The sequence below is a fragment of the Eurosta solidaginis genome, unplaced genomic scaffold (genome assembly GCF_040869045.1).
Source record: "Eurosta solidaginis isolate ZX-2024a unplaced genomic scaffold, ASM4086904v1 ctg00001074.1, whole genome shotgun sequence".
NCBI lineage: Eukaryota > Metazoa > Arthropoda > Insecta > Diptera > Tephritidae > Eurosta > Eurosta solidaginis.
In genome coordinates, this window is record NW_027137023.1 from 192,322 (window position 1) to 264,410 (window position 72,089).

At 42.2% G+C, this 72,089-nt stretch overlaps 1 pseudogene; it reads left to right on the plus strand.

Moving 5' to 3' along the window:
* Positions 1-17,570: 17,570 nt before the first annotated feature.
* Positions 17,571-41,318, plus strand: LOC137236024 (inositol-3-phosphate synthase-like; annotated as a pseudogene).
* The last annotated feature ends 30,771 nt before the right edge of the window (positions 41,319-72,089 follow it).

Genomic DNA, 72,089 nt, shown 5'->3' on the forward strand with positions numbered 1-72,089 from the left:
GAAAGAAAAATCTTTTGAATGGAAGAAGGAGCAGGAAGTGGCTTTCCAAACATTTAAATAGCGTTTGTGCACAGCCCCAATGTTAGCATATCCGATTCCAGGAGCAACGTATATTCTACACACAGGCAGGGCCGTGGAGAGGGGGGCGGGGCAGCAAGGGCAATTGCCCTGGGGCCAGGAATGTTTTTAGGGTCCCGGCAAGGAAAAGCAGTGGGCCAGGGTGTGATAATGGCAGTAATATGACCGGTCATTACAAAGGAGCGCAGAGTCATTTCCTGAGAGATAACTCCCTGGAAATATTCTCACCTTGTGCTTGTCATAGTTTAAATTTATGTGGAACTGCTGGATGTTGTACAGAAGTCATCACATTTTTCGATAGTATGCAGAAATTATTGTATAATATTTTTGCGCAAACCCTCAGAGATGGGAAATTCTCAAGAAAAAAACTAATTGCTACTTGCACAGCATGTCATAAACATCTGCTCGTGCGGCGCTTCCCAAGGCAGTCGGTTCTATGTACCGGAGCGACTCGGGATTTTTCCCGACCAAGGACTGTCATTTCAGTGTGACCCCATTTAATTTGTTTCGTCCCTCCCACAAATTGTCATCCTCCCAGCAGCTCCTTGCAGCAGGACTGCTACATATTCTCTTACTCCGGGAAGGTATCGAACCGAATCCGGGTCCGTCTCCTCACCCCGGTCCTGAGAAATGGTTTTGCTGCATTTGCCAGAAAAGAATCTTTTTAGGACGGTCATACTCTGTTCAGTGTGTCTCGTGCAAGGGATGGTTGCATCGGACAGGTTGTTCTGGGCTTGATCCCAAAGCCCGACGTCCACGTAACTTTTACAAATCTTGTGTGGCTCCTTGCTGCTCACGCCCAGTGGCGTCCCGTGGTCTACGCCTAAGCGTATCCCCACTACCTTCCAGCAGCTTCGCTGCTCAGCAAGCCACAACAAGTACCCGCTGCTGCTCGCGCCCCACGGCGCCAACAACTCAAACAGCTGATACCACTCATAACTACTACCTTCGTAGTAGAGCTGGTAGCAATGCTGAGCATCAGCCCCTGCCCCCGTCTTCTTCTCCTCCTCTCTTTTCTGGCAGCAATCGTGCAGGTCAGGGAAACAGACTCTTAGTCCCTGCCTCCGTTTGCACCGTCTGCCAGCACAGAATATATAGGTTTGCGACATCCGCTCAATGCAGCTCCTGCCTTGGGTGGTGCCACTTTCCTAGATGTTCTGGTCTCCGCGACGGCAACCCCTCGACGGGTTTCATCGCGCCATGTTGCCAGGTCGCAAACCCAAATCATCCGGGTACCCCAATGCTTGCCCAGGCGCGCCCAGTCCCAAGGCCACAACAGCAATTGCGTCCTGGCCTTCCACAACCTAGGCGTAGTCACCCCTCACTTACCCCTAGAGTGGCGGCGTCACCCCTCATGCACTTCAGAATTCTGCAGTTCAACTGTAATGGACTAACTGGGAAGATTACGGAGATAGTCGATTTCATGAAGCGGCACAACATCCGCATTGCTGCGATTCAAGAGACTAAACTCACAGCAAGATCTGCATTGCAGACCTGCTCTGGTTATAATGTCCACAGGAAAGACCGCGAGAGCGGAAATGGAGGCGGCCTCGCGTTTATTATACACCACTCTGTGCAATATCATATATTTGATCCTGGCATCGACCGCAGTGACAATGTCTTAGAACGTCAAGGCCTATCTGTCCGGTCAGGCGATGCAAATCTAGAAATCATCAACATCTACATCCCTCCTGTCACCTGTTGCCCCAGTGGATACCGCCCTAATATCGAGGCCTTACTCACTGGCAACAATCGCATTATCTTAGGCGATTTCAATGCCCATCACGACCTATGGCATTCAAACTTGCGGGCGGACAGTAGGGGTGAGATGTTGGCGGATCAAATAGACGAAACGACGTTCTGCACAATTAACGGAGACGCCCCCACACGTATGGTAGGAAGCTGTCATAGCTCGCCAGATATCTCAATCGTGAGCGCAGAACTCGTAAACTGCGTCAACTGGCAGCCGATGGTAACATTGGCATCCGACCACCTGCCCATACTTATTTCGTTCGAGCGTACCGCCGACTTCATCGTCACCGAAAAACGCACTTTCATAAACTTCAAAAAAGGAAAGTGGGAAGAATATAAATCTGCAACAGACAGCAGCTTTGCTGCCCTCCCTATCCCGACTGATGCCCGCCAAGGGGAGCGTGCCTTCCGTAAGGTCATTGAATCCGCCTCGGCACATTTCATTCCCGCCGGGAGAATTCCCCAAATCCGGCCCCACTTCCCGGCAGAGGCCGCGAGCTTAGCGAGGGAACGCGACCTTATAAGACAGCTTGATCCAGGCGACCCCCAAATAAGGGATATAAACCAACGCATCAGATTGCTTGTGGACGAACACAAGCGGGCGAAATGGGAAGAGCACCTAAGAGGTTGTAACCTCTCTACCGGTGTAGGTAAACTTTGGTCCACCGTAAAGGCCCTATCGAATCCGACTAAGCACAAAGACAAAGTTTCCATCGCCTTTGGCGATAAGGTGCTGTCGGATGCGAAAAAATGCGCGAGCGCTTTCTGCCGACAATATATAATGCATCCTACGGTCGACAAAGATAGACGGAGAGCCAATAGACGTGCACATAAACACAAACTCAGCGCGTCACCAATTACCATCACCGCTAGAGAGGTTGAGGACGCCATTGGTCGCGCTAAACCATCCAAAGCAGTGGGCTCAGACGGCATAGCCATGCCGATGCTTAAAAACCTAGGGAAAGAGGGTTTCAAATATTTAGCGCATGTCTTCAACCTGTCTCTTTCCACCTTTGTCATACCCGAGAAATGGAAAATGGCCAAGGTGGTCCCGCTACTAAAGCCTGGGAAACCAGCTAACGTAGGTGAGTCATATCGTCCGATATCTCTCCTATCGCCAGTGGCAAAGACGCTTGAAGCCATTTTGCTCCCTCATTTCCAAGCACATTTGCAGCTAGCCCCTCATCAGCATGGCTTCCGAAAACTCCATAGCACTACCTCCGCGCTAAATGTCATTAGCACCCAGATAAATTGCGGTTTGAATCAATATCCCCACCATAGAACAGTACTCGTAGCGTTAGACCTATCAAAAGCTTTTGATACGGTCAACCATGGCTCGTTACTGGAAGACCTGGAAGGGTCTACCCTTCCCCCATGTCTTAAAAGGTGGACCGCAAATTATCTGGGTGGTCGGCAGGCATCGGTGCAATTCAGAAACGAAACATCAAAACAAAGGAGAATTAAACAAGGGGTGCCACAGGGTGGTGTCCTATCCCCGCTTTTGTTTAATTTCTACATATCTAAGCTACCTTCACCACCGGAAGGAGTCACAATCGTTTCCTACGCCGATGACTGCACAATAATGGCCACAGGCCCAGGCCCAAAGATCGATGAGCTATGCAATAAAATAAACGGCTATCTCCCTGATCTCTCCAGTTTTTTCGCCTCGCGAAACCTGTCATTGTCACCGACTAAATCTTCCGCGACCTTATTTACAACATGGACGCCCCAAATGTCGACCATATTGAACATCCACGTCGATGGCACTACGCTACCGACTGTCCTACACCCCAAAATCTTGGGTGTGACGTTTGATCAGGATCTACATTTTGGTGCGCACGCAATCGCAATTGTTCCAAGAATTCAGAGCCGTAATAAAATCCTCAAATCCCTTGCTGGCAGTACCTGGGGAAAAGATAAAGAAACGCTCTTTACCACATACAAAGCAATTAGTCAGCCGATTACGTGCTACGCGTCACCCATATGGTCGCCAAGCCTAAAAACCACCCACTGGAAGAAACTACAGGCCTGCCAAAATACTGCTCTCAGAATCGCCACGGGCTGTCTTCTTATGTCCCCAGAACACCATCTGCATAATGAGGCGAGAATACTCCCCATCAGGGAGAGAAATGAGATGCTGGCCAAACAGTTTCTGTTGAATACCCAGAAACCTGGGCATCCCAACAGACATCTGATTGACGAACCAGCACCGCCTAGGGGCCTAAGGAGTCATCTCCGTAAGCATTTTGAGGAAATACGGCACCTGAGAACCCAGCCGTATGTAGCGGAAAAACACAAGCAGGTCCTTGGTGAACTCCATAGACAGGCGTCGGACCTTTATGTCGGGAATTGCCCGGTGAATCCAGTACTTGAAGAAAAATATCCAGAACTCGCAGAAGAGGAACGCATACTCCCCAGGGAAACGCGTGTCACTCTTGCTCAACTTCGTTCTGGATACTGTAACAGGTTAAACTCTTACCTATCCAGAATCAACCCCGACATATAAAATGTATGCCCTGCTTGCAATGTGTACCCACATGACACCAACCATCTCTTTAATTGTAATGTGGAACCAACGCCTCTAACACCCCTTTCCTTATGGTCCACCCCTGTTGAAACGGCAAGTTTCCTTGGACTCCCGTTAGAGGATATTGATGACAATTTGTGATCGGTCGCGGCTATTAGGTGGGGCGAGCATTGCTACAACAACAACAACAACATCTGCTCATGTGGATGGTGTGAAACCTTTCGCAACTCACATTCCCCAAATATTGAAAGCTATCGATGAAATCAAGCTTTTGAATCTGAGTTTAGAAACAGTAACGGATTTGAAAGGTGTTGAAGCATATATGGGGAAATTTGAGTGTATCCTCTTAGCCTCCATTTGGCTCAAAGTGCTGACGGTAATCAACCATCGAAATCTGGTACTGCAAGCTAGAAATGCCGCACTGGACGTGGAAACAGAAAATATACGTAGCCTGATTGATGAGTTGAAGAAGTTCAGGGAATGTAAGGTTCTGGCAGGGAGTATAGGGTTGTGAATACCTTCGCAGAGAATAGAAGGAAGATAAGAAAGCGCCAGTTGGATGAATTAACTGGCGAACCACCTGAGTGTGATTCCGAAACTCAATTCAAACCGCAAGTTTTTTACGTTCTTTTGGACTGCTTGATTGGTAACATGACAAGACGTTTCGAAGCCGTAAATGAATTGCGATTAAATTTACGAAAGAAGACCTCAGAGAAAAGGCAGCGGCATTCTGCACGATTTATGGCATCGATATTTCTATGGATCTAATAGATGAAATCATTCATCTCAAAACCATCCCCTTAGCAAATTTGCGATGTGATTCGCTGCCACCATTTCAGCTTCTGAACAAATTTCATGACTTGAAGATGGAAATATTATTTCCTAACTCTGCATAGCATTAAAAATATTTTGCACACTTCCAGTCAGTGTGGCTGAAGGGGAGCGTTCTTTTAGTCTATTGTCTCGCGTGAAAAATTTGTTACGTTCTATTATGAGCCAAAATCGCTTGACAAGCCTTGGAAACTTGGCGTTGGCCTTGCTCGCAGCATTAGTTTTGAATCGGTAATTTCCATATTCGCAGAACAAGCTCTTAAATGTAAATATTTAGAAAAAGTTAATGTAAGCAAATCAAACAATGAAATCTAACATTTCATTTATGGAGGTGCTCCAGTAAATCTTATTTTATGTGAAATAAAACTGACAATGTGAATTGAAAAATCTATGTATGTTATGTTATTTTTTTTTACTGGATTGAGTTTATTTTTTAGGGGTGCTCGTAAACACGAACTGTCCCAGGGGCCCGGCTCGGCTCTCTGCGGCCCTGGATACAGGTGCGAGCGGATATGCTATAGGGGGCATTTTATCACAAGTGGTCGATGGACAGGAGAAGGTAGTTGCATATTACAGCCGATCAATTGGAAAACCAGAAGGAACTATTGCGTTACACGGAGAAAGCTGTTGGCATTGGTAGAGTGCATTAAACGGTTCCCCCATAAATTCAGAAAACAAAAATTTGGAAATACATTTTTTCAGAAAGCATTAGTCAGAACCCTTTTTTCAGAGAGCCAAAATTCATAAGTAAAAATTCAAAAATAAAAATTCAGAAATCTATATTCAGAAGTCAAATTTCAGAAGTGAAAATTAAGAAGTCAAATTTCAGAAGTCAAAATTCAGAAAGTAATCAAACAGCAAAATAAAATAATTTTAAAAAAAAGTTTAAGTTAAACGGTTTCATTGAAAACAATACTGACATGAAGTAATGATAGTACTAAAAACTAGAAAATAATTAGGTAGGTCCGAGGCTGGCACAAATCTTTGGGCTGAACCCTCCCAGAGGGTGCCGGCTGGTAATATGCACAACAGTTTCCCGGTCCAGGGGAGTGCTAGCTAAGTTTAGGAATCATCTCCATTTGTGCCCCAGCTCCTTAATAGCTTAGGTATATGGAAATGGTTTTTAAACGTGGCCTCAAGGTGGGAACTGGACCACGCCCAGTTGAAAAGGTGGTCCGCCCCTAATCCAGGGTGTTATGCGATTCCGTGCCCATTGGATGGTTTGCAGTAAGGGGCATCCGAATGTATTCTTACGGAGCCTCCCGGATACCGGCCACCTCCGGGAGTAACGGCGACATGCTGCGGTATGGGGCTCTACCGCAGTCGACCACATTGCTTCCCCTATCCCTTAACTTCAGGCTGCCGAACGGTCTCACCTTAGTAGGCAGCTAACGAACAAGATGTAAAATGAGCAAAAAAACCTGGCCTCGGATCCCTGCACGGGTAAAGATTCCGCCCTTGGACTAGGCATTAAAAAAAGTCCACAATTCGTCGGGAACCGCACAGACGGCGCCGTCCAGGCCTCCACGGCAACAAAAAAATCTTCGGCCACCTGTGCAAGCTAGCGGAAGAACTAAACCCCTTGAGGGCAAGTCCAATTCCGCAGCAGCCGCAAAGCTAGCCCCAAAGAGGGAAAGCAACGTCCGACTGAGCAAGCACAGGAGGCCCCTACCACGCCCGTCCCACGCCCGTACCGGGCACCTCTTGTCAGCAGGTGGCTGGTAACAACACTAAATCCTCCAAGGACAAAATTACTGCCTCCACCGCTGCAAAGCTACCTCGCAAGCCGGCTGAACCCCTTGAGGGTTCCAAGGCAAATAAGCGAATCCCGACTTCGGTCCGCAACCAGCGGAACATTCGCAATGCCGTCAAAATCGTTGAGAAACTTGGCAACTCTTCCAGCGAAGATTTGACGGCAGAGCAAAAAAGTTCTCTGGCCTGGGCCAGGAAGATTATTGCTGCCAAGAAGAGCAGCAACAACAATCCCATCCCCCCTTCCTCTTCTGCCACCAAACTACCTTCTGACCCGAAGATGCCGGCCTTAAGAGACAAAGGTTTATGGGAAATGCCTCGAGCGATCCCAAAAGGCACCGGCCTTCGACCTCTACTCCCCCTGCCCTGACCAAAACCTTCAGCGAGGCGGCTAAGGCCAACTTTACGCTGGCGGTTTTGACCCGCGGTCACCCGGATGTGAACATAACGGATAACTGGAAGGATGTCCTTGACGGCCTTCTCAAGATCTTTAAGGACATCATGACCAAGTATCCGGGGCCGGCTCCCACTATCCGTGATGCCGGCTGGTACCAGGGTAAGGTCAAGCTTGTTTCCTGCGCTGATAAGCGCTCGTACAAGCTCTACAAACTCGCCATAGCTTCGCTAGGACAGCTGTGACCTGGGGCCAGGTTGGATGCGGTCGGTGTGGAAGAAATTCCGAACAGACCGAGAGCTTGGGCCTGGGTCCCAGACGGCATAGCGGATCCTGGCGAGATCCTGGATACCATCGCGGAGTCGAATCAGGGGCTACCTTCGAGCGATTGGAGGATAGTCCGGGTCGGCGAGACAAGGGCTAAGCAGCGTTATATTGGCTTCATCATAAACGAGGCTTCTCTCCCTCGGCTTGACGAATGTGGTGGAGTATTAAGCTACGGCTTCTACTCCATCACGTTGAAAATTCCAAGAGATGGTACGAAGGAGGAAACACCGGACGAGGGCGAGCCTGTATCTCAGGGCGAGGGGTCAGACAGAAACATCCCGAGTGAATCTGCTGCCCATGGCACTGGGGAAGGGAACGCCACCGCGCCGGAGGATCTGGTGATTGGGGATACCGCCTCGAACGAATCCGCAACCGCCACAATGAATCCCACGGACCCATGCAACACCTTGAGTGGACATGGGGCCGCTATCGAACTGGAACGCAGCACTCCAGATGCCAAGAGCGATACACTCTCGGTATCTGAGTTTGCGGGCCAGTTCTTTCCGGGCATGGACGAGCAGCTTCTGCTGGAATCCGACCTGCCGAATTCGACGATACTATCGTAGAGGAGGCATCCTACGATGCGGATCAGCAGAGGATGGACGTCGATGCCGCAAACGAACCGTAACGGGCGCGCAGGTACTACAGATAAACCTCCACCATTCTAAGGCAGCCTCGGCTGCCCTAATCTTACGCCTCAGCACAACGTATGAGGACGTCGTTCTAGTCCAGGAGCCTTGGGTCGTTGGCGGCAAGGTCTGTGGACTCTTTTATAAGGACTACCGGCTGGTGACCCCGCCCGTGACAGGTAGAATCAGATCTTGTATTCTAGTAAAGAAAAATCTAGTATTTATTTTACTATCTCTTTTTAGCGACGAGTACTTTACCTGTATTAGCCTCGAGCTACAGGGGCAAACAATCTGGCTGATGTCCGCATATCTCTCGCACGATCGCCCAACTTCTGTGCAGGACCGACTCTGCAAAGCGGTACGGGAGGCCCACAGTAAAAGGTTCCCGATAATAATTGGGGCCGATGCCAATGCACATCACACTGCTTGGGGCTCTACCGATATTAACAATAGGGGTGAGTCTCTTTTTGATTCTATTATAAGTAATAATCTAAGTATATGCAACTCTGGAGACAAACCAACTTTCATCACCTCAAACAGGAAGGAGGTTCTAGATGTGATTCTAGTTTCTGGGGTATTCTCTGACCTTGTCAAAAATTGGAGAGTTTCCAACGAAAACTCCTACTCTGATCATATGTATATCATTTTTACTCTGCTCTTGCGTACACCACCTAGAGTGGCTTACAGGAATAGGAGGCGTACGGACTGGAACCTTTATAAAAAAAGTCCTATCCTCTACTCTCCTAAAGAACGCTTCTCACGGTAGGCCAAGCCTACCGCTAACAACTGATGAAGCGCCTCCTTTAGGCACAACAGATGCTTCTCTCGGTGAGCTAGACTCATCGTCAAAAATAGAAGAAGCAGTAGATCTTATCACCAAATCTTGTAAAACCCCATACTTCCAAGCTGCATTCGCACAACGAGCGGAGAATGGGCCACTTCTAGTACGGAAATTCTCGAAACCCTGATCGGCACTCACTTTCCAGGCTGCAGATCTCAACCATACATCTTAAACACGCAATCTAACCCAGGGTCATTTCAACCCCTGGACCACATTGTAAGCGAAAAAGGAGTTATCTGGCCAATCAAGTCCTTTAAACCCTTCAAATCTCCGGGAACGGATGGAATATTTCTCGCTGAATTGCAAGCTGCAAGCGACCTTATAAGCCCGCTGCTAGCTAAAATCTACAAGGCTTGCCTCAACCTGGTCTATATCCTCACTAAATGAACCAAGGCAAAGGTAGTCTTCATACCCAAAGGAGGCAGGATATCGGGGAACAGTCCAAAGGATTTCAGACCAATAAGTCTGACCTCCTTCCTCCTAAAAGTTCTAGAACGATTGCTGGACGCCTACATTAGACGATCGGCAAATAAGGCTCTAATCTCCAACAACTAGAGTTGGGTCGTTTTGCTCTGAACTTGTTCAATTGAACGGGTCTCTCAACTGAACAAGTGAACTAGATCTTCGATTTCTGTTCATTTTGTTCTTTTAGTTCGTTTTACTTAATGTTATTCTTTCTCTCTTCTCGTTCGCGAGCATTGTAAATTCATACATACATACGCAGAAATTCACAGTGAGCACGAATGTCGATGATGCCACTTACACTAAAGATATGTGTGGCACTGCTACAAAAAGATATGTGTGGCAACAAAGAATTCTGTAAAAATGTTTTGACAACACTTGTGTTCTACAGTTATAACTTATAAGATACAGTTATGTTGAAAAATTTTCTTTTAAGTGTTTATAATAAACATAAAATTAAAATATATTTCGTAGCTGCAAAAAGAAAGCGTTCTGAGATTTGGAACCACTTTATTGTTGGCGAAGACGGGAAAAGTGGAAAGTGCATTTATTGTAAATCTACATTGAGCATTTCAGGTGCCTCACAAAGTAATCTGGCCCGGCATTTAAAGATAAAGCACCCAACAGTTAATTTAGTCTCCGTTCGTCAAGAAATATCATCGTTGAATCCTCAACAGGCAGCGTCAAGTTCTGCGATGTTATCTATTACTGGCCAACAAATAATTACTAATTTTATTCACCGGCCACCTCCAACTCGCAAAGTAGAGTTAATTGACCGTCAGGTTCTTAAAATGGTAGCGAAAGGCAATCATGCTCTTAGCATTGTTGAAGAGCCCCAGTTCAAGAACTTAGTTGAAGTGATCGCTCATTGCCCAGGATACAAGCTACCTACGCGCAAAAGCTTATCAAATTTAATTTTGTCAAACGTTTATAATGAGCTAAAGGCGAAACTACATACCGAGGTGCGTTTGGCAAATGCTGTTTGCTTGAGCACAGATGCATGGACGTCGAGAGCAAATTAAAGTTATATTGCAGTAACCGCACATTTTGTAGAGCCGGAGCAGGGTTTATTAAAATCACATCATATAGCTTGTATCGAATGTGTGGAACGCCATACCAGTGACAACCTATGTGCGACATTAAAAAAAATTATGTATGAGTGGGAAATTTCCAACAAAATTACTGCTGTTGTATCAGATAACGCGCCAAACATTATTGCAGCGATAAAATTAGGAGGCTGGCGTTCAGTCCCATGTTTCGCGCACACTTTAAACTTAATAGTTCAAAAAGCGCTGCTGGAAATAGACAATATTAAAACAAAGTCAAAAGCTATTGTAGAGTTTGTTACGACAGTTTAGTGGTGAACAACCATATGCGCGACAAATAAGTTGTATCTGACTCAACTTCATAGGTTGAAGCAGTTTCTACCTTGACGAGTAATCAAACATGCCGAATTGCTAACCACAAAAAGCTAAAAGTTGTCATAAAGTTCAACCTCCCCACAGTTGTGTCATGTTCGGAAAAAATATCCAATCACCCAGTAGTATCTACTGTCTTGCATTAATGTTCCTTCAGCGAAAATTGCGAACATTACCTCTGATAAAACGCACCAGACACGACCATGCAGATTGACATGGAGTGACATGGTGAGCGTCGATGGCTAGGCGATTGCTTTCAACCGTTCAAAACAAACCCTGTGTATGTAGGTATCCTTGGCCCCTGAGCCCATGATGGACTGCAGTCGGTGGGCCTAGTAATCTTTTGACACTTTGATGACACAGGGTTTGTTTTGAACGGTTGAAAGCATCTCGTCCGTCCTGTTTGACCATGGTCGTGAACGTGTCCTGGGGTCATATGCGCACAGGCGACTAACAAAAGCTCAATATTTCAGACGCTAAATTTCTGAATTAACAGCAAGCAACCTGAACGCGGTAAAAATTTTCTTTTGGGGAGATAGCCTACAAAGAGAAAAGAACTCTTACGTGAATATCCGAGGAAATTTAACTATAGGCGCACATGCTTTCATTTGATGTCATCTGCGCATTGACGAGCAAATAAGAATTCTATTGGCGTTTCCCTGGAGCGGGGACTTCCACTCCCAGGCAGAATTAAGGTTTGGTAACTTCATGGGGAAGCTGGATTCCAGTGTTCCACATTACGAGAAATTCAAGTCATAGATAGAGGTTTGAGATAGAAAGGTACATAAGTATATGTAGTTACATTCATTACGAAACACCTGCAATTATCAAGTTTTGAGGGCGTCTGCAAAGACGGAGTGTAGCGCACGTCCACACGGGAATCGGCGCTCTGGACGCGGCGTCGTCAGGCGCACCAAATGTGATACGGCGCGCAAATGCAATTTAGCTAACCGGACTGGCATGCGGAGGAGACACAGTGGCTTCGGCACGCTCCCGTATAATTCATAAAGCGTATGGAAAGATACGCATTCATATATACATTTCATACATTTTTCATAAGCAATAGTGGATCGTGGTTACATACCACATGAATTTGATTAATCTACCTTTCTGTAAGTTTGACATGATGTGGCTCAATCCGTACAGACACGCGAATCCTATGTAAATATGAATTATAGAATTGATTGAGTTGATTTATATACTCATTAGTGATCAGATTATAGGTCAATGCTTACATGCAGATATATTTTAATAGTCAATATGCCATAAGCTAATTCCGATTCTCGGATTTCAAAATATCATAAGTTTGTTTGTCAAGATCCTTTGTCGCGATTATATGAATTAAAAAGAAGGTTAGGTTAATATGAAGAAAAATTGAATGTCAGAACCGTAGCAAATAACGTATAAGATGAAAATGTACCCAGTTCTCTTCCATATCAAAGAAATTCAAATTGCACATTTTTTTGGCTAAATCGTAGTTCGTAAAGAAAGGATAAAACGAAAGAAGCAGAAGACTTCATTAAATGTATATTGAAGATCATCTTAATAGAACGGTGCAAGGCAGGTGTAGAGAATAAGTTGGATGCAAATAGGGTTTTGTTTTGAGTCAATGCAGACGTTTGATCTTGTATCCCAGGGCACACATTGGGACGTCCTAAGGTAGGCTTTCAGGGTTTGCGATAGAGGTGAAGATAGATGACCCCTGGCTCCATTGATTCCCTGCGCAAAAAATTGCACCGAAATGGAATATGAAATCGTTTTACTAAGTAATTAAAAATGTTGAATAAAGAATGAATTTGTTAAATTGTTAATCATAAAATTCGTGTGTGGTGAATAATTTTCTTGACGGGGTCCTGACGGACGTGGACGGGATGACATGTGGAAGTGGTAAGGGGGCATGAGTGCGGGGATTGACTCATGAATATGGGGGGTGTAGGGAATTTTAGGGGCCAGCCACAAGGGCCCAGGTTGGCAAAAGGTTGAGGAGGGGCGGATTGGCCGGCCTCATTCAAAGGAGGCGAACCGAGACTTGGACAAGGGGGGTACGAAGGGGACGGACAAGGACAGTTAGGGGTATTGAGAGTTAAAAGGGGGGGTTTGATGATTCTATTGGCCGTGGCTGGTCAGGTGCTACGAGGGTGGAGTGATTACTCCGGTGTCACTGAAGGGTATGAATTTTTTTTTATTGCGGTTGCTGCGTGGACTGTGGAAAACGAAACCCACCCATATCCGACGAGCAGGTTCGTGCTTCAAGGCAAGCATACCCACATTCCGCGACAAGTTCAACGCAGCCTGGCGGAGGCCAGAGGAGGGGTCGAGCCCCATCAAACACGCCTGCAATAATAAAATGGCGTCCAAGTGTGGGGCCCACGAAAGTGGGTACTTCATGATTTTTTTTTAATTTAATACTTGTGCATCTGGCTAAAAATTTTGAGGCATAATAGAATCATCATTGGGAGGGGCGGGATCCCGACGTAGCTCATTTTGGGGAAGTATGTCCGGATGATTGTGCGAAGGGATATTAGTACAATTGAAGGAATAGCGGGGGGTATGTTCAGGTCGAAGTGGAGCAGCTACGGTGCAGGTGGTGGATGAGGACGCCGCACTTGAGGTAGTTCCACATGCGACTTGAAGTATCAGTTCAGTTCAACTATTGGGCGGCTACAATGGTCGCGTCAGATTTTAGGGCGCATCAATTGAGGTAGCCCATACTCGTTTTACTGAAGTTGGGTTTGGATCGGGCCGGGGCGGCTACAGTGTCGTGCTTCGACGCATGTGCGTGACGCTTGAGGTAGTCCTGAATTCGGTCTGGGCTAAGTGGGTGTTCGTGGCCATCCCATGCGGATGAGGGTCAAGTCCGTATGGCTGTGGAGTGTCCACTCAGGGGTGTTGGTTAGGACGACTTTTGATGGGTTGGGGTAGTTTGACTGGGGCTTCCGATTGGGAAGAAATTCATCACACACACTTTTGAAACAATTCATTCGTTATTTTAAATTCACACGGAATAGTAAAGAAATACTAAATTGCTAGAACTGAGGTTGAGCTGAATCAGGGTTTATGCGTTGCTTTAACGCGCAGAATTTAACTCTCAGAAGAAATAATTGAGTATAAATTAACATATTTACTGTATTGAATCTAAGTTTACACTTTATTTGAAACTTGAAACTTACATATCGACACACGTATATAAACTTTAACATTTTATAGACGCACTGCTTGGGCTTCGCGAACAAATTTTTTTGTGGGGAGATAATAGCTCGGTTGTATCATGACGAGAAGGGGTTCGCGGAAAGCAGGACTGCATGGTAGTAATAAGAAGCAAGTGGGGGATAAAGATAGGACTTCGAAGACAGTCGCCGACGAGGACGAAAGTGCCATAGTCGAGCAAGAGGATACCGGCAGGGAAGAAGGCGCCACAGGCGATGATAGAGATCAAGCGGTTGAGACATCGCGTGGAGGCCAGCGGATCATACCCGTGGGTGACATTCCTTCGCCAGAAGTGTCGCTGTTGGACAAAGTCAGCGGCGAGCTGTTGCAGAAGTTCGAGTCGATGTTCTTCCAATACCAGATGGACGTAAATAAAACCACGGCAGATGCTATCAATGAAGCGATGTTGAAAGTTCGGAAGGACGTGCGTAGCTTGGGGGATAGGGTCTCAGCCGTGGAGAGACACCACAGTAATGATAAGTTAGACGAGAAATCGGGGTCTGGGGAACAGGCGTTGGTAGACCGTTCGTGCGGAGAGTGCGAGTCAAATGGTGCGTCAGGAAATCAGCGATCGCAGGCCTGCCGGCGGCTGTTCACGGATTCACCAGATGGCAACACCGGGGTCGCACGGACCGATAAGTTGAAGTTCAAAATAATTAAAGATTGGGGCTTGAGATATGCGGGAAACTCGAAGTCAATACCCGTTGAAAGGTTTTTGTTTCGGGTGGAAACGTTACAAAAGCGTCACAACATTTCTTCGGAGGATTTATATGCCAACTTTCATTTGCTTTTGGAGGGATCGGCACAGGATTGGTTTTGGCTGTTTATGGAGGAACATTCGGAAGGGAAAAATGTAGGGTTTGCCGAACTCCGTGGCGCGTTGCTGAACCAGTTCAGGCAAGCCGATTGCGGACGAAGAGATTAGACAGGCAATGAACGAAAGGAAACAGGAATTTTCTGAAACATTTGACGAATTTTACGCAAGCATCAAGGGTATGGCATTTACGATGAAGGATCGGATGCCCGAGCTTAGTTTAGTTAACCTGATGAGACGAAATTTGAAATACAAAATTAAGAACTTGATTTTTGGATGTCACATAGAAACGCTGCAGCAGCTGAAGGAGGAGTGCAGGCGGGCCGAGAAGCACCTCAAGGAACAAGAGCAAAAGTTTCCGAGGAGGAAGCTGGTCGACGAGGTAGAGGCAGAACAGCACAAGGACCCATGCGACGCCGCGGAGGAGGTATCATTGGAGGCGCTGGACGGTCGAGATCGCAAGGCGTTTCACTGAACCGAATCGAATAGAGGACCCGCAGAGGCGAGGATCTGTCAAACGGTCAAGAAGGTGGATACGAAAGAAGATGTGGCGTGCAGTTCCAAATTCCATGACCTGGTTTGCTTCAAATGCAACGAGATGCGAACGAGATTTGTGCTGTGCGACAAATGCAAACAGGAAAACCACATGGCTGGCGGCAACTCCGGGAAGAACCGTCAGAACCAGCCACACCCGGACCACAAACAAGAACAGTGACAATACTTAAGAACACAGTGCAACCGAAGCCAAAGAGAACATCGTTATATAGAACCTGGAATGAAAGAAGACAGCACTACCTGGAAGTTAGGAGGAGAATATTCGGGGATAAGGTTGAGGAAAAGGAAAAAGGGAAGCATAGAGAAAGGAATAAGAAAAAGATTGAGAAGTTGCGAGATAAACTCAAAGAGAGGAAACATGTTAGGCGAGCCCTAGAAGCGACCATTATCCGAAGCGAATTGGATAAACGGCCATATACTGAAGTCATCGTAAATGGAGTCAAGATCAAGGGTCTGTTGGACAGCGGAGCGTCGGTTATTTGCGTAGGTGGGGACGCGGTTAAAATGCTGTGTACGGACGACGTTCAATCCATGGACGAGGAACTAAGAACAGCAGATGGAAAGGTGCAGGCAATCATCGGAAAGCTAAAGGCAAAAGTTCGGTGGAGACAGACGACAGTGGATTTGACCTTGTACATAGTTCCGAGTTTGAAGCAGAGACTCTACCTAGGTATAGATTTCTGGGATAAGTTTGGTCTGATGCCGACTGCAATTTCGGAAATAACTGGTGAGGACAGCAATGTGATTGAGCTATCACAGGAACAGAAGGTTAAGCTGGAACACGTCAAAAGTCTATTCCCATCTTCTGCTAAATTGGGGCTAGGGAAAACGCACTTAATGGAGCACGTCATCGATATTTATGATGAGACGGTGCCCGTAAAACAGCGCTATTATCCCTTATCGCCAGTGAAGCAGAAGGGTGCGTATGAGGAGATAGACCGGATGTTGAAGCTTGGCGTCATCGAAGAGAGTGACAGCGCATGGAGCTCACCGATAGTGCTGGTCCAAAAGCCGAGTAAGAATCGACTGAGCGTCGACATGAGGAAGCTGAACGAGCGGACGAAGAAGGATGCGTATCCCACTCAGCATGTGGAGGGAATACTCAGCAGACTCAAGGACACATTCTTCATAACGGGACTGGACCTCAAGGACGCCTTCTGGCAAATCCCACTGGAAAAGAGATCGTGGGAGAAAACCGCCTTTACGGTTCCGGGCCGCCCGCTTTACCACTTCAAGGTCATGCCGTTCGGCCTATGTAATGCTAGCCAAAGGCTGTGTCGCCTGATGGACCGTGTTGTTCCGTCCAGACTCCGGGAAAATGTTTTCATCTATATAGATGACCTTTTGGTTTGCTCACCGGACTTCGAAACTCATCTTCAACACTTGTCTGAGATAGCAGAGTGCCTCGCGAAGGCCGGACTGACAATCAATGTGCAGAAATCAAAGTTCTGCCAGAAAGAGATCCCATACCTAGGGTTTATTATAGGTCAGGGAGAGCTGCGGACGGATCCGGCGAAGCTCGAAGCGATGGTGCAGTTTCCCGTACCTAAAACTATCAAACAACTTCGGAGATTCCTGGGACTTACAGGGTGGTACAGGAGATTTGTGCCGAACTTTGCTACAATCACGTCACCGTTGACGGATTGTCTGAGGAAGAAAAAGGAGTTTTGTATGACGGATGAGGCTGTTACTGCTTTCCAAGAATTGAAGAACATGCTGGTATCGCCAAGAGTGTTGGTCAATCCGGACTTCGCAAAGCCTTTCTATGTTCAGTGTGACGCGTCCACTACGGGAATCGGAGGGGTGCTCTTCCAGCTGGACGGCGAGGGCAGTGAGAGACCCATCTCATACATTTCGCAGAAACTGAATTCCGCTCAACGAAACTATACGATCACGGAGCTGGAATGCTTAGTAGCGGTGGTAAGTGTGCAGAAGTTTCGGCCGTATATAGACGGAGTTCGGTTCACCATTATTACGGATCACATGAGTCTCAAGTGGCTCATGAATCAACGCGATCTCTCGGGACGTTTGGCGCGCTGGAGCATCAAGCCCCAAGGATTCGACTTCGAAATTGTACATCGAAAGGGCGCAGAGAATGTAGTCCCAGACGCGTTGAGCCGAGTACACATGGACGAATTGAGTGATAACACTTTCCGGACCGATTTATCACTAAGTAGCCCAGAATTCCAGTCTGAGAGTTACAACCAGCTGAAGCGTACGGTGGAGGATACTTCCGACCAGTTGCCCGATGTAAGGGTACAGGACGGCGTGATCTACAAGCGTGTACGTTTCCAACGAGACGATGAAATCGAGGATTCCTTGTGGAAAGTTTGGGTGCCCGAGGGATTGAGAGGGGAGCTGCTGAAGATGATGCATGGCGGCGCAGCGGCGGGACATGGCGGCGTAGCGAAGACAGTCAACCGGCTTCGTGCTCGGTATTTCTGGCCCGGAATAGTCTCTGCTGTTAAGGAATTTGTTCGCAAATGTGACGTGTGCAAATGCTGCAAAGCAACGAACGCGATACAGAGACTGTTGATGGGTGATCGTGTCGAGACGGAAAGAGTCTTCCAGCGGCTGTACATAGACTTCTGCGGTCCATATCCGAGGTCTCTGGACGGCAATTCGTATATCTTCGTTGTCCTCGACCACTATTCAAAATTCGTATTCGTCAAGCCTATGAGGAGTGCGACTTCGAGGGAGGTAATCCGGTACTTAGAAAACGACATCTTTCACATCTTCGGTGTGCCGGAGACAATCCATTCGGATAACGGCCGGCAGTTCGTCTCGGAGGCGTTCAGTGATTTCCTTAAGGGTTATGGGGTCAAACATGTCCGTACGGCCTCCTATTCACCCCAGGCTAACGCGTCCGAAAGAATAAACCGATCCTTACTAGCCATCATTAGGTCCTACATTGACGAAGCCGATCAAAAGTCTTGGGACACTCATCTCTCAAAGGCAGCTTTTGCTCTTCGGAGCGCGGTTCACGAGGCGATCCGGACGGAGCCCTATAAGGCAGTCTTTGGTCAATCCATGGTGCAGCACGGGGAGACGTACGAGATACTACGCAGACTGGACTGTGCTAACGATTCCGAAGTAGAGGTTTTACCGCGGGACATACGTCTGAAGCTTCTGAGGGATAAAATTAGAAATAGTTTGAAGCTCGCATACGAGAAAGGCAAAAGAGTGTACAACACACGGGCTAGGCCCATCACATATAGACCGGGCAGGTAGTCTATAGGCGAAGCTTTAGGCAGAGTGATGCGACGCACAATTTCAATGCGAAGCTTGCGAATAAATATGTGAAGGCGGTGGTTCTGAGACCAGTGGGAAATTGCTTATATGAGCTGGGGGATATGAGCGGCAGGTCCAAAGGCATTTTTCATGCTAAAGATATGCGGGCGTAATATTCGTCGTTTCTCGAGCTCACCATGCAACGCCTTGCATCGGCTGACTCGCCCTGTTACGACAGTTTAGTGGTGAACAACCAAATGCGCGACAAATAAGTTGTATCTGACTCAACTTCATAGGTTGAAGCAGTTTCTACCTTGACGAGTAATCAAACATGCCGAATTGCTAACCACAAAAAGCTAAAAGTTGTCATAAAGTTCAAACTCCCCACAGTTGTGTCATGTTCGGAAAAAATATCCAATCACCCAGTAGTACCTACTGTCTTGCATTAATGTTCCCTCAGCGAAAATTGCGAACATTACCTCTGATAAAACGCACCAGACACGACCATGCAGATTGACATGGAGTGACATGGTGAGCGTCGATGGCTAGGCGATTGCTTTCAACCGTTCAAAACAAACCCTGTGTCATCAAAGTGTCAAAAGATTACTAGGCCCACCGACTGCAGTCCATCATGAGCTCAGGGGCCAAGGATACCTAAAAATGCATCTCGTCCGTCCTGTTTCACCATGGTCGTGAACGTGTCCTGGGGTCATATGCGCACAGGCGACTAACAAAAGCTCAATATTTCAGACGCAAAATTTCTGAATTAACAGCAAGCAACCTGAACGACGTAAAAATTTTCTTTTGGGGAGATAGCCTACAAAGAGAAAAGAACTCTTACGTGAATATCCGAGGCAATTTAACTATAGGCGCACATGCTTTCATTTGATGTCATCTGCGCATTGACGAGCAAATAAGAATTCTATTGGCGTTTCCCTGGAGCGGGGACTTCCACTCCCAGGCAGAATCAAGGTTTGGTAACTTCATGGGGAAGCTGGATTCCAGTGTTCCACATTACGAGAAATTCAAGTCATAGATAGAGGTTTGAGATAGAAAGGTACATAAGTATATGTAGTTACATTCATTACGAAACACCTGCAATTATCAAGTTTTAAGGGCGTCTGCAAAGACGGAGTGTAGCGCACGTCCACACGGGAATCGGCGCTCTGGACGCGGCGTCGTCAGGCGCACCAAATGTGATACGGCGCGCAAATGCAATTTAGCTAACCGGATTGGCATACGGAGGAGACACAGTGGCTTCGGCACGCTCCCGTATAATTCATAAAGCGTATGGAAAGATACGCATTCATATATACATTTCATACATTTTTCATAAGCAATAGTGGATCGTGGTTACATACCACATGAATTTGATTAATCTACCTTTCTGTAAGTTTGACATGATGTGGCTCAATCCATACAGACACGCAAATCCTATGTAAATATGAATTATAGAATTGATTGAGTTGATTTATATACTCATTAGTGATCAGATTATAGGTCAATGCTTACATGCAGATATATTTTAATAGTCAATATGCCATAAGCTAATTCCGATTCTCGGATTTCAAAATATCATAAGTTTGTTTGTCAAGATCCTTTGTCGCGATTATATGAATTAAAAAGAAGGTTAGGTTAATATGAAGAAAAATTGAATGTCAGAACCGTAGCAAATAACATATAAGATGGAAATGTACCCAGTTCTCTTCCATATCAAAGAAATTCAAATTGCACATTTTTTTGGCTAAATCGTAGTTCGTAAAGAAAGGATAAAACGAAAGAAGCAGAAGACTTCATTAAATGTATATTGAAGATCATCTTAATAGAATGGTGCAAGGCAGGTGCAGAGAATAAGTTGGATGCAAATAGGGTTTTGTTTTGAGTCAATGCAGACGTTTGATCTTGTATCCCAGGGCACACATTGGGACGTCCTAAGGTAGGCTTTCAGGGTTTGCGATAGAGGTGAAGATAGATGACTCCTGGCTCCATTGATTCCCTGCGCAAAAAATTGCACCGAAATGGAATATGAAATCGTTTTACTAAGTAATTAAAAATGTTGAATAAAGAATGAATTTGTTAAATTGTTAATCATAAAATTCGTGTGTGGTGAATAATTTTCTTGACGGGGTCCTGACGGACGTGGACGTGATGACATGGGGAAGTGGTAAGGGGGCATGAGTGCGGGGATTGACTCATGAATATGGGGGGTGTAGGGAATTTTAGGGGCCAGCCACAAGGGCCCAGGTTGGCAAAAGGTTGAGGAGGGGCGGATTGGCCGGCCTCATTCAAAGGAGGCGAAAAGAGACTTGGACAAGGGGGGTACGAAGGGGACGGACAAGGACAATTAGGGGTATTGAGAGTTAAAAGGGGGGGTTTGATGATTCTATTGGCCGTGGCTGGTCAGGTGCTACGAGGGTGGAGTGATTACTCCGGTGTCACTGAAGGGTATGAATTTTTTTTATTGCGGTTGCTGCGTGGACTGTGGAAAACGAAACCCACCCATATCCGACGAGCTAGTTCGTGCTTAAAGGCAAGCATACCCGCATTCCGCGACAAGTCCAACGCAGCCTGGCGGAGGCCAGAGGAGGGGTCGAGCCCCATCAAACACGCCTGCAATAAGTTTTTCCATCGCAGCACTAGTGGTTTACAGAAACTAAAGGAAACGCAAAAGCAGCTAAACTTGCCCGAATTAAAGTTGAAGATTGATGTGCAGACTCGATGGAATTCCACGTATGAGATGTTTGACCGTCTATTAAAAATTAAAGATGCTTTAGCCGTAGTTCTGCCTCGCACTAAACCTGATTTAGCAGGATTGGATGCCATAGAAGAAATAATACCTCTATTGAAACCATTTTATGAAGTGACTGTGTCTGCTGAGCAGAACGTTACTCTTTCAAAGGTTGTCTAGACGCAATGTGTGTATTTATGCTTATATTTTATGAGTGTTTTTTTATTTACAGGTCCTTATAATTTGTAAAATTCTTAAGAAATTGATAGCAGCGGTAGTTTCCACATCAGAAGTAGTACGTGGTGTCTTAAGAGTATTACAATCAGAGATGCTGACACGTTTTTCCAAAATAGAAACTAACTTTTTATATGCAGAGAGTACAATACTCGACCCTCGATTCAAGAGACATGGTTTTAAGAATGAGGATGCATACAAAAAAGCATTAGACGACTTTAAGAAAAAATTTGCATCAATGCAACAAACAGATAGCACCACGGTTCAAGAAGTTGAAATATTTCAACAGAACGTGGGCACTGTTCAACCGGGCCAGAGCATTTGGGACGAGTACGACTCTGAATTTGCTTTGATAACCTCTTCGACGAATAAAACCGTAGCAGCAACACGAGAACTTGATAAGTATTTAAACGAAGAATATATTAGTAGAGGAAATGATCCATTGAAGTGGTGGTGTGAGCGGAAAAAGATATATCCCCGCTTATATACCTTTGCTATGAAACGACTGTGTGTGGTTGCAACTTCTGTACCATGCGAGAGAATTTTTTCAGTCGCTGGTCAAATTATTAATGACAGAAGAACCCTTTTATTACCTAAAAAATTGTCACAACTAACTTTTTTACATAATAATATGTAAGCGATTTCATATACGTTTATGTTTAATTTCCTTTGTATTTTATTCCGATCAAATTAGATATTCGAAACTGTATACATTAATGAAAAACATCTTTTGTAAGAAAGTAATTATTACATTTATTAAACTTGAAAAGTTCATATTTACAATTTGTATTTGTACTCTTTCAATAACCTGGATTTTCCGAAATTTGTTACTTTTTTTGAAGTTAATTATACATATATATATTAACTTATTTATTCATAACACATTTAAATATACCTACACAAAGCATTGCTGCATACACACCCCCATCTATACTTGCTGACTTTTTTTTCCCGGGTGAAAACAGCAGTGAACAAATTTGCTTGAAAAAAAAGAACAGATGAACAAAAAGAACAACTTGCTCGTTCATCAGAAAAAGAACAAAAGATTCGAATCTCTGAAATGAACGAAAAAGCACAACTGTACCAACAACCAACACGCCTACTCTAAGGGCAAATCCGTAGAGACAACTCTACATGCTATCACTACTAAGATAGAGAAGGGTCTTGCATTTAAAGAATTTACGCTGGGTATCTTTCTCAACATAGAAGGAGCCTTCAACAACGTTCTTCCAGCAGCGGTCACAAAATCTCTACGTTCACTAGGGGTGGAAGAGCCTCTTGTGAAATTCGTCGAGCTCCTTCTAAACAAGAGAATCATTATCGCTGAGCTGGGCAGCTCATCGTTCATAAGGTATACCAACAGAGGAACCCCCCAGGGGGGCGTTCTTTCTCCTCTACTATGGAACCTGACGGTGAGCGCTCTGTTATCTATACTACAGCCCACCGGAGCCAAGTCATTGCATATGCCGACGACATAACCTTGACAGTTACCGGCAAACACCTTCCAGTGCTTGGCGAACTCTTGCACAATGCTCTTAATCTAACAAACACTTGGTCTATGAAATGCGGACTAAGCATCAGCTGTGAAAAAACTGAGATGGTGCTTTTTACCCGCAAACGCAGTATACCGGAATTTACCCTCCCGTCCCTAGACGGGAAGGAAATGAAACTCTCTACCGAGGTTAAATATCTCGGAGTTATTTTAGACAGGAAGCTTGACTGGAAGCGAAATGTGGAGGAACGATCCAGGAAAGCCACAATGGCTCTCTACGCTTGTAAGTCGGCAATCGGTGGCGGTCTCCAGCCACGCATAGTCCATTGGATCTATACGGCAGTGGTGAGACCCATACTCTTCTACGCCGTCACCGTATGGTGGACGGCACTCGATATCGAATCTAACAAGAGTAAAGTAACGAGAGTGCAGAGGATGGCGGCAATGCTCACCAGCGGTGCCCTTCCCTCCACTCCCACCAATGCTCTTGAAACCATATTATTCCTTCTCCCAACTGATCTATATGGTAGATACTGTGCCTCCTGCAACGCGGCAAGGCTCAACGCTATCGAGCCATGGAGGCACTGCGGGTTTGGTCACACCCGGATCCTGAAGCAAGTCCCCGAAACCTTCTTGAAATTGACCATACAACATCGCCCCCTTGCTGGGACAACAAATTTTTCACAAGAATCCCAGAGAGGAACGAGTGGGCAAACGGCGTGGAGCCGGGATCACATGAAATCTCCGTTTTTACAGATGGCTCTAAACTAAACAACAGAGTCGGCAGCGGGATATTCTCGGAGAAGCTCAACCTAAGCGAGAGTTTTCGCCTACCTGATTACTGCAGTGTTTTTCAGGCTGAATTCATAGCTATCTGGGAAGCAGCCCGCTATCTTGCTAACCTGCAGGTAACCAATTCTATTTCAATCTTCTCTGACAGCCAAGCTGCCACAAAAGCCCTACAATGCAGTAACACCTCGTCACTAGTGGCATTGAAGTGCAGAGAAACCCTCAACAAACTAGCTGAAAATTGCAACCTAAGCATAATATGGGTTCCTGGCCACTGTGACATCTCAGGAAACTGCGCCGCGGATGAGCTAGCTAGGGAAGGCACCAACTTGCAAACAACAACCTCCGCTGGTTGGGCCAGCCCTCTTCTAAACACTTGCAAATACCACCTGCGATCTATTTTCACGGATAAGGCAAACGCCAGATGGGCGAGGGAACCTACTTGTAGTATATCCAAATCTGGCCTAAGCTGGATGAAAAGAGATCGCGATCGGTGATATTGTTAAACCGTATCTCTATAAGCCCACTAGTGGACCTTCTTATAGGTCACTGTCTCATGGTCACTCACGGTGCCTATATGGGCCTGCAGACAAATGACTTCTGCCGCAGCTGTAGGGACGAGGAGGAAATAGAAAGCGTTGAGCACTATCTGTGCCACTGTCCCGCACTGTCAAAACCTAGGTACCAATGCCTCCACAGACACTCTTTTGGGTGCATTGCGGAGCTTGAATCTATAAACCCAAACGACATCTTGCGTTTCATTAGGCAAACGCGTTGGTTTAGCCTCACTGGGGTCTAAACTTTCTTCTTCTTCGAAAGTAGGGTAATAGGAAATAGGGGCACCCGCGTGGTAGCACAACGGGCCACAACGGCCTACGTGAGTCTCCGCTCGGACAGCGGAGGCAACCACTCTAACTTAACCTAACCTAGGTAGGTCCTAGGTACTAGTCATCACACTCCTCATCAATCTAGGGCGTTGATCAGACAATTAAATAAAGGCGTTGGGCGCATGAAATTTCTAAAAATGTGAGGCGTAGCATAACCTGATTAGGGTTCAGTTCGATTTCTATTCTTATATGTATTATGTGTTCCAAATATGAGCCAAATCTGACCACAAATACGATTTTTGTGAATATCTCGATCCTTGCGCCACCTATCGGTTATTTTTTTCTTATTATTGCATTGTCATCGGCTTCTGAACTATATTCCAAGTTTCAACCTTGTAGCTTATCGGAAAGTTACTTAAATTTCCATTACAAAATTCGTGCCAGCGAGCCAACCAGCCATCCAACCAAAACGCCTGTCAAGTCACGCACAAAATTTAATGTTGTTTGCAGTTTGATTACTTTCTGAATTTTGATTTCTGAAATTTTTTTCAGCCTGGAACACAACAACGTCTAAAGAAGGTGTTATATCCAATCGAATTATGTAATATGAATAATATCACCAAATTGGGTGAAGTCCGTGCAAATAATTCTATCGAAAGATGGCACAACGTCATTCGAAGTGCGTTTGGGACACACGCTAACATATTTCATTTCATAAATAAAATAAAAAACGAACATGCAATAACAGAAACAAAACTACGGCAATTTTCAGCTAGAGGCTAGCCATATCGGAATATAAATGATATTAAGTTTTTATAGAAATTCAGAACTATAAAGCTATTTTCGGATGATGCACTTATTTCCATAAATGGACGGAATGAACATGAAATAAGAGAAAAACTACAAATTGATTTAGATGCTCTCTATATTTGGAGTGTGAAAATAGACTACCAATTAATATTAAAAAAAACTAAATATGTGGTAATAACAAGGAAGAATATTATTCACTTTGAACCTATTAAAATAAATAATACTAAAATTGAAAAGGTGCATACGATAAAATATCTCGACACTCAAATAGATTGCAAGCTAAAATTGTATGTCCATGTTGATCATATAAGAGGTAAAATAGCTAAAAAAATATATTTGATTCAAAGAAACTGTAAAAACTTGAGTAGTTATTATAAAGCAGAAGTATATAGATATATAATTGAGCCATACTTCATATATTGTTCCACTATTTTCTTTATCTTGAAAGATTCGCAAATCGATAAACTACAAGAAATGCAGAATAAAGCTATGCACTACCCCCATTAAAGATATGCTACAAAATTTTAATTGGATTAGCATGATGTAGGGTGAAGAAGCTTTTTTCTTACCGCGGAATAAATTCGAAAACAGGGATTGAGCTATGCTCTAAATTAAAAGAAAAATAGCGCAATAAAACAACGCCTCTTGGTGGTTTACTGTAGACTAGTTTATTCAATGTAGTTTACTTCTAGTTAAGGCCGCGGCACAATGATATTTTTAATATTGTGACAAATATTCACATCACTAAATAAATGCACAACAACAAAAACCTTAAAGCAAGCTGCATAAACACATTAATCATCCTGTGCACACATACATACAAGCAGCAGAGAGGTACTCACAAACGCATGCCATCATCAGCCGAAGTAGTTCTCACATATACACACGTATATGGTTACACACTACAAATGCACGCGCGTATGGTTGGTGACCAGATAGAGGATTCTAGAAGGGGAGACTTCTAAAAAATTGGACAAGGCAACATAGAGTATAAAAGCAGAGCAAGCTGAGTAGTCAGTAATCAGTTTGATCTAAGCACGCTTTTGGTTGCGAAGTATAAGTGTTATTGTGAAGTACTTTCAAAATAGTCTAATAAAGACCATTTTGCATTATTGAATATTGGGGTTATTTATTCAACAATTTAGCGATACGAACGTTAGTAGAAGGTGTAAAATAAGCAGCATTTCCCGAATTTCGTTACAATTGGTGTTAGAAGAGGAATTGTTGAATAAATTTCAGAGTTGCAGAGTACAACAAGGCCATGGCAAAGTCGAGTGAATTGAAGATCCATCAGCTGAAGAAGGAGTTGGAGAGCCATTGAAGAATACAACCGGCAATAAACTCGAACTTCAGGCACGGCTGCGAGAGGAAATGGAATTAGAACTAATTAACGTGGAAGAGTATGTCTTTCATTTTGATGGCGATGAGACAACAAAATTGGAGGAGAAAAATGAAACCTCGCAGACAGTTACGAGCACAGACTTGAACATGATTTCGGCTGCAATATCTGCTCAAACATCGACAGTAACATCTCAACTTGAAGAACAGAAGACATATATGGTATCCCAGATGGAATCACAGGAGACACGTATATCTGAAATGTCGTCACAAATAACATCCAGGATTGAAACACAGGAGGCACGTATATCCGAAATGTCGTCACAAATAGCATCCAGGATTGAAGCACAGGAGGCACGTATATCCGAAATGTCGGGATAAATTTCAGCACCGGTATCATCGCAGATTTCTGCACAACTGGAAGCCCGTATGGACGAAAAAATAGCGCAGTTTGAGAACAAAATCGAGGCTGAGGTAGATGCTTTAAAAGGTCGTATACAGGAACTAAATCGCCCAGTTGTTTCAGCAAGCAATACGAAGCTAAAAACTCTATCTTTTGACGGCTCTATTCCTTTCCAGGTATTTAAGCTCCAGTTTGATAAGACCGCAACAGTGAACAACTGGAATGCCGAAGATAAAGTTGCTGCACTATTCGTGGCATTGAAAGGATCTGCTACTGAAATCCTCCGTGGAATACACCGAAAGGGTAAAAATTCAGAGCTTTATAAATGGCATACGGGACGTCGAAACGAAGCGAGCCACATACGCAAATCCAAAGCCAACATTCGCAGAAACGGTATCACATACATTGACTCAGGAAACTGCCTCACTATTGAGTAATCCAGCATACAAAGCTCATCGTGTGGAAGTGGAAAGGCCAGATTGGGTAGACACAATTTTGGAAGCACTGGGAAGGGATCACAACAGAAAAATGCTGGAGTTATGAAATGTTTCAAGTGCGGCAACCCAAGTCACATTGCATGTCATTGCAGCACCGGTTCCAATAGTTCCAACTTGGCTGGTCGTAAACGCAAAGCTGGAGGAGATACGCAAGAGCGAGTTAGATGTAAAGATCGAGAACTTTCCCCAGCTATTGAATGTTCTGTGATATCTCTCTCGCAAATTGGAAGAAAATCGAGCAGTCTTACCGTCAAAGGAAATGTGGATGGCAAGGAGCGTGTAGATAAGGGCGCATCTCATTCTTTAATCCGATCTGATTTGGTCAACAGGATAGAAAAGCCATTACCTGGAGCAAGGTAGCGTACTATTACTGGCGAGTATATCCGAGTCCACGGAGAAGTCATATGTGAAGTCTTAATTGGAAAGGTCACGGTTGTGGCAGAGATTATTGATGAAGTCATATTGGCAGTGGACTTCTTAGTTGACCATGACATCAGGATCGACATGAAAAGAAGGAATATGCGCTATAAGAACCATGATATACCACTTAACTTCAGTTTGGAGAAAGGGTTCAGCAGTAAGCGAGTGCTGGTGGAGGCGATTCGACAAAGACCACCAAAGTTAAAGGCAGTAGATCGGGCAAAGGTTGATGGAACGAATGGGCCAAACAAATCAAAATCAAAGATACCTGCGAGAGAAACACTGGCATTGACAAACCCAAATGGACGCACTAAAACGAAGGAAAGAATTTCTCAGAAAGAATGCGAGGGTAGTTTCAAGCCAGGGCGCACAACTGTTGTGAAACTTCGGAACGATACTGATTATGCGAAGACAATCCATCAAGCGCAAGCTCTACGAAGTAGTTCATTGGCCAAACAACAGAGTATGAGGGAACGAACCAGGGTAATGAGTAGTAAGATGAAATAAAGGTTTGACAAGAACAATAATTCGGAAGGTTTCTTGGACGGAGATTTGGTACTGCTATACAACCCTCACCGGCGGAAAGGTACTCCATCCAAATTTTGGTACAGTTGGCAAGGCCCGTACAAAGTTGTGAAGAGGATCAGTGATACCCTCTACCGCATACATACCATTGGGAAACCACGAAGTAGAAGGGTGGTTCATTTGGAGAGGCTAGCAGATGTTAGATCGAACAATTTATCTGATCGGGACGATCAGACTTAGGTGGAGGGCAATGTGACGAATATTCACGTCACTAAATAAATGCACAACAACAAAAACCTTAAAGCAAGCTGCATAAACACATTAATCATTATGTACACACATAGATACAAGCAGCAGAGAGACACTCAAAAACGCATGCCATCATCAGCCGAGGTAGTACTCACATATACACACGCATATGGTGACCAGGTAGAGGATTCTAGAAGAAGAAACGTCTAGACATTTGTACAAGGCATCAGAGAGTATAAAAGCAGAGCAAGCTGAGTAGTCAGTAATCAGTTTGATTTAAGCACGCGTTTGGTTGCGAAGTATAAGTGTTATTGTGAAGTACTTTCAAAGTAATCTAATAAAGACCATTTTGCTTTATTGAATATTGGAGTTATTTATTCAAAAATTTAGCGATACGAACGTTAGTAGAAGGTGTAAAATAAGCAGTATTTCCCGAATTTCGTTACAATGTAAATGCGTTTAACACAAGCTTATGCATTCCAATAACATCGCCACAATCAACCAAGAAGTTGCGTTTGTAGATATGAAGGAACTTCAGACTTGGCAATTGAAGTTTATTTCGCCTTGCCTATTCACATATAAAATTTCGCGTAGCACTAGTATAAACATTCTTATAAGTTCATACCCTAATATAGAAATGCCAATGCGACAGTTATGTACATTATTAAATGGTAAGGTAATGATTGATTTTAAAGTAAATGCATTTGCAAGTGTTCCTGACCCACGGCAACATGCAGGGTGTTTCGTTAGGTGAACCAACATCCCGGTCCCGTTGAAAGAACTTTCAAATTGGTAATATTGCAATCTTGTGGATTGGGCGACGAATAATTCCCTTTGGTGTTCTGTTCTGTGCTTTCAATTTAGCTAGTTTGCTGCAAGCACCAACGAAATTGGTCGCATTGTCGCAAAATATGTCTGACGGAAGGCTTCTTCTCCCAATCATACGTTTCAGAGATGCTAGGTATACATCAGGAGACAAGTCTGAAACGACCCTGATGTGCACCGCCTTTGTTGCGAAGCAAACGAAGATAGCTACGTAAGCTTTATAGGGTACCTTGCCTCTAATTCGAAGGTAAACGTTGAAAGGTCCACAAAAATCGACGTCGCAACGAGAAAATGGACGTGATGGTGACAATCTTTCAACGTGAAAATTGCTCATCATATGTTGAAGTAGTTTCGGCTTGTATCGGATGCAATGAATGCATGACCGGATAATTCCGATTTGGCCCATAATTTGAACATATAATACTTACATGAATAGAAAGCGACCTATAAAAAAATCGCCACTAGGTGGCGCAAGGATCGAGATATTCACAAAAATTCTGTTTGTGGTCGATTTGGCTCATATCTGGAACACATAATACGTACAAGAAAAGAAATCGGCATATAAAAACAATCGCCGCTAGGTGGCACAAGGGCCCAGATATTCACAAAAATCGTATTTGTGATCCGATTTGGCTCATATTTGCAACATATAACACATACAAGAATAGAAAGCGACCTGTAAAAAAATCGCCGCTAGATGGCGCAAGGATGGAGATATTCACAAAAATCGTATTTGTGATCCTATTTGGCAAAAATAGAAAGCGACTATGGAAAAAAATCGCCACTAGGTGGCGCAGGGATCGAAATATTCACAAAAATCATGTTTGCGGTCCGATTCGGCTCATATCTGGAACACATAATACATACAAGAATAGAAAGCGACCTATGAAAAAATCGCCTCTAAGTGGCACAAGGATCGAAATAATCACAAAAATCGTATTTGTGGTCCGATTTGGTTCATATTTGGTTACGATCTGGTAACCTTGCCGTGCGCGGACGTGTTTTTGATCGCTCTTCGAATTGTTATTCTTTTTACTTTGTAAACAAGTTTTATCTTTTATAAATATTCATTAATATAATAGAAAATAGTTTATAAGTTTAATTTCGTATTAAATCTTTACACAGTGCAATATACATAGTGGCTTTTTGTGCAATTTAAATATTCAGTCTGTGTGTTCATATATCATAGATTTTCACAAAAATTTGTGATAACTGCATGCCTTTTTGTTGGTAGCTGCTATTAGCAAGTCATTGTGTGCCCTTTTTGCTTTCTGTTGTGTTCGCTGCTAGCTATAAGCTCTCTTGCGATTTGCATCCAGTGCTCCAAAATAACTCTCGCCCATATTTTTTGAACAGCTGTTCAATTTATCCTATACTTATAGTTTCTTTTGCCTATTTTTCTTTTGGGTTTGTTTTACTTTGCAATTATGTTGGATTGCTGTGTCAAGAAGTGCACCAAGCACTGTTGTTGGCTCTGTGATAATATGGCTCATGGCATCAGTGCCGGTTTCTCTCACATAGGTGGTAGGGTGGTTGACCTAATATCCAGCAAAATTGGACTGAACTGGACATGTCATGATTGGTGTTCCGTAGAAAATGACATGCGAGCTTTTATGAGGCAAACTCAGAAAGAGTTCAACAACATTTTTATTGGGTTTCGTGACCTTAACGAAAGATTCAAAACGATGGAGGCTCACTTTAAAAAATTGAAAGTGATATCTGAATCCCCAAAACGTAAGAAATGTATGCCCAACAAAGACTCCAACTTGTCTTCGAGTCAGGGGCAAAGCTGTCCTCCTACGAATGTCCCTTCAACCGCGTTGACTGATACGAACAGGCTTACCAAAGACGTTATGAACAATGCAGCTCAGGAATCTCCACAAGGCTGTGTCGAGACTTCCAGTGAGACGATCTCTGGCAAATTAAACGATGCACTAACTAATAGTGGTACCTTTCCGGCTGTTTGTTCTACGTCACCAATGTTGATTTCGCTGGACTCCCCAATTCATCCTACACCTCCACCGGTATCTTTAGCTCCAACAATAACAGCTACCGATACTGGGGTTGTTGCTGGTTATACAAGTGTACCTGAACAAAATAGTACTTCTTTGGCGGGCTCGATAACCAACGCTAGGTCAAGCAATGCGTTTTCTGTCAACTCTTCTATAACGGCCGCATCTTCCCAGCTCTCTGGTGCGCTATCCGCTACTCCTTTGCAGGTGACTGCCGTGCTACCTCGTAGGGCTGTATTTGTGTCCCGATTACACGCCTCGCTTACCGAAGATGACATTGCTCATTACGTTTGCTCTAAACTTGGTGTTGCACCCACTAGTAACATCAATGTGTATACATTTAACTTCAAATATTAGAGAGACATCTCCTCATTTAAAATATCCCTTTCAGATGAATATTTCGATAAGGTACTTGATTCCTCTTTTTGGCCTAAGCATACTGTGGTTCACTTGATCACAAGAAAGGCGAGGGCCGAACCTGTTTTATTACAGCCAAAAAACGGTATGACGAACACAGTAATAACAACACAAAGGTAATTGCTGATCTGCCCGTCTTCTCATTAATTACCAAACTATTCGTGGTTTACGATCAAAATTTGTTCCATTCTTCCTTAATTCTTTCAACTTTTCTGCACAAGTTGTAGCTTTTACGGAGACCTGTCTAAAGCCTGAAAATTACAATTCCGAGGTTTTTTCAAATAAATATGCTGTTTATCGGCGTGATCGCATCTCTAGAGCGGGAGGTGTCCTAATTGCTGTTGAATCTAACCTATCATCTGAGTTGATTTCGCTAGACAATATCTCTCATATCGAATTCATAGCAGTTAGGCTTTCATTCGGTACCTATAGCGTAATTGTTTGCTGTTCGTATATACCACCTCGGTCGGATATGGATGTTTATGCTAGTCATAGCTCGGCCATCTGCGATTTGCATTCGCAGTTGGGAGATAACGATCGACTTGTTGTTGTTGGTGACTTTAACTTGCCAACAGTTAATTGGGTTAATATAAGTGATTCAAACTTTTGAACTCCCACTGCTCAACATGAGTTTCTCAATTGCTTGTTAGACTCATCTCTTTTACAGATTAACAATGTTCCAAATAGTGGAAATAAAATGCTGGATTTAGTATTTGTGGATGGCTCGGTGGGTACTGCCCTTACGCAAATACCACCTTTATCCCTTCCAGAAGACACTCTTCACACTACGCTAGAGATATCACTTGATATCAGCCTACCCCGTAGGATTCAAGTACAGTCTCGTCCCCGATCTAGATGCTTCTACAAAGCGAATTTCATTATGCTCAATGATCTGTTGGCTTCCCATGATTGGTCGGATCTCTATGCTTGCACTGTTGTCGATTCGGCTATCTCTATATTTTACAGTACGCTTGATGGCTTCTTTGATACCTGCATTCCTATTCGCTATACCCTATGTTCGAATAAGACCCCTTGGTTTTCAAGGCAACTTATCAGACTTAATAACATTAAATCAAGGCTTTATAAGAGATTCAAGAAATCTGGAGCATTTGGAGACCTATCTAAATATCTAATAGCTCGTTCTAAATTTCACCGTCTTAATCAGCTTTGTTATAAAAATTACTTGAGTTGTTGTAAAGCCCAATTTTTTAGAAATCCAAAAAAGTTTTACTGTTTCGTAAATTCAAAGCGGAAAACTTCTGGGTATCCTTCCTCATTAACCTTTGGAGGTAAAAAAGTTTGCACTGATGACAACGTTGCTGAACTATTTTCTGAGTTCTTTAAGTCCACGTATTCATCCAGTGGTTTTCATTCCGGTCAATATCCCTATCGCTTAGATAGCTCGAATTACATTAGGAATCCTGCTATTGATGGTAATATTGTTCTTCAGAGTCTTCAATCTTTGAAGCCCACCTTTTCTCCGGGACCGGACGGTGTTCCTAGTTGCGTGCTTAGGTACTGCGCCGAAACGCTAGGTGGCGCAAAAATCGTGATTTTCAAAAAATCATATTTATGGTCCGATTTGGTCCATATTTGGAACACATAATACATACAAGAATAGAAAGCGACCTATGAAAAAAATCGCCGCTAGGTGGGGCAAGGATCTAGATATTCACAAAAATCCTATTTGTGGTCCGATTTGGCTCATATCCGGAACACATAATACATACAAGTATATAAAGCTACCTATGAAAAAAATCGCCGCTAGATGGCGCAAAGATCGAAATAATCACAGAAATCATATTTGTGGTCCGATTTGGTTCATATTTGGAACACATAATACGTACAAGAATAGAAAGCGACCTGTGAAAAAAATCGCCGCTAGGTGGCGCAAAGGTCGTGATTTAAAAAAAAAATCATACTTGTGGCCCATTTGGCCCATATTTGGAACACATAATACCTACAAGAATAGAAAGCGGCCTATAAAAAAATCGCCGCTACGTGGCGCAAGGATCGAAATAATCACTAAAAACGTATTTGTGGTCCGATTTGGCTCATATTTGGAACACATAATACATACAAGAATAGAAAGCGGCCTATGAAAAAAATCGCCGCTAGGGGGCGCAAAGATCGTGATTCTCAAAAAAATCATATTTGTGGTCCGATTTGGTCCATATTTGGAACACATAAAACATACAAGAAAAAATCGCCGCTAGGTGGCGCAAGGATCGAAATAATCACTAAAAACGTATTTGTGGTCCGATTTGGCTCATATTTGGAACACATAATACATACAAGAATAGAAAGCGGCCTATGAAAAAAATCGCCGCTAGGTGGCACAAAGACCGTGATTCTCAAAAAAATCATATTTTTGGTCCGATTTGGTCCATATTTGGAACACATAATACATACAAGAATAGAAAGCGACCTATGAAAAAAATTGCCGCTAGGTGGGGCAAGGATCGAAATAATCGCAAAAATCGTGTTTGTGGTCCGATTTGGCTCATATACGGAACACATAATACATACAAGTATAGACAGCGACCTATGAAAAATCGCCGCTAGGTGGCGCAAGGATCGAAATATTCACAAAAATCCTGTTTGTGGTCCGATTGGGCTCATATTTGGAACACATAATACCTACAAGAATTGAAAGTGACCTATAAAAAAATCACCGATAGGTGGTGCAGAGATCGTGATTTTCAAAAAAAATAATATTTGTGGTCCAATTTGGTCCATATTTGGAACACATAATACATACAAGAATTAAAAGCGACCTATAAAAAATCGCCGCTAGGTGGCGCAAATATCTTGATATTCTAAAAAAATTTATTTGTGATCCGATTTGGTCCATATTTGGAACACATAATACGTACAAGTATCGAAAGCGACCTATTAAAACAATCGCCGCTAGGTGGCGCAAGGATAGAAATATTCACAAAAATCCTGTTTGTGGTCGATTTGGCTCATATTTGAAACACATAATACGGACAAGAATAGAAAGCGAGCTATGAAAAAATCGCCGCCAGGTGGCGCAAGGATCGAAATAATCACACAAATCGTATTTGTTGTCCGATTTGGCTCATATCTGGAACACATAATACATATAAGAATAGAAGGTGACCTGTGAAAAAAATCGCCGCTAGGTGGCGCAAGGATCGAAATAATAATAAAAATCGTATTTGTGGTCCGATTTGGCTCATATCCGTAACACATAATACATGCAAGGATCGAAAGCGACCTATAAAAAAATCACCGCTAAGTGGCGCAAGGATTGAGATATTCACAAAAATATTGTTTGTGGTCGATTTGGCTCATATTTAGAACACAAAATAGGTACAAGAATAGAAAGCGAGCTATGAAAAAAATCGCCGCTAGGTGGCGCAAGGATCGAGGTATTCACAAAAATCGTGTTTGTGGTCGATTTGACTCATATTTGGAACACATAATACGTACAAGAATAGAAGGCGACCTATGAAACAATCACCGCTAGGTGGCGCAAGGATTGAGATATTCACAAAACTCTTGTGGTCGATTTGGCTCCTATTTGGAACACATAATAAGTACAAGAATAGAAAGCGAGCTATGAAAAAAATCGCCGCTAGGTGGCGCAAGGATCGATATATTCACAAAAATCGTGTTTGTGGTCGATTTGGCTCATATTTGGAACACATAATACCTACAAGAATAGAAAGCGAGCTATGAAAAAAATCTCCGCTTTGTGGCGCAAGGATCGAAATATTCACAAAAATCCTGTTTGTGGTCCGATTTGGCTCATATTTGGAACACATAATACATACAAGGATGGAAAGCGACCTATGAAATAAATAGCTGCTAGGTGGCGCAAGGATCGAAATAATCACTAAAAACTTATTTGTGGTCCGATTTGCCTCATATTTGGAACACATAACACATACAAGAATAGAAAGCGGCCTATGAAAAAATCGCCGCTAGGTGGCACAAAGATCGTGATTCTCAAAAAAATAATATTTGTGGCCCGATTTGGTCCATATTTGGAACACATAATACATATAAGGATAGAAAGCGACCTATGAAAAATTCGCCGCTAGGTGGCGCAAGGATCGAGATATTCACAAACACCGTTTTTGTGGGCCGATTTGGCTCATATTTGGAACACAAAATACATACAAGAATAGAAAGCGACCTGTGAAAAAATCGCCGCTAGGTGGAGCAAAGTTCGAAATATTCATAAAAGTCATATTTGTGGTCCGATTTGGCTCATATTTGGAACACATAATACATACAAGAATAGAAAGCGACCTGTGAAAAAATCGCCGCTAGGTGGAGCAAGGGTCGAAATATTCATAAAAGTCATATTTGCGGTCCGATTTGGCTCATATTTGGAACACATAATACATACAAGAATAGAAAGCGACCTGTTCGGCCTGAGTGCGTCGTAAACCGGCAGTGGGTAGGCGCACACGGGTCGATCTCGTTCAATGGGTGACTCACTCAAAAGTGGTGATTAATGATCTCGCCGGGGCCTCCACAAATGTTCGGCCTGAGTGCGTCGTAAACCGGCAGTGGGTAGGCGCACACGGGTCGATCTCGTTCAATGGGTGATTCACTCAAAAGGAAACAGAGAAGAACACAAGAGGATTTTCCTCGTTATAATAATGCACTTTATTAGGTTACAATCAACTAACGTGGGTATAATATTACCTGAATATGTTGGAACACGGCGGAGATCGCTGGCGGCAGATGTGTATGCGTTGGCGGTTGAAATCAAAGAGGCCGGTTGTATAGCAAGCTACAACCGCTGACCCGCAAAATCCTCCGGTTTGGAGGGGAAAGGCACCCACAAATCAACCCCGACATGCATATGCATGAGTGCTGACAAAAAGCACACAATCAGATGCGGAAAAGTTAGGCATCCTGCCTAAACATGCCGGCCCCCCTTGCGATACGCAACATCGTTTTTCGCCAATGACCTCCGCTGAAACGAGAAAAAATTTATATAAGACTTACACACTAAACTTTATCTAAAGGAAGAGTTCGTCTGCGACGCAAAATGGCCGGGAATCCTTTCCGACTTGCTTAGCATGCCACCTGAGCTAAGATGAAAGAATTAGCGGTTATGAACAGTGAAGTGAATATTTCTTGCCATTGAATTATACATAATTCTTAAATATAGAAATTCAGAATGTAATATGTGTATAGTCGATGGCCAATAAGGCTGGACGAAGAGGCCGAGGGCTCCGTTCCAGAGTGGCACCATTTTTGTTATTCTTTGGTTTTTTTGTCGTTCCGGATGGAGAGGCCGAGGTCTCCATTCCAGATTTGCAGTTTTTTTTTTTTTTTTTGTTTGGACGAAGAGGCAGAGGTCTCCGTTCCAGACTCGAGGGTTTTGAGGTTTTTCTGGGCTGGACGAAGAGTCTGAGGTCTCCGTTCCAGCGTATAACGTATCGTGTCGCTCTCAGGTCTACTGTGGCATTTTATGGATGTGCCAGGGCGAGTGGCCGTGAGGTTGGTTAGGTGGAGCGACGGTGGTTTATTACAAGAACGTATATTAAAATAGATGCATAAAGCGAGTTTAAAGCGAAGCGTAAGGGCCGACGAAGGTATGTATTTAATTTTGTGAGAAAGCTCATGACGAGCAGCGCAAATCGTACTTAAATTGGAAAGTGTACCAACTGCCGGTGCTTGCATGCAGATTGGCGATGCGTTCTTCACGACGCGTTCTATCTGCCCGTATCATTATGAGATTGCATGCAGCCCTGTCGTGTATTTATTGGTTAGCTGACAGCTGGTATGGTGAATTTGTGGTGTGCGAGTATATATATGTATATATACATACATGTACTTGCTTGCCCTTGAAAAAAAACTAGGTCACTGGGGCAGTAGCACACTAGGCCGGTAGAAACAGTTGACTTTTCCCATTTCGGGATTTTGTCGTGTCGGGATTCTTTTATTTCGGGACTCGGATTGTTTTTGTACCGAGCCCTTATAATGACTGTTTGTGATGTTTGTTGTTGAGAAACAACAAGTCCTGCCCCCCAACCCGAAAACAGTGGCCAAAAAACGGGTAAAAGAAAACAACAAAAAAAATTTCCTTGTAAAAAAAATGTTAAATTTTTTGTACAAGGAGAGGTTTGTCTTTGTTTTGTTTTCCTTTTTTTTGAATTTCTTTGTTGTGTATGCCTGGTTGGTACTGCATGAGATGCCCATATGAGTGAAAAATAGAAAAAACACGTCAGTCCCGATTTTGAGGTTTTGCGATTTTCGGTACTGATTTTGTCTATTGAGTGTTCGGTATTCGCCCTTAGTTGGACAGCACTAATGAGGCTGACGTTGTTAGGTTGCGGGTTGCCATCCAGTTGGTTTCCCGTAACAGGAATTTTCCAGGATACATTAATGTAGGATTGTGGTGGATAAATTAGCCCCACCACTTTGTTATTTACAAAAGAAGTTTCAAGCTGGTAAAGTAAAACGTAAGTATGACGGGTTCCTAACGAATTTTTAATAATTTTTTCTAATGGGTTTTCTATTTTCTTTCCTTTTCAGTGTCAAATGGACCCAAGGCAGTACATATATGTGAAACTGTAGTCAGCGGAGGGGGATGCGGAACCCATTGAGGTGGTCGCGGACATCCGCTATGCGGAGCGGCAAAGGGGCTCCTGGCCATGGGCTTTTTCCCGTACCGGTGCGGGGATTGTCTAAAGCGGTATACGTCTTCGGCTGCGTTATCCCTGCACCGCAAACGGATGCATTAAGCATTCAATTTTAACATTTGAATTTCGTTTTTTTTTTTGTATTTATGAGTTGTATGAAGGGTTATAAATTAAATGGAATAAAATTTAATGGATCGTGGTCTTCCTGGGTAGAGGGAGAGTGAGTGTCCGAACCCTGACAGAGGCGTTGTGGAACGGACCATTTGGTGGTCGCGGTAGGTAACGTGGGAACCCTGCCGATTCTCGTTTTCTTGTATGTATCATTCATACATACCTACGTTGGTTGAACATTCCAGTGTAGAGAATGAAGCAAAAACAAAAAATGAATCGAAAGATTTATTTTACCGTTTTTCTTCAATTCATGTAAAATTTACGCGTTGCTGGACACAAGGGTAAGTAGTAAAACATTTTGCAATAATTTTATTTCAATAACTATTTTTTATGTTATTTCAGATTTTTAATACATTTTCTTTTCTTTTTCAGGTGACTGGTGGTGGAGATCCAGAACAGTGGATGGGTAAGTATGCCGGTATCGTTCCGTTTTTAGTGTTTTTCAGGTTACCGGCATCGCAAAGGGGGTGCTCCAACTGCGGCGTCGGCCGCGCCGTCAGTTGTCACCCTTTTTTTTTTTTTTGCTGCCCATTTATGCACTTTATTAATGAATTTTCTTTGATATATTTGCAGGTTTTTGGTGTTATCTCGCAAAATGACTGATGTCTGCAGGGATATATTGAACTCAACATTTTTCGCGTTTTATTAATTTTCTCGGCCGAGCTTTTTTTTGGTTTCAATGAGGATGGCAAAGATGTATATGTACCCATTAAAGATCTTGTACCCATGGTTAATCCCGATGATATTATCGTTAATGGTTGGGATATAAGTTCATTGAATATTGGGGAAGCTATGCGATGCTCAAAGGAGCTCGATGTAGAATTACAAGATCAATTGTATGAGGATTTGTCAACACTGAAACCGCGGCCATCCATTTATGATCCCGACTTTATTGCAGCCAATCAGTCGGATCGTGCTGATAATCTAATCAAAGGTACTAAATTTCAACAATATGAACAAATACGACGTGATATACGCAATTTCAAACAAAAAACTGGTGTGGATCAGGTGAGTATATTGTGGACTGCTAATACAGAACGTTTTTGTGAAATAAAAGAGGGCTTGAATACAACCATGGCTGAGTTAGAGGCGTCGTTGAAAGCGAATAAGGCAGAAATATCACCATCAACTATGTTTGCAATGGCCAGCATTGACGAGGGCGTAACTTACATTAATGGCTCACCACAAAATACGTTTGTACCTGGTCTTATTGAATTGGCCGAATTTAAGGGTGTTTTCATTGCTGGCGATGATTTTAAAGCGGGCCAAACTAAACTTAAGTCAGTGCTTGTTGACTTTTAGGTGGGTGCAGGCATCAAACCTGTTTCCATAGTTAGCTACAATCATTTGGGTAATAATGATGGCAAGAATTTATCAGCCCCACAGCAATTCCGCTCCAAGGAGATATCCAAAGGTAACGTTGTTGATGATATGGTCGAATCGAATCAAATGCTCTTTAAACCTAATGAACATCCCGATCATGTTGGTGGTCATCAAATATGTACCCTATGTGGGCGATAGTAAACGTGCTATGGATGAATATACCTCAGAAATTATGATGGGCGGTCATAATACACTCGTCATTCATAATACATGCGAGGATTCATTACTCGCTTCACCTTTCATACTTGACTTGGTTATTTTGGGTGAATTGTGCTCACGCATTCAGATTAAAAAATAATCAACGGGCCGATGCGCCATGGGTCTCATTTAATCCCGTACTTTCTATATTAAGCTACCTATGCAAGGCCCCATTGGTACCGCGTGGCGCACAAGTTATCAACTCGCTCTTTCGTCAGCGTTCGGCTATTGAGAATATATTACGTGGTTGCATTGGTTTGCCACCAAATTCGCATATGATGCTGGAGCAACGTTTTGATTTTTCATTAATCACCAATGAGCCGCCCACTAAGAAGTTAAAGGGTATCGAGAGTAGCTGTGCCGCTGAAGTGAACGGCAAAAGTGCTAGCACTGGAGCAGCAGCAAAGGCTCAGTATGATAATTGTGAATTAAATGGTCATACGAACGGGCACAAAAAGTAATACATAGATGCTGTTTAGTGTTAACGCTTGTTAGAGACATTGGTTGCATTGATTGAAGGCTGACGTGAATGAATTATTTCAGTACTGGCGTAGATGTAAAGGTTACTTGCAAAACTATCTTTCCAGCAGGTACCGCCAACTCGGGATTAACTTTAGTGAAATTGGGAAAGCTTTTATTATAGACTTCCTACATGACGTGTACTTTGTTCTTATGAATTATAACTATTGGAATCCTGATTGCTAGGCCCGCTTCGGTGCTGTTGGCCTCGTGCATTTGACCGAGTGCATATGTGTTCTGGGGCAGACCGTGGGTCTGTATCAGGGTTCTGGTATCCTCGCTGGGGGAAGCGAGTGACTTTGGGAAATTTAAAATATACCAAGGGCCGAAAGCCCTTAGATTCTGTGGCAGATCGGTTCGCCCTTCTGCGGTAGGCTTTCATGATGTCCTCGTTATGGGATAACGAGTGAATGGGATGTTTTCTGGTGTCCTCGCTCTGGGTGAGCGAGTGAATTTGGGGTGGTTTCTTTTTTTTTTTTTTTTTTTTTTTTTTTGCAAGGGGCCCCCCGTTAGTATTATTATGAAGCCTCAGTTTTGCTTTTGGTTTTGCGAGCTTTTGGTAAGCTCCCATGCGTCCTCGTGTCTCTACCTCCCTTTCCTCATTGCCCACAAGTAGCTGGGTGTAGGATTCCCCCTCCGGCAGACTCGGTACGAGACCGGGGGTGAGAAAAAAAGAAAAATAAGATGTAGGATCGCCCTCCGGTAGAATCGCACCCTCACGAGACCGGGGTGGTTGATTATAATTAGGGCCTCGGGAGCGACGCAAGCTTAGGGATAGCGGGGCATCACGGCGCGTGGTTGAACGCGTCTTTATGTCCCGCGCTCCCTTTCCTCATTGCCATCGCGTAGTACGCCTTAGGTTTCCCCTCCGGTAGACTCGCACCCTCACGAGACCGGGGGGTTGATGATAATATATGGCTCGGGAGAAACACAAGCTTAGGGATAGAGAGACACGAAGACGTGGGTTCCTTAAGATGCTTTCGATGCTATCACTAACCGTGGGCCTCTAATTGTAGGTAGTCGGGGGAAATAGTGTTGTGGTTTTCTGGGGTTTTGTGAGGCGGAATTTCGCCCCTTACATTTCCTCCTCCTTGTTGTGGGACGGAAAGAGTACCAATTTCGAAATTGTTCTAGTTATTTGTCCCTTGGTTGTCTGGACGTCAACAACACGCACACGGTTGTCAGAGCCTGGGTGTATGTTGACGATCCTCCCCATTCTCCACTCGTTAGGTTGGAGGTTATCCTCCTTGATAACGACCAGGTCTCCGGATTTTAAATTGGATTGTGGATGTTTCCATCTATATCGTTTCTGGATCTCGGTGAGATATTCCGATTTCCATCTTTGGCAGAAAGTATGATGCAAGGCCTTCATTTTTTGCCATCTGTTGACTATAGAGGCAGAATTCTCGTCACAGTCGAGTTCGGGTGGAGCTAACAGATGCCCACCCACGAGAAAATGGCCTGGAGTAAGCGGCTCCAGGTCGGAAGGTTCATTTGATGAGGGACTCAGTGGTCTAGAGTTAAGACATGCCTCTATTCGGCATAACAGGGTCGTAAACTCCTCGAAGGTATATTTATGGTCGGACGCGATTTTTTTATAATGGGTTTTAAAACTTTTTACCCCTGCCTCCCACAAGCCTCCCATGTGAGGAGCACCTGGGGGTATGAAATGCCATGCGAGAGTTTGGTGGCTATATTTATTCATGGTATCGTCCCTCGCTTCCCGAAGAAATGCCTTGAACTCCGATCGTAAGGATCGTGAAGCTCCGCCAAAGTTTGTACCGTTGTCGGAGTAGACGTTTTTTGGGCATCCTCGTCTGGATACAAATCTGGAAAAGGCAGCCAAGAAGGACCCGGTACTAAGGTCGTTTGTCGCTTCAAGATGAATAGCTTTCGTTGAAAAGCAGACGAACAAACATACATATCCCTTTGAGGTCCGACACCCTCTCCCTCGGTAGGACTTTATGTCAAAAGGTCCGGCGAAATCTACACCTGTATTTGTGAAGGCCCTGGCAAAAGTGGTGCGCTCCTTGGGAAGGATGCCCATGAATTGAGTTTGTGCCCGCTTCTTGTAAATAGTACACACTTTACATTTGTGGATGACAGACCTAATCATGGTTTTAATACGCGGTATCCAGTACTGAGTGCGAATAAAGCGCAGCATCAGCTGGTTTTCTCCATGGAGGGAGATCTTATGTATAAACTCAACTAGGAGTCTGGATAGCCTACAAGTGTACGGCAGGATAATTGGGTGTCGTTCGTTGTAGGGCATATCTTTGGATGCGTCAATCCTACCACCAGTTCTGATTATACCATCAGAATCGATAAATGGGTTTAAGGGTAAAATTTCACTCTTCCCATGAATTGGTTTCCCTGACTTCAAGTTGGCATACTCTGCTTGATAATATTTCCTTTGGCATATAGCTATCAATCGTTGTGACGTAGTTTCGATTTCATCAGGTGCGATTGTATGAGACTGCCTATTGAAGGAAACTCTAGTCTTGGGATGTGTTCTGCGGGCAAATCGAAAAATGTAAGATATAACCCGCAGCGCCCTTGAAAGGTCGGAGAACCTATCAAGGATGTTAGGGTTGTTGTTTGCTGACGCTGCATGAACCTTTATCCGCTTTTCCTCAATTGACGTGTTGTATTCGGTGTCTTGTGCTGGCCAGTGGGAATTGTCTTCTTGCAGCCAAGAAGGTCCCTGCCACCACAACGAATTGTTGACCAAATCTGACGCTAGTATTCCTCTGCTCCCTAAGTCCGCTGGGTTAGATTCCGAGTCAACGTGAAGCCAGTCCTTATTACCGACCATATCGAGGATCTTGGTGATTCGATGTGCGACGAAGGTTGACCAAGTACAGGGCGGCTTGCGTATCCATGCGAGTACGATTGTTGAATCCGTCCAAAGGTGAACTTTTACTGGTCCCAAATGAATATTTCGGAATATTGATTCCATCACTTCTGCGAGAAGCACGGCGCCGCAGAGTTCTAAACGTGGTAGCGAGATGGTTCTCACTGGAGCTACTCTGGTGTTTGCTAAGAGTAAGTGTATGAAAACCTGATCGTCTCTTTTTACGCGCATATATATCGCTGCAGCATATGCTTTCTCGGAAGCGTCACAGAAACCGTGGATTTCTATTTCGCTTTCCGGGGAAAAGTTTACCCACCGCGGTATCCGTATGTTATCTATTTCGCCATAGTGTTGGGTGAAGGTTTTCCACCGTTCTAATGTATTTGGTGAGACAGGCTCATCCCATCCGGTGCCTTCTAACCAAATATTCTGTATTAATATTTTCGCCACTATGACCATTGGGGCGAGCCACCCTAATGGGTCGAACAGCTTGGCGATGGCTGACAATATTTCTCGCTTAGTTAGTTTTTCTGGATCCTCCAGTGGTCCTGCTTTAAAATAAAAGAGATCGGAGTGCGCATTCCATCTTATGCCCAATGCCTTCACGGTGCTGGTGTCTTCGAACGCCAGAAAGTCTTCGCTTAGTCGATCAGTTTTCGGGATGTCTTTTAGAACTGCCTCCGAGTTTGATGTCCATTTCCGAAGTGGAAAACCAGCTGACTGTAGTGCCTGTCGTATTTCATCCCTTGCCTTAATGGTCGATGCGATGGTGTGTCCTCCCGCTAATACGTCGTCTACATACATGCATTCTCGCAGGGTGCTCGATGCTGTTGGATGGGAATTTTCCACATCGTCCGCTAGCTGTAGAAGCATTCTGATGGCCAGGTATGGAGCGCAGTTAACTCCGAACGTTACAGTCTTTAACTCGTAGAGGCCTATTGGTTCACTAATGTCTTTTCGGAAAACAATCCTCTGAAATTTGGTATGGTTGGCATCCATCCAAATTTCCCTATACATTTTTTCTATATCGCTATTGAAGACATATCGATAGAGTCTCCAACGCAGAATAAGAATTGGGAGATCTGCTTGTAGTATTGGACCAGGTAGGAGAATGTCGTTTAGACTGCTGCCATTAGCCGTCGGGCTTGAGGCATTGAAAACGACTCGGACTTTCGTCGTTATACTTTCTGATTTGACAACGGCGTGGTGAGGCAGAAAGTAATTATTTGTTTCATCTGCTGCGACGACACTGCTGATTTTTTCCATATGTCCAAGGGTCTCGTATTCTGAGAGTACCCTAATATATTCTTTCCCTAAGTCCGGATTTTTTATTAACCGGGACTCGTTTCGAAAATATTGTGAGAATGCGCGCTTAAGGGATCCTCCTAAACTCAGCTCTTCTGAGTAGCCTTGCTTGAATGGGAGGGATACTATATACCTCCCTTCGTCGTTTCTTCTTGTTGTTTCTTTATACAGCTGTTCGCAATATGCGTCATCTGCATTAATGCTTTTGCCTTTTGGCAAATGTTCTAACTCCCAGAAAGCTTTTAGTGGGTTGTCCAGCCCGACTTCGTTGTAAAATGACACGATGCTCTTCGTTGGATTCGGTGTTTCAATACGACCGGTTAGTATCCAACCGAACACTGTCTCTTGGGCCAGAAGAGTATTAAGCACATTCTTTTTTAGACCGCTTAGTATAATTTGGGGATATATATCGCCACCAAGTATGAGGTCTACATCTTCATTGACGTAGAACCTCTTGTCTGCCAAAACTAAGTCTGGGAATGCCTGCATAGTCATTGTTTCGATATGGCAGGATGTCAGATTCCCAGTTAGTTTGGCTAAAGTTAGAACAGGAGTAGTCAAGCCAAAGCATGGGTCCACTGGTGAACGTAGCTCGATGGTGGATGCCTCTTTAACTTGAGCAGATACTGCGTTGGTGATGCCTGAAACTTGGGCATGCATTTTCCTTGCCGGCAAATTGATTCTGCGTTTTAGTCTTTCTGTCATGAAAGAGCATTCAGACCCTGAATCAATTAATGCCCGCGCGGAGAAGTCGGTACCATTATGATGAATGTGTACGCGAGCAGTTCCTAATAGCACGCCTGTGCTGGAATTAGCATGACAGGATTTTACATTCTGGTTCGCAGAAGAATTTGGTTGCCCCGATTCCTGTCTTCTTTGTGCTTGTGCTGAAGTCGACGGGATATTATCCGCGTCTTTGAATGGATTGCGCCTCATGGGTTGCTGAACTGTATCCGCATGCAGGAGCGTGTGGTGACGAGAGTGGCATTTGGCGCAGTTGTACGAACTGGTGCACCTCGTCACTGTGTGTCCTGGGGATAAACAGTTCAGGCATCCCCCCGTGGATTTGATGAAGTTGATTCTCTCCACTGGGGTCAGATCACAGAATCGGGGACAATTCCGTAACCTGTGTTCAGCTTTGCACATTTTACAAAAAACTCTAGATGTTGATTTTGAAGTAGGTTTTGATACCTTCGTTTGGAAGGCACCAAGTCTTTTTATGGGGGTTTCGGTTGGATGCCGAGTATTTGATGGCTTTTGGCCCTTTTGGGCGTTAGTGCCAGTGAAGCTAGACACTGTTTCCAGTGTCTGAAACCTATTTGATAGAAATTTGTCCATATCTTCCCATTTAGATATGTCCATTTTATGGTCTATGCTTTGTTCCCATAGAGCCAGGATACATTCCGGTAACTTTGTCGAACACAAATAAGTTAGTGTTGCATCCCAATTGGATGTGTCGATTTTGTGACACTTGAGGGACGATAGACAATTGTTTATATCGCTATGTAATTTCTTTAACGCGCTCCCACACTCACTCTCTACCTTCTTTAAATTAAAAAGAATTTGCAATTGCGTGTTGACTAATATACGCTTGTTTTCATATCTTTCGCAGAGGTTTTTCCAGGCCATATCGAACCCATCATTTGTTAGAGAGCATTTTTTTACAATATCTTTGGCCTCGCCCTGTGTCTTGTTGTTCAGATGGAACAATTTCTCCACCCCCTGTAGGTCGGAATTATTTATGTATATGGCCGTAAAAAGGTCACGAAAGGTTGGCCATGATGAATAGTCACCTTTGAAAATCTCCGTGTCGCAAGGAGGGAGGCGGTTCTTATGCCCGCGAGGTGCGGCTGGGGGTGATTGCTCCGAGATAGCACTATTTTCTACTTTTTTAAATTTCTCTGCCTCAGCAGATATTGTGGATAAGCATCGCATATATATTGCGTAGGTAGAGATCTGTTTTTTCCGGATGGCCAACACATCATTTGCGTCGACATCTTCTGATCCCATCAGTGAGTCAAACACAGACTTAACCTTCTTCCATAAGGAGCGCAACTCTTCTTGCTGTATCGCAAGAGTGTGCTTATTATGGCTTTCCTCTGGAATAAGGCTGTACTGCTGTTCAAACTCTAAGATTAACTCAGCTGATCGGATATATGTTTCCATTTTATAACAAATCTTTCCTGCCCAACTAAAACAAGCTATTTCTTTAAACAAAAAAAAATGGAAACAATGCTTTGAAAGGTCGCTTTTATTTATTTATTTCAGACAATCGCCGCTAGGTGGCGCAAGGATCGAAATAATCACTTAAAACGTATTTGTGGTCCGATATGGCTCATATTTGGAACACATAATACATACAAGAATAGAAAGCGGCCTATGAAAAAAATCGCCGCTAGGTGGCGCAAAGATCGTGGTTCTCAAAAAAATCATATTTGTGGTCCGATTTGGTCCATATTTGGAACACATAATACATACAAGAATAGAAAGCGACCTATGAAAAAAATCGCCGCTAGGTGGCGCGAGGATCGAAATAATCGCAAAAATCGAATTTGTGGTCCGATTTGGCTCATATACGGAACACACAATACATACAAGTATAGACAGCGACCTATGAAAAAAATCTCCGTCAGGTGGGTCAGCAAGGGTCGATATATTCACAAAAATCGTATTTGTGATCCCTTTTCTCATATTTGGAACACATAATACATACAAGGATAGGAAGCGACGTATGAAAAAATCGCCGCTAGGTGGCGCAAGGATCGAAATAATCACTTAAAACGTATTTGTGGTCCGATATGGCTCATATTTGGAACACATAATACATACAAGAATAGAAAGCGGCCTATGAAAAAATCGCCGCTAGGTGGAGCAAGGGTCGAGATATTCACAAAAGTCATATTTGTGGTCCGATTTGGCTCATATTTGGAACACATAATACATACAAGAATAGAAAGCGACCTATGAAAAAAATCGCCGCTAGGTGGCGCGAGGATCGAAATAATCGCAAAAATCGAATTTGTGGTCCGATTTGGCTCATATACGGAACACATAGTACATATAAGAATAGAAGGTGACCTGTGAAAAAAATCGCCGCTAGGTGGCGCGAGAATCGAAATAATAATAAAAATCGTATTTGTGGTCCGATTTGGCTCATATCCGGAACACATAATACACACAAGGATAGAAAGCGACCTATTAAAACAATCGCCGCTAGGTGGCGCAAGGATAGAAATATTCACAAAAATCCTGATTGTGGTCGATTTGGCTCATATTTGGAAGACATAATACGGACAAAAATAGAAAGCGAGCTATGAAAAAAATCGCCGCTAGGTGGCGCAAGGATCGTAATAATCACAAAAATCGTATTTTAAATCCGATTTGGCTCATATACGGAACACACAATACATACAAGTATAGAAAGCGACCTATGAAAAAAATTGCCGCTATGTGGCGCAAGGATCGAAATATTCACAAAAATCCTGTTTGTGGTCCGATTTGGCTCATGTTTGGAACACATAATACATTCAAGGATAGAAAGCGACCTATTAAAAAAACCGCTACTAGGTGGCGCAAGGATCAAGATATTCACAAAAATCGTGTTTGTGGTCGATTTGACTCATATTTGGAACACATAATACGTACAAGAGTAGAAGGCGACCTATGAAAAAAATCACCGCTAGGTGGCGCAAGGATCGAAAGAATCACAAAAATCGTATTTGAGGTCCGATTTGGCTCATATACGGAACACACAATACACACAAGTATAGAAAGCGACCTATGAAAAAATTGCCGCTATGTGGCGCAAGGATCCAAATATTCACAAAAATTCTGTTTGTTGTCCGATTTGGCTCATATTTGGAACACATAATACATACAAGAATGGAAAGCGACCTATGAAAAAAATAGCCGCTAGGTGGCGCAAGGATCGAAATAATCACTAAAAACTTATTTGTGGTCCGATTTGCCTCATATTTGGAACACATAATACATACAAGAATAGAAAGCGGCCCATGAAAAAATCGCCGCTAGGTGGCGCAAAGATCGTGATTCCCAAAAAATCATATTTGTGGTCCGATTTGGTCCATATTTGGAACACATAATACATATAGGAATAGAAAGCGACCTATGAAGAATTCGCCGCTAGGTGGCGCAAGGATCGGAATATTCACAAAAACCGTTTTTGTGGTCCGATTTGGCTCATATTTGGAACACAAAATACATACAAGAATAGAAAGCGACCTGTTAAAAAATCGCCGCTAGGTGGAGCAAGGATCGAAAAAATCACAAAAATCGTATTTGTGGTCCGATTTGGCTCATATACGGAACACACAATACATACAAGTATAGACAGCGACCTATGAAAACAATCTCCGTCAGGTGGCGCAAGGATCGAAATAATCACAAAAATCCTGTTTGTGGTCGATTTGGCTCATATTTGGAGCACATAATACGTACAAGAATAGAGAGCGACCTATTAAAACAATCGCTGCTAGGTGGCGCAAGGATAGAAATATTCACAAAAATCCTGTTTGTGGTCGATTAGGCTCATATTTGGAACACATAATACGGACAAGAATAGAAAGCGAGCTATGAAAAGAATCGCCGCCAGGTGGCGCAAGGATCGAAGTAATCACACAAATCGTATTTGTGGTCCGATTTGGCTCATATCCGGAACACATAATACATATAAGAATAGAAGGTGACCTGTGAAAAAAATCGCCGCACACAATACACACAAGGATAGAAAGCGACCTATTAAAACAATCGCCGCTAGGTGGCGCAAGGATAGAAATATTCACAAAAATCCTGTTTGTGGTCGATTTGGCTCATATTTGGAACACATAATACGGACAAGAATAGAAAGCGAGCTATGAAAAAAATCGCCGCTAGGTGGCGCAAGAATCGAAATAATAATAAAAATCGTATTTGTGGTCCGATTTGGCTCATATCCGGAACACATAATACACACAAGGATAGAAAGCGACCTATTGAAACAGTCGCCGCTATGTGGCGCAAGGATCGAAATATTCACAAAAATCCTGTTTGTGGTCCGATTTAGCTCATATTTGGAACACATAATACATTCAAGGATAGAAAGCGACCTATAAAAAAATCCTTACTAGGTGGCGCAAGGATCAAGATATTCACAAAAATCGTGTTTGTGGTCGATTTGACTCATATTTGGAACACATAATACGTACAAGAATAGAAGGCGACCTATGAAAAAAATCACCGCTAGGTGGCGCAAGGATTGAGATATTCACAAAACTCTTGTTTGTGGTCGATTTGGCTCATATTTGGAACACATAATACGTACAAGAACAGAAACCGGAACAGAAACCGAGCTATGAAAAAAGCGCGCTAGGTGGCGCAAGGATCGAAATAATCACAAAAATCGTATTTGAGGTCCGATTTGGCTCATATACGGAACACACAATACACACAAGTATAGAAAGCGACCTATGAAAAAAATTGCCGCTATGTGGCGCAAGGATCCAATATTCACAAAAGTTCTGTTGTGGTCGATTTGGCTCATATTTGGAACACATAATACATACAAGGATGGAAAGCGACCTATGAAAAAAGACCGCTAGGTGGCGCAAGGATCGGGATATTCACAAAAAACCGTATTTGTGGTCCGATTTGGCTCATATTTGGAACACATAATACATACAAGAATAGAAAGCGACCTGTGAAAAAAATTCGCCGCTAGGTGTAGCAAGGGTCGAGATATTCACAAAAGTCATATTTGTTGTCCGATTTGGCTCTATTTGAACACAAAATACATACAAGAATAGAAAGCGACCTGTGAAAAATCGCCGCTAGGTGTAGCAAGGGTCGAAATATTCATAAAAGTCATATTTGTGGTCGATTTGGCTCATATTTGAACACATAATACATACAAGAATAGAAAGCTACTTATGAAAAACGCGCTAGGTGGCGCAAGGATTGAATATTCACAAAAACCGTATTTGTGGTCCGATTTGGCTCATATTGGAACACATAATACATACAAGAATAGAAAGCGACCTGTGAAAAAAATTCGCCGCTAGGTGTAGCAAGGGTCGAGATATTCACAAAAGTCATATTTGTTGTCCGATTTGGCTCATATTTGGAACACCATGATACATACAAGAATAGAAAGCGGCATATGAAAAAAATCGCCGCTAGGTGGCGCAAAGATAGTGATTCTCAAAAAGTCATATTCGTGCTCCGATTTGGACCATATTTGGAACACATAATACATACAAGAAAAAATCGCCGCTATGTGGCGCAAGGATCAAAATATTCACAAAAATCATATTTGTGATCCCATTTGGCTCATATTTTGAACACATAATACATACAAGGATAGAAAGCGACCTATGAAAAAATCGCCGCTAAGTGGCGCAAGGATCGAAATAATCACTAAAAACGTATTTGTGGTCCGATTGGGCTCATATTTGGAACACATAATACATACAAGGATAGAAAGCGACCTATGAAAAAAAATCGCCGCTAGTTGGCGCAAGGATCGAAATAATCACTAAAACATATTTGTGGTCCGATTTGGCTCATATTTGGAACACATAATACATACAACAATAGAGAGCGACCTGTAAAAAATCGCCGCTAGGTGGCGCAAGGATCGAGATATTCACAAAAACCGTATTTGTGGTCAGATTTGGCTCATATTTGGAACACATATTACATACAAGAATAGAAAGCGACCTGTGAAAAAAATCGCCGCCAGGTGGAGCAAGGGTCGAGATATTCACAAAAGTCATATTTGTGGTCCGAATTGGCTCATATTTGGAACACATAATACATACAAGAAAAGAAAGCGACCTGTGAAAAAAATCGCCGCTAGGTGGAGCAAGGGTCGAGATATTCACAAAAATTTCTCATATTTGGAACACATAATACATACAAGGATAGGAAGCGACGTATGAAAAAAATCGCCGCTAGGTGGCGCAAGGATCGAAATAATCCATAAAAACGTATTTGTGGTCCGATATGGCTCATATTTGGAACACATAATACATACAAGAATAGAAAGCGGCCTATGAAAAAAATCGCCGCTAGGTGGCGCAAAGATCGTGATTTAAAAAAAATTATATTTGTGGTCCGATTTGGTCCATATTTGGAACACATAATAACTACAAGAATAGAAAGCGACCTATGAAAAAAGCGCCGCTAGGTGGAGCAAGGGTCGAGATATTCACAAAAGTCATATTTGTGGTCCGATTTGGCTCATATTTGGAACACATAATACATATAAGAATAAAAGGTGACCTGTGAAAAAAATCGCCGCTAGGTGGCGCAAGAATCGAAATAATAATAAAAATCATATTTGTGGTCCGATTTGGCTCATATCCGGAACACATAATACACACAAGGATAGAAAGCGACCTATTAAAACAATCGCCGCTAGGTGGCGCAAGGATAGAAATATTCACAAAAATCCTGTTTGTGGTCGATTTGGCTCATATTTGGAAGACATAATACGGACAAGAATAGAAAGCGAGCTATGAAAAAAATCGCCGCTAGGTGGCGCAAGGATCGAAATAATCACAAAAATCGTATTTTAAATCCGATTTGGCTCATATACGGAACACACAATACATACAAGTATAGAAAGCGACCTATGAAAAAAATTGCCGCTATGTGGCGCAAGGATCGAAATGTTCACAAAAATCCTGTTTGTGGACCGATTTGGCTCATATTTGGAACACATAATACATTCAAGGATAGAAGGCGACCTATAAAAAAATCGCTACTAGGTGGCGCAAGGATCAAGATATTCACAAAAATCGTGTTTGTGGTCGATTTGACTCATATTTGGAACACATAAACGTACAAGAATAGAAGGCGACCTATGAAAAAATCACCGCTAGGTGGCGCAAGGATTGAGACATTCACAAAACTCTTGTTTGTGGTCGATTTCGCTCATATTTGGAACACATAATACGTACAAGAATAGAAAGCGAGCTATGAAAAAAATCGCCGCTAGGTGGCGCAAGGAAAAATCGTATTTGAGGTCCGATTTGGCTCATTACGGAACACACAATACACACAAGTATAGAAAGCGACCTATGAAAAAATTGCCGCTATGTGGCGCAAGGATCCAAATATTCACAAAAATTCTGTTTGTTGTCCGATTTGGCTCATATTTGGAACACATAATACATACAAGGATGGAAAGCAACCTATGAAAAAAATAGCCGCTAGGTGGCGCAAGGATCGGGATATTCACAAAAACCGTTTTTGTGGTCCGATTTGGTTCATATTTGGAATACAAAATACATACTAGAATAAAAGCGATCTGTGAAAAAATCGCCGCTAGGTGGAGCAAAGATCGAAATAATCACAAAAGTCGTATTTGTGGTCCGATTTGGCTCATATACGGAACACACAATACATACAAGTATAGACAGCGACCTATGAAAAAAACCTCCGTCAGGTGGGTCAGCAAGGGTCGAGATATTCACAAAAATCGTATTTGTGATCCCTTTTCTCATATTTGGAACACATAATACATACAAGGATAGGAAGCGACGTATGAAAAAATCGCCGCTAGGTGGCGCAAGGATCGAAATAATCACTTAAAACGTATTTGTGGTCCGATATGGCTCATATTTGGAACACATAATACATACAAGAATAGAAAGCGGCCTATGAAAAAAATCGCCGCTAGGTGGCGCAAAGATCGTGATTCTCAAAAAAATCATATTTGTGGTCCGATTTGGTCCATATTTGGAACACATAATACATACGAGAATAGAAAGCGACCTATGAAAAAATCGCCGCTAGGTGGAGCAAGGGTCGAGATATTCACAAAAGTCATATTTGTGGTCCGATTTGGCTCATATTTGGAACACATAATACACACAAGAATAGAAAGCGACCTATGAAAAAAATCGCCGCTAGATGGCGCGAGGATCGAAATAATCGCAAAAATCCTATTTGTGGTCCGATTTGGCTCATATACGGAACACATAATACATATAAGAATAGAAGGTGACCTGTGAAAAAAATCGCCGCTAGGTGGCGCGAGAATCGAAATAATAATAAAAATCGTATTTGTGGTCCGATTTGGCTCATATCCGGAACACATAATACACACAAGGATAGAAAGCGACCTATTAAAACAATCGCCGCTAGGTGGCGCAAGGATAGAAATATTCACAAAAATCCTGTTTGTGGTCGATTTGGCTCATATTTGGAAGACATAATACGGACAAAAATAGAAAGCGAGCTATGAAAAAATCGCCGCTAGGTGGCGCAAGGATCGTAATAATCACAAAAATCGTATTTTAAATCCGATTTGGCTCATATACGGAACACACAATACATACAAGTATAGAAAGCGACCTATGAAAAAAATTGCCGCTATGTGGCGCAAGGATCGAAATATTCACAAAAATCCTGTTTGTGGTCCGATTTGGCTCATGTTTGGAACACATAATACATTCAAGGATAGAAAGCGACCTATTAAAAAAACCGCTACTAGGTGGCGCAAGGATCAAGATATTCACAAAAATCGTGTTTGTGGTCGATTTGACTCATATTTGGAACACATAATACGTACAAGAGTAGAAGGCGACCTATGAAAAAAATCACCGCTAGGTGGCGCAAGGATCGAAAGAATCACAAAAATCGTATTTGAGGTCCGATTTGGCTCATATACGGAACACACAATACACACAAGTATAGAAAGCGACCTATGAAAAAATTGCCGCTATGTGGCGCAAGGATCCAAATATTCACAAAAATTCTGTTTGTTGCCCGATTTGGCTCATATTTGGAACACATAATACATACAAGGATGGAAAGCGACCTATGAAAAAAATAGCCGCTAGGTGGCGCAAGGATCGAAATAATCACTAAAAACTTATTTGTGGTCCGATTTGCCTCATATTTGGAACACATAATACATACAAGAATAGAAAGCGGCCCATGAAAAAATCGCCGCTAGGTGGCGCAAAGATCGTGATTCCCAAAAAATCATATTTGTGGTCCGATTTGGTCCATATTTGGAACACATAATACATATAGGAATAGAAAGCGACCTATGAAGAATTCGCCGCTAGGTGGCGCAAGGATCGGAATATTCACAAAAACCGTTTTTGCGGTCCGATTTGGCTCATATTTGGAACACAAAATACATACAAGAATAGAAAGCGACCTGTTAAAAAATCGCCGCTAGGTGGAGCAAGGATCGATAAAATCACAAAAATCGTATTTGTGGTCCGATTTGGCTCATATACGGAACACACAATACATACAAGTATAGACAGCGACCTATGAAAACAATCTCCGTCAGGTGGCGCAAGGATCGAAATAATCACAAAAATCCTGTTTGTGGTCGATTTGGCTCATATTTGGAGCACATAATACGTACAAGAATAGAAAGCGACCTATTAAAACAATCGCTGCTAGGTGGCGCAAGGATAGAAATATTCACAAAAATCCTGTTTGTGGTCGATTAGGCTCATATTTGGAACACATAATACGGACAAGAATAGAAAGCGAGCTATGAAAAGAATCGCCGCCAGGTGGCGCAAGGATCGAAGTAATCACACAAATCGTATTTGTGGTCCGATTTGGCTCATATCCGGAACACATAATACATATAAGAACAGAAGGTGACCTGTGAAAAAAATCGCCGCACACAATACACACAAGGATAGAAAGCGACCTATTAAAACAATCGCCGCTAGGTGGCGCAAGGATGGAAATATTCACAAAAATCCTGTTTGTGGTCGATTTGGGTCATATTTGGAACACATAATACGGACAAGAATAGAAAGCGAGCTATGAAAAAAATCGCCGCTAGGTGGCGCAAGAATCGAAATAATAATAAAAATCGTATTTGTGGTCCGATTTGGCTCATATCCGGAACACATAATACACACAAGGATAGAAAGCGACCAATTGAAACAGTCGCCGCTATGTGGCGCAAGGATCGAAATATTCACAAAAATCCTGTTTGTGGTCCGATTTGGCTCATATTTGGAACACATAATACATTCAAGGATAGAAAGCGACCTATAAAAAAATCCTTACTAGGTGGCGCAAGGATCAAGATATTCACAAAAATCGTGTTTGTGGTCGATTTGACTCATATTTGGAACACATAATACGTACAAGAATAGAAGGCGACCTATGAAAAAAATCACCGCTAGGTGGCGCAAGGATTGAGATATTCACAAAACTCTTGTTTGTGGTCGATTTGGCTCATATTTGGAACACATAATACGTACAAGAACAGAAAGCGAGCTATGAAAAAAATCGCCGCTAGGTGGCGCAAGGATCGAAATAATCACAAAAATCGTATTTGAGGTCCGATTTGGCTCATATACGGAATACACAATACACACAAGTATAGAAAGCGACCTATGAAAAAAATTGCCGCTATGTGGCGCAAGGATCCAAATATTCACAAAAGTTCTGTTTGTGGTCCGATTTGGCTCATATTTGGAACACATAATACATACAAGGATGGAAAGCGACCTATGAAAAAATAGCCGCTAGGTGGCGCAAGGATCGAAATAATCACTAAAAACTTATTTGTGGTCCGATTTGCCTCATATTTGGAACACATAATACATACAAGAATAGAAAGCGGCCCATGAAAAAATCGCCGCTAGGTGGCGCAAAGATCGTGATTCTCAAAAAAATCATATTTGTGGTCCGATTTGGCTCATATTTGGAACACAAAATACATACAAGAATAGAAAGCGACCTGTGAAAAAATCGCCGCTAGCTGGAGCAAGGGTCGAAATATTCATAAAAGTCATATTTGTGGTCCGATTTGGCTCATATTTTGAACACATAATACATACAAGAATAGAAAGCTACTTATGAAAAACGCCGCTAGGTGGCGCAAGGATTGAGATATTCACAAAAACCGTATTTGTGGTCCGATTTGGCTCATATTTGGAACACATAATACATACAAGAATAGAAAGCGACCTGTGAAAAAAATTCGCCGCTAGGTGTAGCAAGGGTCGAGATATTCACAAAAGTCATATTTGTTGTCCGATTTGGCTCATATTTGGAACACATGATACATGCAAGAATAGAAAGCGACCTGTGAAAAAAACGCCGCTAGGTGGAGCAAGAGTCGAGATATTCACAAAAATCGTATTTGTGATCCCATTTGGCTCATATTTGGAACACATAATACATACAACAATAGAAAGCGACCTGTAAAAAAATCGCCGCTAGGTGGCACAAGGTTCGAGATATTCAAAAAAATCGTGTTTGTGATCCCATTTGGCTCATATTTGGAACACATAATACATACAAGAATAGAAACCTACTTATGAAAAAATCGCCGCTAGGTGGCGCAAGGATCGAGATATTCACAAAAACCGTATTTGTGGTCCGATTTGGCTCATATTTGAAACACATAATACACACAAGAATAGAAAGCGACCTGTGAAAAAAAGCGCTGCCAGGTGGAGCAAAGGTCGAGATATTCACAAAAGTCATATTTGTGGTCCGATTTGGCTCATATTTGGAACACATAATACATACAAGAATAGAAAGCGACCTGTGAAAAAAGCGCCGCTAGGTTGAGCAAGGGTCGAGATATTCACAAAAATCGTATTTGTGACCCCATTTGGCTCATATTTGGAACACATAATACATACAACAATAGAAAGCGACCTGTAAAAAAATCGCCGCTAGGTGGCGCAAGGATCGAGATATTCACAAAAACCGTATTTGTGGTCCGATTTGGCTCATATTTGGAACACATAATACATACAAGAATAGAAAGCGACCTGTGAAAAAATCGCCGCCAGGTGGAGCAAGGGTCGAGATATTCACAAAAGTCATATTTGTGGTCCGATTTGATTCATATTGGGAACACCTAATAAATACAAGAATAGAAAGCGAACTGTGAAAAAAATCGCCGCTAGGTGGAGCAAGGGTCGAGATATTCACAAAAATCGTATTTGTGACCCCATTTGGCTCATATTTGGAACACATAATACATACAACAATAGAAAGCGACCTGTAAAAAAATCGCCGCTAGGTGGCGCAAGGATCGAGATATTCACAAAAACCGTATTTGTGGTCCGATTTGGCTCATATTTGGAACACATAATACATACAAGGATAGAAAGCGACCCATGAAAAAAATCGCCGCTAGGTGGCGCAAGGATCGAAATAATCACTAAAAACGTATTTGTGGTCCGATGTGGCTCATATTTGGAACACATAATACATACAACAATAGAAAGCGACCTTTAAAAAATTGCCGCTAGGTGGCGCAAGGATCGAGATATTCACAAAAACCGTATTTGTGATCCGATTTGGCTCAAAAACTCTTTTATATTCGTGGAGTGCGGACGTGTTTTTTCTTTGCTCCGCATTATGGTGAATTTTATCATAATAAACCGTCTTTAATCGCGTAATTTTGTGACCAATTGTCGTGCAATTGCATATTGACTCTTGGTGTATAAACTTTATTGACGCTAACCGCTGTCTAGTTAATCGAATATTCATTTAATTTTAAAATGCCTTGTGTGTGCAAACAAAAAGTTGATCGCATAGATCCAAAAATTCAGTGTGCAAAGTGCAAAGAAATTTTTCACTTGCATTGTGTTGGTTTTGTGCAAACCGATGTTGACTATTTGCTCTCGGCAGGTAAATCTTTTTTGTGTGAGAAGTGCATGGCAGAGCGTCGCTCATCTCTCCGCCCGCCTGTATCACCCGTTGTATCGTGTGAACGACCACTTGAAAGTTCTTCATTGAACACAAACAATACAAACAATATAAATAATGCGAAACCCACTGTGGACAATGAACTGGATGGTTTGCATGCAGAAGATGCTAATATGCATTCCTCTTTACGCTTCTTTCGTGATGATAATAAAAAGTTATCACGAAAGTTTGATGCTTTATGTGCCGAATTTAAGTTATTGTCCACAAACCTACAAGACAGAGATGCTGTTATAACTTCTCTTAAGTCGGAAATAGTAGATTTGAGAAAGGCTGTAGTCGATTTGCTTAAGCTGGTTTCGGACAATGCTCTTAATGTAAACAAACAAAAAGAGTTGTCTGATAATGTTAATGTTCCTGCTTCCTCTTTGGTTATGCGGGATGCTGTCGCTGCTGCTGCCGATGATGTTGCTGGCGTACCAAAATCAAATACTGTTGATACGTCTATTAATAGCATGACCGTGTTGACAAATAACTCTCTCACTCAGTCTTTGCTAAAAGGTAATGCGACTGAACATAATAATGTCAGAGACATACATTTGCCGAATAATAATACCCAGCCGTTTATTTCAAAGGGTGCAGATAATAAACTTGGTGCGAACCGTACTAACTCTAGTCCGACTGTGAAGGGTAGTAAGAAAAGCAAAACTAAACCAGTATTAACGAATGTTTCCGCTGCTTCGGTGCCACTTTCTACTGCCTCTGTGTCTATCAACACTACTACCTCTTCTACTACTTGTGCCACTGGTACTAATACTTCGTTGCCAATGAGTTTCGCTACGGTGGTAGCCCAAAATAATAACCCATCAACTGCAAATTTTGGACTGCGGGATGCTCATACTGTGAGTAACACGCAGAATAATGATAATGTTCCTGCACCTTTACTGGTAGGGAGGAGTGCCAAGAAGAATCTAAGTAAGCCACTGGTTCTTGGCGTAAATACCAACTCGGAACTGTGTGTAGCTTCGAGTATGAAGTGGCTGCACGTCTCATCGTTCTTGCCCAAAGTGACCGAGGATGATATTTTAAGCTATGTCACGAAACATTCTGGCATTGGTAAAACTCATTTGAAATGCGACAAGCTCGTAAAAAGTGGTACCAATCTGTCCGAACTAAGGCGAGTCAGTTTTAAACTAGGCGTATCGGAATCTTATTACAACAAAGTTATTGATGCGAACATCTGGCCTGTTAATGTAATTCTACGGCCGTTCCGTTTTTTTCCAAGGGGCGGTGCAACTCAACAAGTGGTGTAGCAACATCCCTGAATTTCAAACCGAACTCTTTGCCGTTTAGTATATATTATGAAAATGCTTCTGGGCTTAGAACTAAGTCTAAAGCAGTATATGAATTTAGTTCACTTTTGGGTTATGATGTTTACGTTTTCGTGGAAACCTGGCTAAATGAAAATTTCTATGACAACGAGTATTTTGATCCCGAAATGTACAACGTATATAGAAAAGATCGAGATACGTTAAAAACTGGCCTGTCCCGAGGAGGTGGTACTTTAATTGCTGTTCGGCGTAAATATCACTCATCATCTATTTCACTGCAGAATGAGGACACTCGGTTGGATCAACTGTGTGTATGTGTCAATGGGTCGTCGACACTCTTTATATGTGTATCTTACATTCCGCCTGGTAGTATTGACAGTTTGTATAAAGCACATACTGATAATCTTATAGACTTAGTTTCTACGAAATCAGAGTGTAATTTTTGTATTTTAGGTGATTTCAATATAGGAGATGTGAGCTGGGCGCCAGTGGGTGAGAGTTTAACGTTGTACCCCAACAATGTAACTAGCTTTTCCGAAACGTATGTTGTTGACAACTTATTAAGCGTCAATCTTACTCAAATTAATTCAATTTTAAATAAACTGTTTAAAACATTAGATCTAATTTTTTTAAGTGAAGATATGAGTTTTTCTTTGGAAGAATGTCTCGACCCTCTGTCATACCCCGGCTTGCATCATGTTCCTCTTGTCCTGCAACTGGAGTTTTACGAATTTAGAAATGTCGACTTAGATTTGCTACCGGTTAATTACTGTTTCAAAAATTGCAACTTTAATGCCATTAGCGATAGAATCAATTTGCATGATTGGGATACTATATTTTCTGGGAAGAGTGTAAATGAATGCTTTGATCTTTTCAAAGTTAAAGTCAATGAAATTTGCTCCACTTTAATTCCTCGAGTGAAAAGGAAATGTTACAAAATATCTTGGTATACAAGAAAGTTGAAAAGACTTAAAAATTTAAGGAATAAGTTTTTTAAAAGGTATAAATTATCGAAGATGCGTCTTCATAAGGATAAATATTTATTATACTCAAGTAAGTTTAAATCTTTGAGTAAGAAACTTCATAAAGAGTATGTTGCTAAATTTGAAAGGAATATTAAGTTAAACCCTAAATCTTTTTGGCGTTACGTTAAGGCTAAAAAGTCGTGTGCAAGTATCCCATCTAAAGTTTCTTACAAGGGAAAATCTGCGTATTCCCTCGGCGAAGCTGTCAACCTCTTTGCTGATTTTTTCGGGGCGAATTTTGAGACTGGGACGTTTCTCACCGAGGAACTAGATACGGAAAATGACACCCCTATTAATTTTGGTCAATTGTCCCTGACTCTTGAAGATGTCATTTGTGGCATCTCGGTGATCAAGTCGTCAGTGCAAATGGATGTAGATGGGTTCTGTTCTTTTTTGTTTAAAAATATTGCAGCAGTTGCGTATCCAATCTTATTAATTTTTAATAAATCTCTCATGAATGGAGATTTCATAAACGCTTGGAAGGTAACGTCTATTACCCCGATATTCAAGAGTGGTAATAAAAGTAATGTTGCCAACTACCGTCCTATTTCTAAACTTTCCACTGTCTCGAAATTGTTTGAAATTGTAGTTAAGGATAAAATATTCTTCGCAGTAAAGACCTTGATTTCACCTAATCAGCATGGATTTATGCCTGGCAGATCAACTGTAACTAATCTAGCAGTATTTTCTGAATACTGTATTTCTTCATTTAATAGGAGGGCGCAAGTTGATACTATCTATACCGATTTTTCGAAGGCTTTTGACAAAGTCAACCATTCATTACTAATATCTAAACTTGCTGGCTTCGGCTTCCATTCTAGTATGCTATCTTGGGTGAGATCTTACTTGGCAGATCGTAGCTGTGTTGTTGTGGTAGATGGTATTTCTTCGCGGTCGTTTACTGCCAATTCTGGTGTACCCCAAGGGAGCGTGTTGGGTCCCTTATTATTTGTTATCTTTATTAATGACATACGTCATTGTTTCAGTTATGCTGAATTCTTATTGTTTGCTGATGACTTGAAAATTTTTGCATCAATCACGACTCAATCTGAGTCCACTATGCTCCAAGCTGATCTTGATAACGTAATGGACTGGTGTAAACGGAATCGTCTGCTTTTAAATATAAGTAAATGTTTTAGTATTACCTTTGCTAAAACTCGAAATGTTCTTCCTGTTTCGTATCATATTGGGGACTCTACGCTGAGGGTTGTTGATGAAATATCAGATCTTGGTGTAGTCTTTGATGCGAAGTTTCTATTCCACAGTCAGATTAATTATGTCATTGCGAAGTCTTATTCCACACTTGCGTTCATTCGCCGTTTCAGTATGGATTTTAGTGATCCTTATACTCTAAAACTTTTATTTACAACCCTAGTGCGGTCTAAACTAGAATATGCTGTTTTCATTTGGAGGCCGTACCATGCCTGCCATATAGACCGACTTGAGCGTATTCAAAAAATATTTTTGCGATTTGCCCTCCGGTCTTTGCGTTTTCAAGACCCTGTTCCAACATACAGTTCTAGGTGTCTTTTAATTAACCTTAAATCTTTAGTGAGTAGAAGATCAATGCTTTCATTGACATTTTTATATGATATCATCAATGGGACGGTTGACTCGCCCTATCTTTTAGAACGTATACGGTTCAATGTACCATCGCGAACCCTTCGATGTCACGATTTTTTCTGGTTAGATAGATTTAGAACGACTTATGCTTCCAACTCTCCAATTGCTAGGGCAATGAGGGAGTTTAATTTGCTGTATTCTATAGATATTGATTTTGCATTAAATAAATTTAGGTTTAAACTGCTATTGAATGAAATTATTTGAATATTTTATATTTATTAGTTAAGATATATTAGTAAATAGTCTGTAAGGAGGTTCTGATTGTCCTAGACTATAATATGAATAAATAAATAAATAAATAAATATTTGGAACACATAAATACATACAAGAATAGAAAGCGGCCTATGAAAAAAATCTCCGCTAGGTGGCGCAAAGATCGTGCTTCTCAAAAAAATCATATTTGTGGTCCGATTTGGTCCATATTTGGAACACATAAAACATACAAGAAAAAATCGCCGCTATGTGGCGCAAGGATCGAAATATTCACAAAAATCGTATTTGTGATCCATTTGGCTCATATTTGGAACACATAATACATACAAGGATAGAAAGCGACCTATGAAAAAAATCGCCGCTAGGTGGCGCAAGGATCGAAATAATCACTAAAAACGTATTTGTGGTCCGATTTGGCTCATATTGGAAACACATAATACATACAAGGATAGAAAGCGACCTATGAAAAAAAATCGCCGTTAGTTGGCGCAAGGATCGAAATAATCACTAAAAACGTATTTGTGGTCCGATGTGGCTCATATTTGGAACACATAATACATACAACAATAGAAAGCGACCTTTAAAAAAATTGCCGCTAGGTGGCGCAAGGATCGAGATATTCACAAAAACCGTATTTGTGATCGATTTGGCTCATATTTGGAACACATAATACATACAAGAATAGAAAGCGACCTGTGAAAAAAATCGCCGCCAGGTGGATCAAGGTCGAGATATTCACAAAAGTCATATTTGTGGTCCGAATTGCTCATATTTGGAACACATAATACATACAAGAATAGAAAGCGACTGTGAAAAAAATCGCCGCTAGGTGGAGCAAACGGTCGAGATATTCACAAAAATCGTATTTGTGATCCCATTTGGCTCATATTTGGAACACATCATACATACAAGGATAGGAAGCGACCTATGAAAAAAAATCGCCGCTAGGTGGCGCAAGGATCGAAATAATCACTAAAAACGTATTTGTGGTCCGATTTGGCTCATATTTGGAACACATAATACATACAAGAATAGAAAGCGGCCTATGAAAAAAATTGCCGCTAGGTGGCGCAAAGACCGTGATTCTCAAAAAAATCATATTTGTGGTCCGATTTGGTCCATATTTGGAACACATAATACATACAAGAATAGAAAACGACCTATGAAAAAACCGCCGCTAGGTGGCGCAAGGATCGAGATATTCACAAAAACCGTATTTGTGGTCGGATTTGGCTCATATTTGGAGCACATAATAAGTACAAGAATAGAAAGCGAGCTATGAAAAAAATCGCCGCTAGGTGGCGCAAGGATCGAGATATTCACAAAAATCGTGTTTGTGGTCGATTTGGCTCATATTTGGAACACATAATACCTACAAGAATAGAAAGCGAGCTATGAAAAAAATCGCCGCTAGGTGGCGCAAGGATCGAAATAATCACAAAAATTGTATTTGAGGTCCGATTTGGCTCATATACGGAACACACAATACATACAAGTATAGAAAGCGACCTATGAAAAAAATTGCCGCTATGTGTCGCAAGGATCGAAATATTCACAAAAATCCTGTTTGTGGTCCGATTTGGCTCATATTTGGAACACATAATACATACAAGGATGGAAAGGGACCTATGAAATAAATAGCCGCTAGGTGGCGCAAGGATCGAAATAATCACTAAAAACTTATTTGTGGTCCTATTTGCCTCATATTTGGAACACATAACACATACAAGAATAGAAAGCGCCCTATGAAAAAAGATCGTGATTCTCAAAAAAATAATATTTGTGGCCCGATTTGGTCCATATTTGGAACACATAATACATATAAGAATAGAAAGCGACCTATGAAAAATTCGCCGCTAGGTCGCGCAAGGATCGAGATATTCACAATCACCGTTTTTGTGGTCCGATTTGGCTCATATTTGGAACACAAAATACATACAAGAATAGAGAGCGACCTGTGAAAAAAGCGCCGCTAGGTGGAGCAAAGGTCGAAATATTCATAAAAGTCATATTTGTGGTCCGGTTTGGCTCATATTTGGAACACATAATACATACAAGAATAGAAAGCGACCTGTGAAAAAATCGCCGCTAAGTGGAGCAAGGGTCGAAATATTCATAAAGTCATATTTGTGGTCCGATTTGGCTCATATTTGGAACACATAATACATAGAAGAATAGAAAGCGACCTGTGAAAAAAATTGCCGCCAGGTGGAGCAAGGGTCGAGATATTCACAAAAGTCATATTTGTGGTCCGATTTGGCTCATATTTGGAACACATGATACATACAAGAATAGAAAGCGGCCTATGAAAAAAATCGCCGCTAGGTGGCGCAAAGATCGTGATTCTCAAAAAAATCATATTTGTGGTCCGATTTGGTCCATATTTGGAACACATAATACATATAGGAATAGAAAGCGACCTATGAAGAATTCGCCGCTAGGTGGCGCAAGGATCGGGATATTCACAAAAATCGTATTTGTGATCCCATTTGGCTCATATTTTGAACACATAATACATACAAGGATAGAAAGCACCCTATGAAAAAATCGCCGCTAGGTGGCGCAAGGATCGAAATAATCACTAAAAACATATTTGTGGTCCGATTTGGCTCATATTTGGAACACATAATACATACAAGGATAGAAAGCGACCTATGAAAAAAATCGCTGCTAGTTGGCGCAAGGATCGAAATAATCACTCAAAACGTATTTGTGGTCCGATTTGGCTCATATTTGGAACACATAATACATACAACAATAGAAAGCGACCTGTAAAAAATCGGCGCTAGGTGGCGCAAGGATCGAGATATTCACAAAAACCGTATTTGTGGTCCGATTTGGCTCATATTTGGAACACATATTACATACAAGAATAGAAAGCGACCTGGAAAAAAATCGCCGCCAGGTGGAGCAAGGGTCGAGATATTCACAAAAGTCATATTTGTGGTCCGAATTGGATCATATTTGGAACACATAATACATACAAGAAAAGAAAGCGACCTGTGAAAAAAATCGCCCCTAGGTGGAGCAAGAGTCGAGATATTCACAAAAATCGTATTTGTGATCCCATTTCTCATATTTGGAACACATAATACATACAACAATAGAAAGCGACCTGTAAAAAAATCGCTGCTAGGTGGCACAAGGTTCGAGATATTCAAAAAAATCGTGTTTGTTATCCCATTTGGCTCATATTTGGAACACATAATACATACAAGAATAGAAACCTACTTATGAAAAAATCGCCGCTAGGTGGCGCAAGGATCGAGATATTCACAAAAACCGTATTTGTGGTCCGATTTGGATCATATTTGAAACACATAATACACACAAGAATAGAAAGCGACCTGTGAAAAAAAGCGCTGCCATGTGGAGCAAAGGTCGAGATATTCACAAAAGTCATATTTGTGGTCCGATTTGGCTCATATTTGGAACACATAATACATACAAGAATAGAAAGCGACCTGTGAAAAAAGCGCCGCTAGGTTGAGCAAGGGTCGAGATATTCACAAAAATCGTATTTGTGATCCCATTTGGCTCATATTTGGAACACATAATACATACAACAATAGAAAGCGACCTGTAAAAAAATCGCCGCTAGTTGGGTGGTGGGAGCAAGGGTCGAGATATTCACAAAAATCGTATTTGTGATCCCATTTGGCTCATATTCGGAACACATAATACATACAAGAATAGAAAGCGACCTGTGAAAAAAGCGCCGCTAGGTTGAGCAAGGGTCGAGATATTCACAAAAATCGTATTTGTGATCCCATTTGGCTCATATTTGGAACACATAATACATACAACAATAGAAAGCGACCTGTAAAAAAATCGCCGCTAGGTGGCGCAAGGATCGAGATATTCACAAAAACCGTATTTGTGGTCCGATTTGGCTCATATTTGGAGCACATCATATATACAAGAATAGAAAGCAACACATAAAAACACCGAATAGAACACATAATACATACAAGGATAGAAAGCGACCCATGAAAAAAATCGCCGCTAGGTGGCGCAAGGATCGAAATAATCACTAAAAACGTATTTGTGGTCCGATTTGGCTCATATTTGGAACACATAATACATACAAGAATAGAAAGCGGCCTATGAAAAAAATATCCGCTAGGTGGCGCAAAGATCGTGCTTCTCAAAAAAATCATATTTGTGGTCCGATTTGGTCCATATTTGGAACACATAAAACATACAAGAAAAAATCGCCGCTATGTGGCGCAAGGATCGAAATATTCACAAAAATCGTATTTGTGATCCCATTTGGCTCATATTTGGAACACATAATACATACAAGGATAGAAAGCGACCTATGAAAAAAGTCGCCCCTAGGTGGCGCAAGGATCGAAATAATCACTAAAAACGTATTTGTGGTCCGATGTGGCTCATATTTGGAACACATAATACATACAACAATAGAAAGCGACCTTTAAAAAATTGCCGCTAGGTGGCGCAAGGATCGAGATATTCACAAAAGTCATATTTGTGGTCCGAATTGGCTCATATTTGGAACACATAATACATACAAGAATAGAAAGCGACCTGTGAAAAAAATCGCCGCTAGGTGGAGCAAGGGTCGAGATATTCACAAAAATCTTATTTGTGATCCCATTTGGCTCATATTTGGAACACATCATACATACAAGGATAGGAAGCGACCTATGAAAAAAATCGCCGCTAGGTGGCGCAAGGATCGAAATAAGCACTAAAAACGTATTTGTGGTCCGATTTGGCTCATATTTGGAACACATAATACATACAAGAATAGAAAGCGGCCTATGAAAAAAATCGCCGCTGGGTGGCGCAAAGACCGTTATTCTCAAAAAAATCATATTTGTGGTCCGATTTGGTCCATATTTGGAACACATAATACATACAAGAATAGAAAGCGACCTATGAAAAAACCGCCGCTAGGTGGCGCAAGGATCGAGATATTCACAAAAACCGTATTTGTGGTCGGATTTGGCTCATATTTGGAACACATAATACATACAAGAATAGAAAGCGACCTGTGAAAAAATCGACGCCAGGTGGATCAAGGGTCAAGATATTCACAAAATCTTAGTTGTGGTCCAATTTGACTCATATTTGCAACACATAATACATATAAGAATAGAAAGCGACCTATGAAAAAAATTGCCGCTAGGTGGCGCGAGGATCGAAATAATCGCAAAAATCGTGTTTGTGGTCCGATTTGGCTCATATACGGAACACATAATACATACAAGTATAGACAGCGACCTATGAAAAAAATCGCCGCTAGGTGGCGCAAGGATCGAAATATTCACAAAAATCCTGTTTGTGGTCCGATTGGGCTCATATTTGGAACACATAATACCTACAAGAATTGAAAGCGACCTATAAAAAATCACCGATAGGTGGTGCGGAGATCGTGATTTTCAAAAAAATGATATTTGTGGTCCAATTTGGTCCATATTTGGAACACATAATACATACAAGAATTAAAAGCGACCTATAAAAATCGCCGCTAGGTGGCGCAAAGATCTTGATATTCTAAAAAATTTTATTTGTGATCCGATTTGGTCCATATTTGGAACACATAATACGTACAAGTATCGAAAGCGGCCTATTAAAACAATCGCCGCTAGGTGGCGCAAGGATAGAAATATTCACAGAAATCCTGTTTGTGGTCGATTTGGCTCATATTTGAAACACATAATACGGACAAGAATAGAAAGCGAGCTATGAAAAGAATCGAAGCCAGGTGGCGCAAATTTCGAAATAATCACACAAATCGTATTTGTTGTCCGATTTGGCTCATATCTGGAACACATAATACATATAAGAATAGAAGGTGACCTGTGAAAAAAATCGCCGCTAGGTGGCGCAAGGATCGAAATAATAATAAAAATCGTATTTGTGGTCCGATTTGGCTCATATCCGTAACACATAATACATACAAGGATAGATAGCGACCTATAAAAAAAATCACCGCTAAGTGGCGCAAGGATTGAGATATTCACAAAAATCTTGTTTGTGGTCGATTTGGCTCATATTTGGAACACATAATAGGTACAAGAATAGAAAGCGAGCTATGAAAAAAATCGCCGCTAGGTGGCGCAAGGATCGAGGTATTCACAAAAATCGTGTTTGTGGTCGATTTGACTCATATTTGGAACACATAATACGTACAAGAATAGAAGGCGACCTATGAAAAAATCACCGCTAGGTGGCGCAAGAATTGAGATATTCACAATACTCTTGTGGTCGATTTGGCTCCTATTTGGAACACATAATAAGTACAAGAATAGAAAGCGAGCTATGAAAAAATCGCCGCTAGGTGGCGCAAGGATCGAGATATTCACAAAAATCGTGTTTGTGGTCGATTTGGCTCATATTTGGAACACATAATACCTACAAGAATAGAAAGCGAGCTATGAAAAAAGCGCCGCTACGTGGCGCAAGGATCGAAATAATCACAAAAATTGTATTTAAGGTCCGATTTGGCTCATATACGGAAAACACAATACATACAAGTATAGAAAGCGACCTATGAAAAAAATTGCCGCTATGTGGCGCAAGGATCGAAATATTCACAAAAATCCTGTTTGTGGTCCGATTTGGCTCATATTTGGAACACATAATACATACAAGGATGGAAAGCGACCTATGAAATAAATAGCCGCTAGGTGGCGCAAGGATCGAAATAATCACTAAAAACGTATTTGTGGTCCTATTTGCCTCATATTTGGAACACATAACACACACAAGAATAGAAAGCGGCCTATGAAAAAATCCCCGCCAGGTGGCACAAAGATCGTGATCTCAAAAAAATAATATTTGTGGCCCGATTTGGTCCATATTTGGAACACATAATACATATAAGAATAGAAAGCGACCTATGAAAAATTCGCCGCTAGGTCGCGCAAGGATCGAGATATTCACAATCACCGTTTTTGTGGTCCGATTTGGCTCATATTTGGAACACAAAATACATACAAGAATAGAAAGCGACCTGTGAAAAAATCGCCGCTAGTTGGAGCAAAGGTCGAAATATTCATAAAAGTCATATTTGTGGTCCGATTTGGCTCATATTTGGAACACATAATACATACAAGAATAGAAAGCGACCTGTGAAAAAATAGCCTCTAGGTGGAGCAAGGGTCGAAATATTCATAAAAGTCATATTTGTGGTCCGATTTGGCTCATATTTGCAACACATAATACATACAAGAATAGAAAGCGACCTGTGAAAAAAATTGCCGCCAGGTAGAGCAAGGGTCGAGATATTCACAAAAGTCATATTTGTGGTCCGATTTGGCTCATATTTGGAACACATGATACATACAAGAATAGAAAGCGGCCTATGAAAAAAATCGCCGCTAGGTGGCGCAAAGATCGTGATTCTCAAAAAAATCATATTTGTGGTCCGATTTGGTCCATATTTGGAACACATAATACATATAGGAATAGAAAGCGACCTATGAAGAATTCGCCGCTAGGTGGAGCAAGGGTCGAGATATTCACAAAAATCGTATTTGTGATCCCATTTCTCATATTTGGAACACATAATACATACAACAATAGAAAGCGACCTGTAAAAAATCGCCGCTAGGTGGGCAAGGATCGAGATATTCACAAAAACCGTATTTGTGGTCCGATTTGGCTCATATTTGGAACACATATTACATACAAGAATAGAAAGCGACCTGGGAAAAAAATCGCCGCCAGGTGGAGTAAGGGTCGAGGTATTCACAAAAGTCATATTTGTGGTCAGAATTGGCTCATATTTGGAACACATAATGCATACAAGAAAAGAAAGCGACCTGTGAAAAAAATCGCCGCTAGGTTGAGCAAGGGTCGAGATATTCACAAAAATCGTATTTGTGATCCCATTTCTCATATTTGGAACACATAATACATACAAGGATAGGAAGCGACGTATGAAAAAATCGCCGCTAGGTGGCGCAAGGATCGAATTAATCACTAAAAACGTATCTGTGGTCCGATATGGCTCATATTTGGAACACATAATACATACAAGGATAGAAAGCGACCTATGAAAAAAGCCGGCGCTTGGTTTCGCGAGGATCGAAAAAATCGCAAAAATCGTATTTGTGGTCCGATTTGGCTCATATACGGAACACATAATACATATAAGAATAGAAGGTGACCTGTGAAAAAAATCGCCGCTAGGTGGCGCAAGAATCGAAATAATAATAAAAATCGTATTTGTGGTCCGATTTGGCTCATATCCGGAACACATAATACACACAAGGATAGAAAGCGACCTATTAAAACAATCGCCGCTAGGTGGCGCAAGGATAGAAATATTCACAAAAATCCTGTTTGTGGTCGATTTGGCTCATATTTGGAACACATAATAGCCGTGTTTTTTAACACGCGCGTATACGTTTCGTTTGCGCGTGTTAAAAAACGCCTATCTTCGCTTAGATAATGCTTAGGAGACCCATCTAGCGGCTGTGGTAAAACAACTAGCTACAGCAACAGGGTGTACCGAAAAGCGGAGACGCAACGCTCTGATGGCCATAGGGTATAACATATAGCTGAATCAGTTGCGATGAATTGTGGACACACATATAATACATAGAATTAGTGTACAGGGTGAAACAAAGACACATATTTCAGTTACATCTGAGTATAATGCGTATTGAAATTTAGTAGGACAAAATTTATGCGCAGCAATTTCAGAGGTGTATTTATAGTTTGTCTCTTAGCAGTCAATATAAAGTTTAAGCGTAAACGGATATACGCGTGTTAAAAAACACGGCTATTTAGCCGTGTTTTTTAACACGCGCGT